Raw genomic sequence first — 72,089 nt, 5'->3', positions numbered from 1 at the left:
TCAAACAATTCTCTTTTAAATTCTAAAAGCAAGTCAAAAAATTCACCTTTTGCTGGTTTGCTAATTTGTTTCAGCATTAATATTTTTTCTTCTGTCATTTCGAATTTGAGATGGGGGTGGGTGGGTTGAGTTCTTTCCCCATTCCCCAGCTTCCTTTCTAAAATTAAATTCCCACCAGGGAAAAAGTTGTTTTAGCTTTATCAGTGCTTTGTCAAGGTCATTTGACCAGACTCAATAGAATAGCCCTATACTTTCAGCCTCCTCCCTATGGTGGTAAACTCTAGATTACCATAACACTTATTTTACCACACTGTTTCACCTGCTTTAGGTTTTAAAAAATCCTGCTATTTGTACTCCAGCTGTTTTAATGCTCACTGTTTTTAATAATAATTTTATTATTTGTTTCCCGCCCATCTGACTGGGTTGCCCCAGACACTCTAGGAAAGGGGTCAGCAACCTTTTTCAGCCGTGGGCCGGTCCACCATCCCTCAGACCTTGTGGGGGGCTGGACTATATTTTGGGGGGAAAATAATGCCCCACAAATAACCCAGAGATGCATTTTAAATAAAAGCACACATTCTACTCATGTAAAAACCAGGCAGGCCCCACAAATAACCCAGAGATGCATTTTAAATAAAAGGACACATTCTACTCATGTAAAAACCAGGCAGGCCCCACAAATAACCCAGAGATGCATTTTAAATAAAAGGACACATTCTACTCATGTAAAAACCAGGCAGGCCCCACAAATAACCCAGAGATGCATTTTAAATAAAAGGACACATTCTACTCATGTAAAAACACGCTGATTCCCGGACCATCCATGGGCCGGATTGAGAAGGTGATTGGGCCGCATCCGGCCCCCGGGGCTTAGGTTGTCTATCCTGCTGCTCTAGGCAGCTTCTAGCAAAACAGAAAAACACATTGAGACACCCAACATTAAAAACTTCCTTGTACAAGGCTGCCTTCATATATCTTCTAAAAGTTGTATAGTTGTTTGACAAAGTTGTTCAGCAGTTGTGAAAAACTCCCATGATTATTTCAGACTCCCATGGAGAACTATCGTCATCTTGGCAAGGTTCCACATGGCATCGCTGGAGAAATGAATGGCAACTTTACACAACAGAGGAAACTGCCCTGAAAGTGTCAGAGGATTAACTGTTGGGGTTAAAAAGCTGAATGGTTAAATGTGTGCGCAGAGCTTGCTAATTTTCTCATCTATATAAATCAATCATACATTTTCATTACCCATTCAGATAGTCCTTTTGGCAAGCTAATACACACATACCCCACTGAAATTTGTACACCGAAAGCACAGATATATTCTGGGTAGCTACTATATATTCGCTGAAGGCCAATTAAAGGAACCCATAGGGTGGGCTGAGAGGTGTGGTTATTTAAAAACAAATTAACTTTCATTTATGCATTAGAGTATTGCTCCTTTGAAGTCAACCCCATGTCCTTTTAACTGCTAGTTTTTAAAATGTCCCAGTTTTTAGCTTTGTTTTGTTCACCAAGTGAAAAATGTGAATTCCACAGTAGGGATCAATAGGAAAGGGATTGAAAACAAAAGTTGCCATGCCTTTATATAGTTTTATGGCGTGATGGCAATGGGAATGCTGTATAGTGTTTTGTCCATCAAATCTCTAATGTTACAGTGGCATAACCATCTGGGGATATACTTTTAAGATTCCTTTTTTAAAATGTTTATTATTATTATTATTATTATTATTATTATTATTATTATTATTATTATTATTGTAACCTGGGTGCTTTTACTTATTTGTTTAAGGCATCTATTACCCACCCTGCACTAAAGATCCCAGGGCAGGTTGCAGAATAATAAAACAATAAATTACAGTGCTTTTCATGATTGGGTGGTGCCATGCTGTTTTCATTGTGATTGTCTGTATATTATGAAGGGTGCATGTGCTCATATATGCACAGTGGAAGATGCTTGGCTTAGTGTTTTGCCTACATACCCTTGGATCAGGGCTCCCCCTGCATGTACACCCAGAGGTCCTGAACATAGCTGCCAAGTTTTCCCTTTTCTCGCGAGGAAGCCTATTCAGCATAAGGGGAAATCCCTGTAAAAAAGGGATAACTTGGCAGCTATGGTCTTGAATGCTGGGCAACCCTCATTCTGTAGCAAGAAGGGGGAACCTGTGGCATTGCTGAACTCCAATTCCTATCAGCCAACATAGCCAATGAGCAGGGATGATGGGAGTTGTAGTCTGGCAATCTGGGGAGCTCTACACCAACCCTTGAGGAGCAAATCTGTGCATGGAAACCATTTTTTTCTGTGTGGATCACCCTTACTGGACAGGGACCACTGCAAAGTTCAAGAAGTTTTCACCTCCATCTGGCTGGGTTTAGCAAAGGAAATTGTCTCTCTGATAAAAATGTGTACGAGGCACATGCTTTGGCTAACTATTCCGCATAATCCTTGCTCTCCAACAGCTGATAGAAGGGTTAATGCCCATTCGCAGTAGGCATGTTTGCTTTGTGATAAGTCCATGATGCCAGTTCCAGTAAATGTGAGCCACGTATTATGACGCTGCCTGCTATTAAACAATGTTATATAAGCTGAGGCTTTTAAATGTTTAACTTCTCTGCTCCTATAATATTTTATTAGCAGGCATATTCTCAAGTGTTCAGACTTCTATAAATGGAGTAAGAGCAAAACAACAACGAAAGCTCATTTTTGTGTGAGGAAGCATAGTCTCTTTAAGGGAAAACCAAACCCATTTTCTCCACAGGAGGGATGGAGACCCTGTGGCCCTCCAGATGTTGCTAGACTCCTACTACCCCTGACTATTGGCCACACTGGCTGCGATGAGGGGCATTGGCGTCCAACATCTGGTGGTTCAAAGTTTCTCCAGCCCTGCATTGCAACATAGCAACCTAAGAAGAAGAGAAGAGTTTGGATTTGATGTCCTGCTTTATCAATACCTGAAGGAGTCTCAAAGCGGCCAACATTCTCCTTTCCCGTCCTCCCCAACAAACACTCTGTGAGGTGAGTGGGGCTGAGAGACTTCAAAGAAGTGTGACTAGCCCAATGTCACCCAGCAGCTGCATGTGTAGGAGCAGAGACGCGAACCTCGTTCACCATATTACGAGTCTACCGCTCTTAACCACTACACCACACTGGCTCTCAAAGCTCAAAGAAGCCTTTGGCCAATAATAAAAAAGATCTGATTAATGCATAGCATTGAAATGATTTCGTTTTTTTAAAAAAACAACATTCAACAACCTTCCCTGCCATCAAAAATTATGTATCATTATCATGGCTGTGAAGGGGTCAATGAGCTTGCCCTCCAACCCATATCTGCCTGGTATATCCCAATGCTCCAGGCCTCAGAAGGAAGCATGGATATTGGCAGGTGCCCGAGCCGTTTGTCCTGGGCCCCAGGATTGCTTAGAGTCAGCTCAGGAGATCCTTGCTCCTTCTTGTCTCCATCTTTCCTCCATTCCCTACCTCCCTACTCATGGCTGAGATATCACTCATTAAGAACATAGTGCTTGCTCACAAGCAGGCCTGTAATATGTGCTGCTGGCTGCAATGCATCGTTGAACTCTGATGTTCCTTGCTCTCTGAGGGGAATAAGGGTCTCCTGACAACTCTCAACACCCTTAACAAACTACACTTCCCAGGATTCTTGGGGGGAGCCAAGACTGTTTAAAGTGATAAGATACAGCTTTAAATTTACAGCTCAGATGGGGCCCAAGACTCATATCTGAGGCAATGGGATTTTTGTAAACAGTTGCTGTTATGCTTGGCAAGTTGGACAAGTCTCTGTGCTCTTAATCCCCAGAAGGTGTTAAAATTCTGGCTGGATGACAGTCTTATCTTTTTGGCAGCAGCCCAGGCAGGGAAACAGCGCGTGATGTCTTTCTAACAAGGGTGTTTGCTTTTGATGTTATTTTGTTTCTCATATTTTTATCCCATTATTCTATTGCATGCTTCTCTGTGTGGTCATTGAGCAGGCCTGTGTACTAAGGCGACACACCATGCACATTGAGTAACTGCTGCAAAATTATATATATTAACAAAATATAATAAAGAAAGGAAATACAAAAATATTTGTCTGCAGCTTTCCTGTCAAAGACACCTTTATTTTATTTATGCTCATTGAACAAAAAATAGGAAATGCATATCTAAACTGTTTTCATAAACAGTATTAGAAGCAGTCTTGCTGGTTTTATTTAAAGCTGTTATGTGTAAAATGAAAAATAGTAAGGCATTCCATTTTAACTGTATTCAGAGCAAGAATCCCTTGATCAGGAAGTCTCTGATGCACTTCTTTCAGCATACCACTTTCACTGTAATTTATGTTAACTTGTGTTGATTTAAAAGAAATGCAAAACTGGCCTAAATGCTAGGATACCAGCTGTCAGTATCAGCATTTTACCACAGGAAAAGGGAAACTTAAATCTTCAATTTAGGATTTTCAAAGGGTACAACCAGACTTCAGTGGCTTCCAGGCCTTTGATACAATATTATCGTTAACTAATTCATTGTCCCCAAAATACAAAAGTACTGTACTCCAGTGTGGCCAACTGAGATGTGGAAGACTGAGCAAAGCTGTTCCGTGGGTAATCTCAATTAAACTGAGTGACCAGGGCAAAATACAGTTATTGAAGACAAAGGATTGAGGCATGGCAACTGGAGAGGTTTGGCCAACATGCAACTTCTCTGCCCAGCCCTCACCAATCTAAGAGAGAGTGGCTGGTTGGATGTTGCTTAGAGGGAAGGTGTTTTTTGATGTGGTTAAAAAAGCTGCTTGTAAGAGAGAAAGGAAAACACCTATTTTAATTCCAACCTGTATTTGCCACAATCAGTGCTACTTCTGATACACTGCATTTTGGTTTCGACTGAACACTACATTATTTGTCTTGCTGTCTGCTATTTAACATAAGTTAAAACAAAATAAAAAAATCCTTCCAGTAGCACCTTAGAGACCAACTAAGTCTGTCATAGGTATGAGCTTTCGTGTGCATGCACATTTCTTTCGTGTGCATGCACACTGCGTCAGACCAACACGGCTACCTACCTGTAACATAAGTTAAACGACTTACGTAAATATTTCTGTAACTTGAATTTATTTCAATGGAAAGGAAATGCCAGAGCAATGTAAACAAAAGTAATTAATTCCATATCATTTGCAGACTCAGAAAATACAGCAATGATGTGAACGAATACGGATTGTTATTTGCTCAAAATGATTTCTATTCCTCACACAGACAAACAGCAATTTCTACGACAGCAATTTCTACTTCCTTTCCCCTTTCTGTCTGAATTCGCTGACATCCCTAGTTCTGAGCTGCCTTTTAAAAAAAAGCCTTCCTTAGACCCCAACGATATAAGTACTGACCAGGACCAAATCTCCCCTTTTCAGGCAATTCCTTGGTTGGTCAGTCAGGTAATTCGAACTAGTGCTGAGCAGGAAGAGCAAACAGTCTCTCCTGTGTTGTGTTTTTTGAGGGGGTGTTTACTAAGACCTTTTGTGGGCACCATAGAAAATACTGAACCCACTGCCCACATTGGCACCTCCTGATTAAAAATATATTTTTACCATTTGCAGCTTCAATTTGGAAATTTATTAACTACTGTTAAATATGCTCTGTTCAGCACTTTGGATTCCACTTGGTCTACAACCCGGTCAAATAAAATTCCTTGCACTCTATATGGGCTTGAAACCGGATAACTTGAGCTTGATTTCTTTGTGGCTCAGGCTATTTAGACTGAGTGGTATTTGGTCCTCATGCTACGAAATGGAGAACAATATGCATGGAATGTAGATCCAAACAGAATGTGGGCTGGAGCTCTCAAGGGTGGCAAGAAGACCACAAAAGGCATTTTTAAAGAACGAAACTACAGTACAACTATCTCTTCCTAGGGTTTTCTTTTTAAATTGCCACTTAGGTAAATAAAGAGCCAAGAAAGGGTAGCCTCTTCATGACTGTATTTATTTTACAATATTTGTGCACCATGTTCAACCTTAATTGTTATCAGAGCAATTCACAGTAATGAAATCAGATTTATAGGCAGGTGGTCTCGCCAGATCTCATGTGATGTTGATTGTATCAATGATATAATGACTCCTGGCTCTACTTCACATAAAGACTTTGATATTTTGTATCGAAATTATTAAGAGTACTTCTGGATGACAAACAGACCTAGAATTTAAACACATAGTCCCAAACACCCAGGTTCCTAATTCAAAGAGCAACACCTTTCACTTGAATTTCCCTGGGAATAATGCTGCTACATAGTTTCCAGGAAAACTCTGGCTCAGAAGCACAGTACTGTACTGTATATTTGGGAGCAGTAAAGCTCCTTTATTTTGGTTTAAGAATAAGAGAGACAGAAAGAGAGAGTGAAAGAGAAAGAGAAACGGAGGGAGGGAAACCATTGTTAGAACAAAAAAATATTTAAATTCATCCACTTTCAAAAGGTGAACACATACTTCAGGGAATGTTTTATGAAATTCAGCTGGATTGAATGAATGCTTTTTGGCTCAGCACTAGTTGTGGTGGCAAATTTTTTTCAATAATTTACATTAGTGATAGGGAACAGCTCGTGTCTGTGCCAAATCTAGTCAGTGGCATGTTCCTGTGTTCTGAAGATTATTATTTTTTGTACTTCTGCATACCTTGGGTTTCCCTGAGCCAGCTGATACCGCGTGTCTCCGAAAATAAAACACCGTCTTATATTTATTTTTTCCTCAAAAAAACACACTATGGCTTATTTTCAGGGGATGTCTTATTTTTATTTTTATTAAGTATGGTACAGTTTAACCTACAAGGTTAAACTGCCTATCACTATGGCTTATTTTCGGGGTATGGCTTATATTCCTTGAATGCTTAAAAACCCTGCTATCGCTTATTTTATGGCTACGTCTCATTTTTTTGGAGAAACAGGTAGGCTACACAATGATTGGCACCCCCCCAAACTTCACAAAATAGTTTAAGTGACAATAATATTACATCTAACACCACAATCCTATAGGTTTGCTCTTTTCTATTCACATTTCAGAGGGGCTTACTCCCAAAATTATTAAGAGTACTTCTGCATGACAAACAGATCTAGAATTTAAGCACATAGTCCCAAACACCTAGATTCCTAATTCAAAGAGTGATACCTTTCGCTTGAATTTCCCCAGTTTGGCAACTGAAATGAAGCCAATCAAATAATAACAAACACAATGAACAAATCTTATGTAGCAAAACACTAATATACCTATAAAAAATATCAATAGTAATTAAAATAATTATGGCTACAATCGAACCAAGAGTAGGTAAAACTAAATGCCTAAACACAAACTTTCCTTTCCTTTGGCAAACAGCACAAGTGTCTTGTGTACGTTCTAACAAGTTTAAGTTCTAAGCACCGAAAGCAAGATTCACAATTCAAAAACTTTATAATATCTTAGAATAATTATGTTCAACCCTTCTGAAACAAAACCGGTATTTTCGCGGGGAGGGGGTGGGAAAATTACCCTGTGGTAATTTAAAACATATTCAGAAGGGCAGCGAGTTCAGAATTAATTAAATCAGCAAAACTCTGTGGTTAAAAGAGGAAGCTCTCTTCACGTGCAAAGACCAATCAAATGGCATATTTTTATAATGAATTGCATCAAAAGGAAGAGAAAGAAAAAGAACATTTACTGTAACTGGATTTCATAATTGAGGAACTTCTTTAACTGAATTTTAGAATAATTGGTTAAGCAATATGCAAACTATTGTTCCTCTGTCTGGTGTCACTGTCTGGTGCCTTCATTATATGATTTGATGCACTGGCTACATTCTACTGTATCTATTGGAGTGGATTTTATTTATTTATTGAATTTACACCCCCACATTTTTTCTCCAATACATGGGATATTTTCTCCATACATTGAGCCGGCCCCTCCTCATTTAATCCCCACAACAAACCTGTGAGGTAGGTTAAGCTGAGAAGCAGTGGTTGGCCCATGAGTTTCATGGCCAAGTGGACATTTGAACCTTGGTCTCTAGTTTAATTTACTTGGGAGATGTTTACTATTGTATTTTGATTTGTGTTTGGTATCTGTAACCGACCACATGGCCCACAGCCCTCTGAGAGACTAATGAATAAGAAACAATATAGAATTCAATATAGAATACTAGAACCACCACCAAAAATACCAAAGGGCACATAGTAGAACCAATAAACCTAGCTACATCCCTGCCCCATTTCCCCCTATGAATGCTTGCTAGAACACAAATGTTAGCTTGCTTGATTGCCTCACAGTTGCAAAAAGATGGTATTACTACAAGGAAACCCCTAACAGTTAGACAATTCGCACATTTATTTTTGTTAAGAGTTTAGGGCCTGTCCCCTATCCACAAGTGCTCAAAAAAGGCAACGGTTGAAGGCTTGGTGTCAGAGTTTGATTTTTTTTCTTCTTCTCTCCCTATCCATTCCCCCTTGTGTGTCATGTATTGGAAGAGGGAGAGGGAGGGAGAGAGGGGAGGGGGGAGAGAGAGAGAGAGAGAGAGAGAGAGAGAGAGAGAGAGAGAGAGAGAGAGAGAGAGAGAGAGAGAAAATGCCTGCCAGCAGCAACTGTCTTGTTTTCATTGATTCTACATAAGCCACTGAGCGAATCTTCTTGGCTGAATAGTAGGGTACAAATGCAATCAATCAATCAATAATAAAGTGCTGAACCTGAAGGAGCGTCTCCACCCCCATCGTTCTGCCCGGACACTGAGGTCCAGTACCGAGGGCCTTCTGGCGGTTCCCTCATTGCAAGAAGCCAAGTTGCAGGGAACCAAGCAGAGGGCCTTCTCGGTAGTGGCGCCCGCCCTGTGGAACGCCCTCCCATCAGATGTCAAAGAGAAAAACAGCTACCAGATTTTTAGAAGACATCTGAAGGCAGCCCTGTTTAGGGAGGCTTTTAATCTTTAATCGATTATTTTATTCTTCTGTTGGAAGCTGCCCAGAGTGGCTGGGGAAACCCAGCCAGATGGGCTGGGTATAAATAATAAATTGTTGTTGTTGTTGACACTCTTACAGTGAAGGCACAACATGATCCATGCACACATTTGCAGGAAAGTGCAATGTGTTTATGGACAGAGAACTACTTTCAGAGTGTCTTTGCAATAGAAAAGATTTCTCTCTCTCTCTATACATCCCACCCATCACAATGACAGGCATTTCAAAAGAAAAATATATAAAAGCTGTCTCTGTTTAATTACATGTTAGGATGACCAAGTAATCGAAACTTGGGCAGCGCTACTCCATGACTTTCATGACTGTAGATTTCGTAGGACAAAAAAAAAAACCTCACACTGCAACAGACAAGATTGTTGAATGAGGGGCAAAAAGTGTCCGGGGGGGGGGGGGAGCAGCACCATACCTTCATAATGAGGTACCCTAAGAAGGTAGCCTAAGAAGGCACTATAAAAACATTTTGTTTGCAAAAGCATTGCATTATGCATATTGCATTATGCATTGGGTATTCTGAAGACATTATACTGTTCATCAGCGTCAGCTAGAAAACAACTATTAAAAATCAACATGTTGTACATTTTGCACTGTATGCAACATACTGTATAAATTTGGAACTGCGTAACACATTTTTATAAATGTAAAAGATGCCCAACGGAATTTCGCTAGAAACAGATATTCAAAGATATTGAAAGCAAACATGTTCTAGATGTTGATTGCTGCAAGAGTCACTTCCAGCTATTGGAGTCACTATATGCAGCTATTGGGAGCCTCAGAAGGTCCTCCTGATGCATTGGAAAGGGAAGGTTGTTGTCACAACCATCAGTTGATCCTTGAAGGGCCTTGCAAAGAGACCTGCTTAACACCTAGAAGTTGCTGATGATCAGCTCACCACAACAAAGCACTGCACAGGGCTCTTTCTAAGTCCTGCATTGTGCTTTGACGTCCCATGCATCATGGAGACTTCAAAGCACCTCATTGCATGACATCTTTGTGACATCAGGAGACTGACACGAGTGCCCACCCCCACCTGTCATATTAGGCAAATGAAGGCTAGAGCTCTAGCCCGCCCCCGTCGGATTCAGTTCCCCATTCCTACATTAAAACAACACAGAAATTAAAACAGAAGAGAGATCAAGGGATTGCCTGTATAAACATGTTTTTGTCCTCCATTTCAACAGGTTCGTTGAACATGTATGTATGAAGGAAGCAAAGCTCTGCTTAGCAGTTATAAAATGTATTAAAATATTTAGCTATTTTTAGAATTCCACAAAACTTGAACATCTTCAGTTTACTGTAAGAAATGCTTATATATCAAAATATGTGCAATACTTCCTTTTCACTGGTGTCATTTGATGCCTTACTTCACCATGTATATGACAGTTGATTTAGCAACACAATGTATACCAACCTCAACTGTTTTTTGTTGGTTACTTTGACTACAGTTCCAATGAAGTCATACTTTAACTACAAATCCAATGAAATAATATTTAAGCACAAAACTGATTTGTAAAAATAATCTAGCAGGACCTTGCAGATTTTGAAAATTGGTCTTACCAAGATAGAAGTGTTACCTGTCCACTGCCCATTAATTAGTTAACATTATCCAGTCATTTATTAATGATTAAAGCTAGTTTTTTGTGCCCCTAATCCTGAATCTGGTCTAGTGTGTATGTGGCATGAAGCGGAAATTTTAGTATTATTCTTCAGTTTTTGTTTTTAAAAAGTCTCAATACACGCAAAATATTTCCCCTGCTATTTTACTCAAAAGCAAATACCCACCATTTCACACCTAGACATGACAGGATTTGTTTTGAATAAATAGCAGGAAAAAATATTTCAGAGTTATCAAATAAGATTTTTTTTAAAAATAGAAAACTTCTTTAAACTTTTCAGTGTGGAAGCACCTGCTCTCTGAAATTCCACCTGCATTTATGTTGGGAAAGCACCTTTTACTGTGTTGCATTTTGTGTCTGCTAAAAACTTGTTTGTTCAGGCAAGCCAATGATGATGATGATGATGATGATGATGATAATGATAATGATAATAATAATAATAATAATGTGCATGTGTTTTGGATGAACCATAGAATTGTAGAATTGGCAGGGACCAGGAATATGCAGCTCATAAGATTGTAAGAAGAGCCTGCACGTGTTTGGGATGAATCATAGAATGGTAGTCTAGTATCCTGTTTGTAAGTGGCCAACCAAAAGCCTGTGGGAAACTTGCAAACAGGATTTAAGTACAAGAACATTCACTGAGTGTCCATGAGCTCTAGTATTAGGAAGGAGAAAAACTGTTCTCTATCTCTATCTCTGCCTCTTTAGTGCCAGATGTACATATAAACTAAACAAGCTACAGCTTAGGGCCCCACTCTCTTGGGGCCCCAAAAAAATTGAAAGGAAAAAAACTGGATGTACATTTCCAAAATATAAGTTCAACAATTACTTTGATAAAATACATATTTTGTTATGTGCTAGTGGTTTAGATACCTATTAGGTCCATAAATTACTACATAGCATATATTCAACACAAAAAGCAGCGACAATTTGTTGTTGACAAAGGACAGCTGGACATATAAAGGGCCCTATTACGTTCAATAGCTTAGGGCCTCATCAAACCTAAATCCGGCCCTACTTTTTCTCTAAACTAAAAAGTCCCAAACAATGCAACCTTGATCATTTTGGCTGCCCGTTTCTGAACCTTGATACTACTTGAGGTCTTGTTTCACTGCTCTTTTTATGTTTGACTTTAACGTACAGTACCTTTTTTGTTATTTCCATTTTTTGTTTTGTTTTTACACACTTTGGTGTGAGATGACAAATAAATATAATGAACAGCAGTAATATTTTAATAAATATTTCATATTGTTTTATGTAAACTACTCAAGAGGCTTTTGATGATTATGTGGTTTATTATACTTTGTTAAATAAACCGCAAAATCTACACTAATTTCCCCTTAAACATTAACTGACTGTGGTATAGGCAGCATCAAGGCTGTTTCATCTTTCATGGGGGTAGCTGTAGGAAGCATAGCAAACATTAATAGAGAGTAACAGCAAAGTTGTTGCCCTTACCGTGTGTGTGTGAAGGGAGATCCATTCATAATTTTCAACCCCTCTGCCCCTGCTTTAAAGTGAGGAACCATGACTCTCAAAAATGAATGAATGAAATGAATGAAAGGAGGAACAACGTGAAATGAGACACAAAATGGTGTATGAGAATTCTCTAAAGAAAAAAAATAACTTCCATGAATATTTTTTAAAAAAGAGGGCCCATGAAGTTTTTAGGCTGCTATCCTATACAACCCAGAGGTACCAGTACTTACTTTTGAGTAGACATAAATTAGATTATCCTAATTAGATGCTTTTTGCAAAAAAAAAAAAAAGTAGGAAGGCAGAGTGCCTGTTTATGGATGGCCTGTGTTTAAATAGCTAGAGGTGAATGCTGAGGGAAAAAAGTGTATTTTCCTACAATCAGGCTTCTGAAGCTGTTTCGTTTTACTGTGATTTGTGAGGCACCACAGTTTTCTCTGACAGCCATTCGGTACTTTTACATAGACCCAGAAGACAAGACATGCCTGGTGAGAATAAGGGGCATTTTTAAATAAGGACATGCAATGTCCCCTGAATTCATGTTTGCAATTCATGTTTGCAGTCAGAATAGGTACTCCTTCCCTAAACTGTGATATATATTGCTTTCCAGGGCAGGGCAAGAGGGAATGACACGCAACATAATACGTCAATATGGAGAGAGCACCAGCTTTATACATGTATTTTATCTAAGAATCAAAGATTGTTCAAGACACCACAATCAACTCTATCAGCCTTATTTGGTCCTCTTTCCAGCTACACTAACTGCAAAAGAGATGACAATAGAAGCATTTACCAGTAAAGCACAGAGCATTGATTTTTATAGAAAACACCACCAAAAGATTGTGATTGGTCATGACTTCGTGTTTTGGGAAAGAACCCCCTTTTGCTGTTGTTGTGCATATCCTGGCCACTGATTTTGGAGTCCCTTCCCCCCCAAAATCAATCCTGCCCCACCCACAAGCCTGGTGCCTTATTTTTCCAGGGATTTTCCCACCTTGTTTCATATGTTCAATAAGAAAAATGAATGGATGCCGATAGTATTTTGGGAAGGTGTGCCAGTTGCAAAGTGGTAATTAATGCTTTTCAGGTGATTATCCCTGGCATGTAAATGAGAAAAAAACATGTATATATCTCAAGTCAAATGCTTGTACCATATAAATAGCACGAGGTACAATTTAGAAAAACCTTTGTTTACTAAATAGAAATAAAATACGCATGCTCAGTTAGATCACTCTCCAGAGCACCAGAAATATTTCCACCGTACCATCTGCATTGGTATATCCGATTAATTGAAGCTGCACTTATGTAAACTTGCCTTTCTCACACTCTCTGCTCACCTTTCTCCACTGCTGAAATGCTGTTTCATCTAGGGCCAACGGCCAAACTCAGGCATGCCATAATTTAATAAGACATGAAGTATTTCGGAACACTTTCCTCTCTTTACATAATTTTTGCCTTAAGTTCAACTAAAACGTTTTTTGTTAAGCAATTTATGTTAACAGAGAATAATCTTCCAGCAAGAGAGCGTATCAGTAGTGAAGAGAACAACTCACTTCAGGAAGTAAATGGCCAATAGTGCACCAGGAGGGGAAAGTATTGCAGTATACTTTATTTACTGAATACTGTTATGCTGGCCCTTAGAAAGAGAACACTGCAGGAAATATTTTGTTCTGGTATTTCTGGCAGTGTGTATCCTGATTTCTCAGGGTTCAGCTATAATTGCTAACCTCTGAAATTTTAACTCTTAATAAAAAGCTTGGCTATTAGCCTGTGTTGTTTGTGTTTTCAAGCCACAAACACAACTTTTCCTGTCTCCCTTCCCTCATATCAGTGGTGGTGGCTAACCATTTTTGGTTCACCTTTGCCCAGTCCTCCGGGGACCACATGCCACAAGTGGGTGTGACCAGAAGTGGGTATGGCCATTTTTAATTGCATTCATTCATGCACGTACACATATATGCAGGGCACAACTAGGGATGGGAGGACACATCAATTTCAGTTCCCTCCTGTTTCCATTCTTCCAAGTAAGTTCTCCACATTTTGCAGCTTAAAAAAACAAAAACAAAACAACTCATCATGCAAATTCATCAGCATTTTTGTGAATATCTGTCCTAAATAACACATTTTTAAAGAAAGTTTTGATGATACGCCCATTCATATTTACAGCTCACCGATAAGCTGCTGATATGTGCACATTTTCATTCAAGTATTGTACTCCTGAAGATAATGTTCTGGCAGAACCAAACGTCGTTAGGTCACCTGCCTGCACTTTGGCACAAACGTTTAAAGCAATCTATAGCTGTTATCTGCTAACCTTTAGCTGTTATCTGCGGGGTGGCACAGAATAGGAAGGAACCAAGGTGCACCATGCCCAGGTCTCTCATCACTGGGCTCCTGCCAGGTCCCACAGCCCTGCAGAGGGGGCACTCTCTAGTCCAGCACCCCTTGGGGCTCCTCATGGGCACTCACTGCCTGTTCACCTTCCACTCTCAGGTCATGCACACAGTGTGAAGCAAGCATGAGGGGCAAGAGCAAACTGGGCTCAGAGGGAGAGCGCAAGTGGGAATTGGTGAGAAACTCAGTTCAGTTTGCATGTGAAGGTGAATTTACCTAATCTGCACTGCCCCAAATAACAAGGCAAGGGAGGCACTGGGCATCCTTTGGAATTTGAACTTCCCATAATTTTTACAATGCAGTTCTCCAGCCAAGTATTTGGAAGAAAAATGCATATATAAGTAGGGTAAACTCTGCATAAAAATGTGAAAACATACAAAATGCATTATATTGGGGGGGGGGCTATAAAAGTCTATAGAAAAATGTGTGTAACAAAGGGATATGCAGTAAAATGCTGGCGAATTTTCATGACGACTGTTCTTCTATTAATTGCAAACTGAGGTGCACAGGTGCCAAGTCTCTGGGGCCCTGGGTGCCCGAGTACCCACCTTCCGCATGATGGGGCCAGGCACCCACAAATTTGGGTGCCAGGGCCACGGCACCTATGGCTCCAGAGCATCCAAGGTTGCGGGTCCGAGTTGGAAATGGGGAGAACTGAATTTAAGACTGGGAATAAATGGGAAAGCAGGGAAACCGATTGTCCAGATACCAGAAGGCAGTGGGAAAGAAGTGACTCCGGGGAACTTGCCCAAAGTCCTCCTCACCCCCCCCCTTTGACCACGCCAGAGTACAACTCCATTAAGCCGAGGAACCTTCCCTAGGCGGGAAGGCCAGCCCTTTCCCCTCCCACCAGCCTCTGCGCTGTTGGAAGCTTCTTGGTCTCAGGAAAAGAGCGAGGAGTTCGCCAAGCCTCCAACAAAAAGAGAGCAGCGCCACTCCGAATAAAGCTCTTTTTTGCGCTTTTCATCTCTGGCAAATGAGAACCCGAGTTCCAAGCTCAGGCCCTCCCAGCCCCCTCGGAGAAAACCCCACCCAACCTGACACTCGCTGGCATCTCCATGAATGGCTCCTTCCTTCCTTCCAGCCGCCAAGCCCCAAGTTTCTTGGCTGCCTCCGCCGCAAACGCTCCCATGGCGTTGCTGGGAGTGGAGACCCGCTTGATCCCACCTCCTCTGCCATTCAGCCGGCACCATGCAAAAACCCACCCGCAGCTCCGTCCACGCCTCTCGCCGAGGAACCTCGGAGGAGCGCTCAAGAGCTCCGTCACTGCGCGCCAGCGAGCGGGCCGAGGCTGAAGGAAAAGTGCTGCCCAGCCAGAGCGGCGGGAAGGAGCAGCGCGGCAAGCCCTGCACTCGCGTGCGACTTGCGCCAGCTCCACACCGCAGCGCCCTGGCCACAGGCGGGTGGGACGCCGACGCCGCGCGCCTGGGCTCCTCGCCGCACGCTCGCTGACCGACTGGCTGACTGGAGCCCTCCGCGGCTAGTGGCTACGCCGGAAAGCGAAACTTAATTGGAGCCAGTCAGAAGCCTCCCGGGTTCGGCTGCCTGCTGTCCCCAGAAAACGAAGGCTGAGAGGCAAAACAAACCAAGAGCCGCTGCCAGTTGTGTTTGTTGAACGTTTTATTTCAACCTTCGCTGAAAGCTTCGCGCAGCTAGCCGGCCATATTCAGCCTCGGCTCGCGTCCCCCGCCCCCTGGCACCCGAGGTCTCGCCTCAAGGCGGCAGCGCGATGGGCACGAGCCTGGCTCCACCACCATCATGAGCGACAAACTCCCTCCGCGCGGACCATGTTCCATGGTAAGGAGACGGCGGCGAGGCTCTGCGCGCGCATAGCCCGCTTCGGCCTTGTGTCACGGGCGCACGCGCCCTGCTCGCCGACCCTTTCGCTTCGGCGCCTCTTAGACCCTCCGCAGAAGACGGGAGAGGGAAGCGGAGACCCCGAGTCGCCCCCGTGGCCCCTTCTCCTCCGCAGCGTCTCTCTCCCGACAACCCACCTTTGCGCTTTCCCAGAGCACGCGCTCTCCTGCTCCTCCTGCTGCGCCTCCGACCTTAGCGTCTCTCGAGCTTTGCGCGCCGCGTGAGAGGCTTCCGCGCTTTTATCCCCTCGGCCCGCGGAGGGAATTTCCCAGCGTTTCCAGAGCGAAACTGGAAGCGCCTTATTCCCAGCAGCGCTGGGAAGAGACATCCGAAATATCTCGGAGACAAAGGCAAGGGAGTGGAGGAGGACATTTGTTTGCAAGGCGAGGCACGTTGGGGCGAGCGAGTCCTTGGAGCCAAGTGTCACCCCGCCCTCGAAGGGTGCCATTAACTCCGTTCCCAAGTCTTCGGAAGCCAGGCGTATCCACACGCCGCGCGGAGCCGATAAAATATCGAGAGCGTCGGGCTTAATTCCAGCTGGCAAGGCGCGGGGCTTCGCTTCTTCCTGCAGGTGCTCCCCGCCGCTGGCATGCCAGCATTCGCGCCTTCTTTTCCCGTAAAACTTCCCGACCCGGGGACGACCCAAAAAGTAAAGCACCAGCCAAAAGCGATTTTTAAAAAGATACCGTTGCAAAAGATGGTGACCCCTTAGTTGACTTTCTCGCAACAAAGAAATAATAATAATAAAAAGGTTAAGAATTGCAATGTCCATAAGGGTATCAAAATGAGACTCTTCTGTCTCTCCAGAAGGGTTTGTGGGATCCTTCCCAAAAATGATCTTGGCCGTCCATTTAGGATGACTCTTATACTGCAAACAGTATGGGATAGTTCCATGTACTTATTCCAGGTTGTCATTAGTTCCTTAATACGCACAGGCCATAGGTATTAAACTAAGGGTGGCATTAAAAATCCACCCCATTTTTAGACACCCCAATTCCAGTGGCTTTGGATCCTTCACAGACTACCAGCTGCAGTAGTTTTTAGCAGAATCCCAATCCCTAGCAAGAAAATCTGAGAGGGTTATACTTGAATCCAGGCTGGTGCTCTTTTAAAAATCCCACTTTTAGGCTTTTCACCAGTTCTGTATCCTCTTTGCTGCAGGATGTTTCACTTTAGATGGGTAAAGAGGAATGAGAGAGACAGATAGGGTTGCCAGGCAGCAGCACTGTTTGTTGCTAATTCCCAGAACTGTGCAGACTTTGCCCACTAGCGTGGGAAAGCTGCCAAGTGAAGACTGTAAAAAAGTATTGCGGAAGTTTATGTAGACCGTCCCAACTCACCTTGTTCAGCGAAGGAATCCCTGTACTGTATAGCTCTCCCCACTTTTTTGCTCGCAAGCTTGTTCATGTGCTCATTTCTTTCTGCTGCCATTTCCTCCTGTTGACTGGCAAAACCATGCTGGCTTGCCCTAAGCTCCACTCTTCCTACCTCCACCCTTGGCTGTGTAGCAGTGATAATGTTAAGAAATAACAGGAAAGTTCCCCTGCTTGTTGTTTCCATTGCTTATCTATAGTGCCTGGTTTTGTCCATAAATGCAGGTGGGTGATGCATGAGTCATTTGTTTTTAAAAATAATTTTTTGAAATATTTTAAACCACCCTTCATCTTCATGGATACCAGGGCAAGCTACAATAGGCATGAATAAAGCTGCTCGTGCCGAAAAAAACAATATGCAATAACCGTGGTGGCTGGTGCCTGTTGGGACTGGAAGGGCAGAATAAAGCAGAAAACCAACCATAGATGGAGCCAGAGCTGATGACAGAGCCAGCTAAATTATGGTTTTCCATTCTTTCTCTCCACCAGGGCCGGTGCTAGGGTTTTTTGCACCCTATGCGAGATCACCTTCTGGTGCCCCCCCCCATTAATAAAAAATAAAATAAATAAATAGAAAAAATAAAAAGTAGGGGGAAAAGTAGAAAAATAAAAAACAGCTGAGAGGCGCGGCGAGGTGGCCCCAGGCTCGCGCTCCCCACGCGCCTCCGGAGCTTTGCGTGGGGAGCACAAGCCTGGGGCCGCCTCCACTGCGGCTGTCAGCTGTTCAGCGGCTTCAGGCCACTCTCCAGAGCCTCAGGATAGCGCCCTGAAGCTGCTTAACAGGTGACAGGTGCAGTGGAGGTGGCCCCAGGCAGCACCGGGTGGCGGCGGGCCAGCGCCCCCTCCATTTTGGCGCCCTAGGCAGCTGCCTAGTTCGCCTAAATGGACGCGCCGGCCCTGCTCTCCACTGAGGGAGAAATTCAACATAGGGCATATTGCTCCATCGACATAAGCATTTCTTGCTTGCCTGAAGGAACAATCTGTCCTCTCGTCCTCCTGTAAGGTACACACAACGGGAGGACAGGAGGGGAGCCTCATTGTTCTAGCAGAAGTCTTTGTGTGGGCTTCCATTGGTGGGAATTCTACTACAGTAGTTGAATCTGCAACACTGAGTCTAAGGAGAAGGAAGCTGCCAGCCAGTGCCATCCCCTGGACTGGTTGTAAGTGTGAAGTTAAGCAAGTGGGGGCTGGCTGAGGATAGTCTGAGTTTGATGGGGGGCAGTGCACCATTTGCCCTAAGGGACCTTTGCTGCAGTAAGGGAATAAAATTTACCCAATACTTAATTACCAAACACTTAGAAGTGTCTTAAAACCAAGTAGAGCAGGCTAAACAATAAACCAACTTTAAAATGCCCAAAGGAAATATGGTTTGTGAATTTCCCCTTTAATGGAATTTGATAAAAGGAATTCCACCTTCATGATTTAGTGCCATTGGTCTAGTATTATGGAAGGCTCTGCTCACATAGATTCAGGTGGCACCTTCTGCTGAAAACTGTTCCACCAGGCCTATGTAGGCAGTTAAGTATAGATATTTCCAGTGATTAATTGATAATCTGTTTTCAGCTTTTTAATATGGTTTTTATTATATGGTTTTATGTCATTTTTGTTGTAAACCATTTGGGTATTTTTCATGAAATAGAATCATAGAATTGTAAGTTGGAAGGGAAAGAGGGTCATCTAGTCCCACCCCCTGCAATGCAGGAATCCTGCCCACAGCTGGCCCTGGGTGGGCTCGGACTACCAACCTTCTGGTTAATAACAGCCAGACACACTGACTCACTGCTCCACCCTTAAAAAAAATTAACATATAGATGCAGTGCTGTGTAGTCTTATGTATGTCTACACATATGTAAGTTCTACTCAGTTGACTGGGACTTTCTCCCAGGTAAATGAGCATAGCATTGCTCTCATTATGTCCTCAGTGCCTGCTTCTGTAATGTATAAATCTGAATAATGTTATCAAGCAGTAATCTGTTACATATCTCCAACCCATCACTATTTAATATTAAGTCATATTACCATAGTCAGCTGAGCATATAACTTCCTTGGTACAAGCTGTAATTCAATGTAATTTTGTAATCTAGCTTTTTTAAGGTATATCTTTGGGATTCTGCCACTGTTCCTAGCTTTGGTACCAGTTGATTCATCTACTTCCATGAATGATATCCTGGAAAATTATGAACGGTATCTATTTCGCAACATTCTCCACCTGGTAGGTAACATTTAATATACATATACATATACATATACATATACATATATATATATATAGAGAGAGAGAGAGAGAGAGAGAAATATATGTATTTATCTGAGCAATTTTAAGACCCTGAATGTTAAAACATTCCCAATAGAGACGTTAGTAGTCCCGTTGTCTTGAAATATAGAAATAAGGTGTACTATGTGGGAATCTATGAATATATGGTATCGTTTGTGTAATAAATTACACCTGCATACTGCCCTTCAGTCAGAGAGTTCGCAGGACAGCAATATAACAATAAAACCATTTAAACAGGCAAAAGATTTAGTAAGGCCAGTGGTTAAAGCAACAGATAACAACAAACTTGGATTGGTTTGAACAGACAAAGTTAATGATGCCATGGCTTTGAAAATGGCCAGTGCTGGGCAAACATTGAATTGTTGAGTATTCCCCCCCCTCCCCCCAGTCTACTCACATGAGCCACCATACTTCTCTCTCCTCCATAGGAATGTATGGCAATTATATTATGAAGTAGTTCCATGCAAAACTGAAATGTTCTCTTTGAAAGAACTATGACAGGTGAATTGGTGGCAGAAAATCAGACCGGATGCAATAGTGGCATTAGAAGAGAAAGCAGAACCAGTCCTTAGTACACACTTGGAGAAATGGGAGATGCTAGGGTTCAACATAGCTGCCAAGTTTTCCCCTTTCTCGCGAGGAAGCCTATTCAGCATAAGGGAAAATCCCTTAAAAAAAGGGATAACTTGGCAGCTATGGGGTTCAAGCCTGCCTCTTTCAACTGATAATAACATACTAACAAATGCATATAATGCTGCAATTGCTGGTTTGCATTAGCATCGCTTTGTTTGGAAACTTGCATCTTCATTCCTTGTGGTTGTTTCCCTCTACCATCCCAGCTGCTGATTTGAGTCAACAGTAATTTGTCATTGGGATGTTGCCAGTGTTTACCTCTAATACTGAAAAAACAAGCTATGCTTCTGATTACAGTGTTTGTTTGGCATCCAACATGCAGGTAGCTGAGTTCACATTGAATGTCTTGAAGTGATTTCAGAACTGCTGTAATTCATGGATTGGATCCAAACTTAGTGAGTTGAACTTCATTTCCGTTTAAGTCACTGTTGTTAAACCATGACTAATTTGCACCATTGAAATCAATAGGATCTTAGTTCAACTCACTTACAGTGCAGTCCTAACCATATCTACTAAGAAGTAAGTCCCACCGTTCAATGCAGCTTACTCTCAGGTAGGTAAGTAGGGTTAGGACTGCAGCTTATGTCTGGATCCAATCTATTACAATACCTAATTTGTTATCAAAATTCCATAATAGGTTGCTAGGAAGCAGCTACAGTTTTCCTCCCAGAAGCTAATCCTTTCTCTATTTTTGTTCTAGGGAAATGGGTTTTTCCTTGCTTATTTGCAAGTTACTTTCCCATCATTCTGGTGCATCTGTTGCCTGGCATCTCTGTGCCAAAATGTAGAAAATAGAGCAAACATTTTAACTGCCAAGGGATGAATAATTAGCAAACTTTCACAATGGAAAAGATTGCAGCACTGAGACACCAAAACTGGATCTTCTTAAATACTTGTGGGCCAAAGTTTGTTTTGTACTTGCTACAGGTTGCCTTGTGGTCATTTTCTGTTTAGATGGAGAGGTTGCCTTTTTAGAGCAGCATGACAGGAAGGTAATTGATTGAAACCCAGCCAGATGGGCGGGGTCTAAATAATAAAATTTATTTTTATTTTTACAGAAATTTAGGATATGGTTTGCTTAAGCAGGATAAACTGACTTAGTAAACTTCGAAAGCACGTCAAAGTGCAAGTAGATAAAAAGGTACCACTCTGGCGGGAAGGTAAATGGTGTTTCTGTGCGCTCCTCTGGCTCGCCAGAAGCGGCTTAGTCATGCTGGCCACATGACCCGGAAGCTGTCTGGACAAACGTCGGCTCCCTCTGCCTATAGAGCAAGATGCGCGCCGCAACCCCAGAGTCGTCAGCGACTGGACCTAACAGTCAGGGGTACCTTTACCTTTACCTTTAAACTACAGTGGTACCTCTACTTACGAATAACTCTACTTACGAATGTTTCTACTTACGAATGGAGCTCTGTCCGCCATCTTGGATGCGGTTTAGATAGGATTTTTTCTACTTACGAATTTTTAGATAGGGTTGCTTCTACTTACGAATTTTTTCTCCCAATGCATTCCTATGGGATTCGACTTACAATTTTTTTCGACTTACGAATGTGCGTTCGGAAAACATTAAATTCGTAAGTAGAGGTACCATTGTATCAGGCATCCCCAAACTGCAGCCCTCCAGATGTTTTGGCCTACACTTCCCATGATCCCTAACTAACAGGGCCATTGGTCGGGGAAGATTGGAATTGTAGTCCAAAACATCTGGAGGGCCGAAATTTGGGGGTCCCTGCATTGTATTCATTGAGTGTTTGCATGCACTCAATAAAAGGAATGTTTTGTTCATTCCTGGTCTCTGCTTTGGAGCATGCTGTGATTGGGATGATGGGATTAATCTTGAAAAGGATTGTGGTATACATATGATTAATGTAAATGACTGCAGCTGTAGGATAAGGGGTTCAAAAAGAGATTGAAAACAGCTTCGCAATAACCTCTGCATGCTGAGCAAATGGACAATAAGATGGCGAATGCAATTCGATGTAAACAAGTGTAAGGTAAAGGTAAAGGACTCCTGACCATTAAGGCCAGTCGCGGACGACTCTGGGGTTGCTGCGCTCATCTCGCTTTACTGGCCAAGGGAGCCGGCGTTTGTCCGCAGACAGCTCCCGGGTCAATTGGCCAGCATGACTAAGCTTGCTTCTGGTGAACCAGAGCAGCGCACAGAAACGTCGTTTACCTTCCCACCGGAGCGGAACTTATTTATCTACTTGCACTTTGACGTGCTTTCGAACTGCTAGGTTGGCAAGAGCAGGGATCGAACAACAGGAGCTCACGCTGTTGTGGGGATTCGAACCGCCGACCTTCTGATTGGCAAGCCCTAGGCTCTGTGGTTTAACCCACAGCACCACAAGTGTAAATGTAGGTGTAAAAAAAAACCCTCCATATCACATAATAACGCTCATGTGGCCTGAACTGACCAGGCAGTGACTGACCAGGAAAGAAACCTTGGAATCATAGTGAATAATTCAATGAAGATGTTGACCCAGGGTGTGGCAGCTATCAAAAAGTTTAATTCCATGCTAGGAATCATTAGGAAAGGGACTGAAAATCGTAATGCCGTTATCTAAATCTGTGGTACGACCACTGTGTAGTGCCGGTTTGCCTCACCTCAAAGGATGTTGTAGAGTTGGAAAACATTCAGAAAAGGGCAACCAAAATTATTGGGTTGGTTTGTGTGGGGCAACTCCATGGTGCAGAAAGGTTACAACATTTAGGACTTTTTAATTTACAGAAAAGGCAAGTAAGAGAAGTTCATAAAATCATGCATGGCAAGGGAAAAAGTGGACAGAGATCAGTTTTTCCTCCCTCAACACTAGAACTCGTGTACATAGAACTCATTTTCATAGGAGGACCACCAATTTGGATGGCTTTAAAAGAGGATTAGACAAATGAATTGAGCATAAGTCTCATGGCTACTAGCCATGGTGGCCATCCTCTGCCTCCACAGCTGGAGGCTGTCTGCTTCTGAATAGCAGCTATTGGAATCCACAGGAGGGGTGTGTGTGTGTGAATGTGCTGAGGTCCTGCTTGTATCTTCCTGGACCAGATAAGCTGTTGGCCTGATCCAGCAGGATCATGTTAAGTTCTCTTGTAGAGTTTGCCAAGAGTGGATGCCACCCCCCAAAAAAAACGCTAGCCAAAAAAGGCTAGCTACCCCTTACCTAACAAAGTATCCAGTTGAATTCCCCTGTGCCATACTTAAAATGCTTATTTGTGGATCTAGGAAATGGGAAAGTCTTACCCTCTGATTTCTGGGTAAACATGCTTACAGTCAATCTAAACAGTTCCCTACTAAAACAGTAAGGAAGTTCCATAGGAATAACAACATGCAAAACTGTGGAACAGTTGACAAAATACAGTGCTTCCAGGATGTCCTCTCATATGGTTGGCAAAGAATCATAATAAAGTCCTGCATTACAACATTTGTGGTGTTCATGTACAGACCTAGATACTTGGGTGGGTGGGGAATGCTGAAAGAACAAAAAGTTTTTTAAAATGTGAAATGAAGCTAAAGTATGCAGGCAAGCATGTATTTCCCCCTTCAACTACTTCTTTTATGTCTTCCTTTGAAAAAACAAACAAACATATTAATCTATTCTTGAGCTTTGGGCATAAAATGCTGTTGTATCCAACTGACTTCATATGGTCTACATGTAATGCACCCAGCAAGGCAGATCAGTTACTCCAGGCTGATGAACCAAATGGAGGGGAAACTGCATCACCGCATATGAACGCTTGCAGAAACGTTTCTCAGACTTTCACAGTGGATCTCAGGGACATGGTCAAATCATTGAGTGCATTGAACTTACTACACTGGAAAAAGAGAAGCAGAAGCATTAAATTTAAACGTCGTTACTTGCATTCTAATTTATAGGAAAAGGAGATTGAACAATATGCTGGATGTAAGCGGTCTAACACCAGTAGAGTTTTCTGCAATGCAATGGAGGTAATGTTGCTTTTAAAAAAACAAAAACAAAACACACACACCTGTAGTTTCTGTAGAGCAAGCACAATAGGAAAGGATGTCACAATTCTGAGACATCGTTGACCTTTTTTTGGAAACATCTACCCCTCCCCCCCAAAAAAAAGTCTTCAGGCTTTTTTTGGATTTTTACAACATTTTGCTTAAGAAATTGCCCTACATCCAGGTTTTTCTGGGCATTTTGCCGATTCGGTGAAAATCTGCCCAGACACCATTCTGATAGTCCGTTTCCTGGATGTGTTGGTGAAACTGCCAAGAGAGCACCTTATGCTGAGCTTCACACCCGAGAAGGTGTGTAGGGAAGTGGTGTGGGATGGTGCCAAAGGGAATCCTGACAGTGCCCAACAAAATGATAGTTGCGAATGAATACTTGTACAAACATTTCTCACGGAGTTTCAGAACTGACCACAGTAATGTGCACAAGCCATTGACTGGTTATACAACAGTGGGTTTATGTACACTGGAAAGAGAAATGCAGAAACATCTGAATTAACATGCTTGTTCCCTTTGTTCTAATTTTTTATAGGTGAATACAACTGGACTAGAAGTGTTCTGCAATTCAGATTTGGTAATGTTGATTTTTCTGGAGTTAGTATATACTGTATCCTTAGTTTCTGTGGATCAAACACAAGCAGGGAAAGATACCATAACTATGCAAGACACCATAACTTCCTTGCTTCCCTTTTCCCTGCCTGTGACCTGCTCAGGGTATCAGCAGGATGAGTGTGTGTTGTCCTTCCAGACTTGGTTATACTTGGCCTGAAACTGATGTGCTTTAAGTAGAGCATGGACAAGCATGACCAAGGCATGACCAGCCTGGTCAAATGGCTTGAGCTTTTATAAAGGCATGATAAAGCATTTTTACAACTCATGGGGGCATTTTGACGTTTATCTTTCTATTTGCATTTTATATTGTTTCACAGGCAGTAAATAGTACTAGGGTTTGGAAGGAAGGAAGCACCCCTAGAAATATTGTAATATTTGAATTTATTCATAAATATAGGGTAGCATTCAAGTGTAAGCCCTATTTAGACTAGACCCATTTAAAGTAACAAACATGGAAAGCTTAGTGTCATTCATTCCATTGAGTCTACTTTGCATAAAACTTAGTTGATTACAACCCTATATATACTCTCCGTCTGTCATAAAGTATCAGAGCTGCGTACGATATATATATACAGTATGTCTATACTAAAATAGAAAAACCATTATGAACAGAACCTTAAATTAGCCCAAGCCATTGTGAAAAGTGGTACCTGGATAGCGCCCGCTGGCCTTAGAGCTGCACAGGAATACCCAATATAAAAGAAACAGTCCCATGCAAAGTTTAACTTTTTTTTTATGTCAGAGCAGTTATTGGAGGCACCAGCATTAAATGGAGAAGACCTAGCAAAGTGTCAGTGTCACTTGAAAGTAGTGTAAAGGAGAGACTGGGAATTAAACTCCACACTGAAGTAAAAATGGGGCGTAGGGATCAACATATTGAATATTTTATTCAATTTTGAGAGCCAAGAGCCTGAAGGATCAGTATGTAAGAAAGTTGTATCAAGCCTAATAGCACTCCAACTCATTAACTTTTTTTGTTCTTGTTTACAGAAGATAGACATTCATACTCTGGCATGCCATCTTCAAACAATGCCCAAGAGATGTAACTTCAGTAAAAGTGTAAAGAATAACATGAAGGAGGTTTCAGAAATGACATTGGAAATGCTTGAGGTATGCCTGCAGGAGAACTTTGTTTTCGCAGCTTCTTTCCTTTCAGCTACTTTTACTTGCCCCTCACACCTGTGCACCCTTCTTTACTTCTGGAAGATTTGACACTGAATTTGCTGATTCAATAACATATCCATCATTTTCCTAGTGTTGTTACTTGCATAGCACTTAACTGCTTTTCCCCCTAGCTGATTTATCAAAACAGCTTGTACAGGGGTCAGCAAACTTTTTCAGCAGGGGCTGGTCCACTGTCTCTCAGACCTTTTGGGGGGCCAGACTATATATTTTTTTGGGGGGGGGGAATGAACAAATTCCTACGACCCACAAATAACCCAGAGATGCATTTTAAATAAAAGCACACATTCTACTCATGTAAAAACATGCTGATTCTTGGACTGTCCGTGGGCTGGATTTAGAAAGTGATTGGGCCGGATCCGGCCCCCAGGCCTTAGTTTGCCTACACATGACCTTTTACAACTTTTTTTGTTTTGTAGTGGCTTAAAATGTAGCTAGTATATTCTTAAGCCTACCAATTTCAAAATGTTTTGTGTACAGACTTGACATATTGTCAATCAAAAAAAATGATCTATATATACTTTAACAGCCAATTCTTTTTTAAAAAAATATAGGACTGTAACAACAACACTGGCAAAACACAACAAAGAAACAACCCATGTCCAAATGTAAGATATATCAGAAATTTCTGTCGTCAATGTTTGATAAAGGACATAACTTCTCAGTTTAAGTCATGTTGGGGTCAGCTGAAGTCACGTTGGACTTAAGTGGAATAGGATGAAGCATTTGAAAGCTTGTTACAATTAAGTGAAGCTTTATGAACTACACAATGCTCTGGTTTTTCAGAGCACACCTGGTTTTCTACAAAAATACCTGTACTTTTAAGCACTGCAACTATCTCCTCTTTGCTTATGCAAATCTTCTGCACCAAGTCCCTGAGAAGGACTGCTGTTCTTTTGTTCTTGGGAAGAGGGGGCACAGAGGCAAAAGTTGGAAGTTTGTAGTCAAGGCACTCTGTGTTTCAAGGAAACTTTCAACACCAGTGGAAGCAGAGAACTGACCGATGGACTGGAGAACTGCAATCTGTACTTCATCAGTCATTAAAACCTGTACGTGCCCTTTAAAATATATTATTTAAACCGACAACTGTTTTAAACTTACAACTGAAACAATGAAGCACTTTAAAAATTACAAAGGAACTTAGAAAATTATGCGTTTTTAATACATTGTGTTGTTGTTGTTGTTGTTGTTGTTGTTGTTGTTGTTTTTAAAAAGTCATTACGAGGGATTTCTTAAGTTACTAATACTGTACTTAATAAATTTCAAAACTACTTTAGGACCAAAGGCAAGCTTGGAAGGGAAAAAGGATGAATGAAAAGTATGATTTCTTGGTTTGGGGGTTTGTAGTAAGGAAGAATAGGTAGCTTCTAGGAGGTAAACTGTGAATATGAGGAAAGTACTGCTGCTTTGTTTTGTGGAGGTTGGAAAGGTACTTGCAGGAATACTCAGGAATTGCTGAAATTTGGGATTGACTTCTTGGGTACCAGCCATTTAATGCAACAAACAGCCATTTAACTTAAAATATTTGGATTTTCTTTTAAAAAAATTATTGGCATTTTACAGCTAGAATGTTTAAATTTGACAAATGCTTTTTATAAAAAAAAATTCCTTCAGTAGCACCTTAAAGACCAACTAAGTTTTTATTTTGGTATGAGCTTTCGTGTGCATGCACACCTCTTCAGAACTTTTTATATTTCTCTTTTTATATATTTTTTAGTGCTTCTTATATTTGTCGTGTATAAAATTGCAGAGTTATGAACTATTTTTAGTATTAAAAGTATCTATATTGCCGTCTCCTATATTGTATCTCTATTGCTGTCTAATGATATTTGTAGTGCATTCTAGCATTAACTGTGGGAGAAAATAGTCTTGAGGGAAAGATACCTGCCTGGAAGCAGACAGTTGTTAACTCTTCTTTAAAGAACAACAACCGTAAAGCCAAAAAAATGTAACCATGATCTCATTCTCAGGGATTAAGCTAAATAATTTTGGGATGCAAACAAAACACTACTATAACATGTATAGTTAATAGCTATAAATGCAGTGCTTTTTTTCAAGAAAAAGGAAGTGCCAGAACTCAACATAAATGCTTCCCTCATCCTCTTAGAGGGCAATAGTGCGCACCTGAGAGATGCTGGAACTGAATTTCAGTGAGCTCTCACTGAAAAAAAAGCCCCGTATAAATGTCTTAGTACATAACATCCTGTTTCTAGGAAGATGTTTGATATCTGTTAAAAGTTACGTATTCTTCTTGTAGTCAAGTTGAGCCCAAGGGTGGCCTCCCTATATTCCTCCCTCTGCGATGGCCAGCACTTGTTTACCTGCCTCTCTGCTGGCTCTTCTGTATATCATCATGGTAGAGGTAGTTCCTTGGTTGCCCAGCCAGCCTCCTTTTGTGCCCCGTGATGTACCTTTGTGCTGCTGCAATGAGAAACGGAAGATCCACCAGGAAGGCAGCCAGGTGTCCCAACCTATGTCACTAGATTGTCTTACTCCTGTAGTTGGGTTGTCTGACTTTCTGCAGCAATCCTACAGAACGGATGCACCTAGAAAGAGGGCCAACGGTACTCTAGCTATGCTGTGGTTGGGTAATGTCTCCCCACTGGCTCTTCCCCCCCCTCTTCACAGCACTGAGGAGGAACAACTGAGGGTTGCAGTCCATAGGTTGTCAGCTGTGTTTTAGCCTACCTGTGCATCAGACCTGAATTATCCTGTTTCATGCTTACCGTTATTCTTATTTCCCACCTGCTCAAGCCAGTAAGGCACACTAGTCCAGCTCTCCATTGTAACATTGTACAAGCACTGAAATAGGGGAGTAGACTTCTGTGGTGTCAGGGTTGTTGTGGCTACTCTTGAGTAACGACCCTCCACCTCTGGTTGTCTTTCAGATGTTTTTATTTGTGCATATTATTTAGTGTGGGGTGCTTAAGGTTCCATGTCTGCTCATTCCCAATCAGATTCCTGCACCGCTCTTAGATCAACACAAGAGCCTGGGAACTGTGAAGTGCCTCCCCCTTCTCCGACGCCTCAATTCCAGTGTTGGGGGGAATGGCCTGCTGACCGACTGACTGCCGTCCCCTCTTTCCCTCTCCCCCTCTTCCTGCCCATGGAGTAAGGGCTCTTTGATGCTGCTCGAGGGCCGGCACTCCCTTTCCGTTTCCTGGCTCTTGTCATATGACCCTTCGCTCAAGTTCGTCCTGATGAGGGGAGGCTGTTCTCTGTAAGCCTTCCCCCTTACATGTGGATTTTATTATTATTATTCAAGAAAGTGCATGGAGGTCTTTTGAGCACAAGGAAAGTGTTAGCAGCAGTTTCTTAAACACAGCAAATATACATAGTAGAGGAGTATTAACTCACCTGTGTTCTTTCCAGTGCGTTTCCAGGTGCAATGCAAATGGTTTTTTTTTTACCTGGGTAGAGGACTGCCATATAAGCCTTTCCAAAATCTAAGGTTGGGTTCAGAGTCATTCTCTGGATTCCCCCAATTTCTGATCCTGGGCTTGCACGGCCCACTTTTAGTGGGGGACACCCCCCCCAACCTACTGAAAATGTACATGCTGACTATACAAAAAAAAATCTTCAAGGTTTTTAATGGCAATCAGTGGTGGCTGTTTGGTTTGTTCTTAATTGTAACTGATCTTTGACTGCTTTCCTCATTGATGCTGCTGCTTTAAATTGTGTGTATAGCTTTTATATTGAGTTGGATGGATTTTTGATGTAAACAATTTTGTATATTTAATAAAACATAAATATTTTAAATAACAAAACATTGGGGGTTTGACTTGCATATAAGCTTAACCTGCAGGGACCCAGTTAATAGCACACTATATACTTTAATAATTTCTATTGCACACGAATACCCAGTAAACTTTCTCAGCTTGCTTGATCGGGAAAGGATGAACCCTTTCAATAGTGTGACAAGCCCAAAGACCACTATGTTGGCCCCATCAGGATTCAGTGTCAAGTAGCTTGCCCACATCTAGTTCACATCCCCCAGGTATTGAGAAAGATTTCGGGATTTGACAGCTTATGTAATAACTTAGCAGCAAGGGTGCTGCCAGAGAAACAAAACAAAGGAACCTACTATGCAAGATTAAGAATAATAATAATACAATATGTATGCAACAATTGCTTTATTGTTAACAAAGGACTGGATAACATACAGCAAGCATGTACAGATTGCTTTCGCAATGATTTGAATAAACCTTTAGGAAAATCCAAAACACAAGTCAGAGCAAAGAATAAAAGGTCACATAACTAGAAATTAGATGACAGTTACAAAAGAGAGAGGATACAATATATTAAAAGATCAGGCAGATGCAGTAAGAAATCCGTATTGTTAAGTAGGTGTAATAACGCATCTGTGGAAACACATGAAAGCATTTATGTTACATAAATATTTGAGATCTTTGGTGAATGAGGATGCATATGAAGTCTCACCCAAAACAAAGCAAAATCCACACAAGACTCTCAAAAGGGTCCATTGTAGATCATTCAGAAATTTCCCAACATACCCGTCATCTCTTTCACAAAATACAAAAAATGAAGTGGAATACCAAAGATCGATCACTAGATTTCCACCACTAAGTACAATACAAATTAGCTTTTCTGATGCTAATCTCTGATCTCTGTGCTGCTCTGCCATTAGGGCAATGCAAGGTATACATTTTCAAATGTGTAGTCAACTGTGGCTAAAAGTAACCTGAAGCAACCCTGAGTGAATTCTTAAATATATTGAGCTCATATCAGTATCATTATTTACATGAGATATAAATCTGTGGGATAACGTTCATGTATTTAAAAGTAAGATTTCAAGCATATAAACAAGATGTGTAATATAACTTCTATGAGATTTTCTAGTAAATGAAAAGGCAAAAGGAATGTTTTGAAAAACTATTGTTTTCCTTAGTATTCTGAGGATTGGGAGAGGGGGAGACCCTTTCAAATGGAAACAAAATGTTACTGCATGTTTAAAGTGATTCTTTTATAGATTCACCACCACCATTTAAAGACAGAGAACTCTTATGAAATGATGCAATGTCATCGATTGGTTCAGAAATGTGATTCTCTATTAACGTCAATAACATTTTCATTATAAGTGGTTAGGTTTGTTGATGCCTTTTTGATTTCTATCATACGGACGAGCTCATCACACAGAACAATCACTCTCTAAGATTTTATAAGGGTGCCTTCAAGTACTAAATCAACACACATAATTATTTCTGGTTTAGGTTGATCGTGCCCGTTATAGTGATTTCATCAGGAAGCAATATGATGTATTGGGCCCAGTTTTTTTATTTAATGAAAAACTTTAAACTTTAAAAGTGCAACTTCCTAAAATATTGAATTTACCCCCGCCATTAAAAATGTAAGTATTTATAATCAAAGATATATATATCTGGAAGGAACACCTAAGAAAAGAGGGAGAATAATGTGAGCTATGTATGCATAATAGTGACGCCTCAATGAAGTTTTCGACATCTTCTCCAGTACTGCTTCAGTTCCCCCACTTTCAGCCACTGTAGCACATCAACTAAGCATTATATAATGGCTGAATACTAGCCAATTGTATAGAACTGAAAATTGGGTCACAGAACAAGGTTTTGGATACTGCACTTAAAATTGTACTTTTCATTTCTGAGCAACTTAAGACCCACAAATAACAATCCTACATCAATGAATTTGTTAACTCTAATAATAAGGGACCTTCAATTTACCACCAGCAAGCATCCTAGAAAGTTGAAGCAGGAAGAGTAGCTTGATCAACCAGTTGCCATTAGTCACATCATTTGAAAAGATGAAAGAAAGGTTAGATTAATGTCAGGTCAAATCCTACAATGTGCCCAGCTGACAGGTTAAATTGTTTTTTTATAAGATGTGACCACGGCTTAGAAATAGCTGTAGGAACCAAAAAGGTCAAAATGCTTTTAAGAAAGGCAGAAATGAGGGCTCTTCTCCATAGGAAAAACAATTTCTGTGAAAATGTATGCTATTACTAAGACAAACAACAATACTGATATAGGTTAAGGGCTCCAGTGGATCAATGTACTCCCCGTGAAGCCGGTTTATTTTGATTTGGCTGCAGAAGGTACCAAAAACCCCTAAGCAAAAGATACTGCAAAGAAGAAGAAAAAGCATTATTTAGGTACCGTGTTCCGGAACTCATTTGTTCTACTAATTATTACTATAATTATTATAATTATTATTATATAACAAGTGGTTCTTTTTCTATTGTATATTGCCATCATTGCAATAGCCACAAAACTCTATAAAGTGGGCATAATAATTTAGACCATACTGGACAAACATTAAAACTATGTTTATGATTTTACTTGTTTTTACAAAATAAAGAGCAGGGCTTTACAAATAATGGGAAAGGAGAGAGGTGTAGGAGAAGCTTGAGAAAGGATGAGATTCAAAGTACCACTTATATATCTTCCATTCATTATAGGGAGGTTTGCAGGAAAAGCTGCCATTGGCAATTGATTCCATAGATATATGAAGGTGAACTATTTTGCAAAGCTAATAATTATATTTAAAGAAAGGAATGTGAAAATTGTCTGGGGAAAATCTGGTACCACACACAAGCATCTGTACAATGGACATTATAACATGTTTTGAAAGCAGATTAAGAAGGAAATGCCAATCAGGTAGAAGAATATCATAAACGAGATCAGTAAATCTGAACCTTTTTTTGTTTGTTAGTAAGGTTTATGAGACCCTACTCATCAATAGATTCCCTTATTGGACGAACTTATTCAGGGCTAACACTATTATGGGTGAATAACGAGAACCATGTAAGTATATACAGTAATACATAGCAAGATTACAAAAAACAAAACACCCCTCCTATTTCTTGAGTTAATTCACTCCATTAAAGGTATTTCCAACAGTGTCTCAAGAATACCTTCTTGAATGGCACAGTTTCAGGTACCTATCAATTATATACAGTATATTTATATCTATATAAATTATTCTGCAACCAAAAAGAATTGCTCTCAGAAAATTACTACGGTGTTTTAGCACAAGTTCAGATGAGAAAGTAAGTACAGCGCAGAATTCCATGCAGCCATAGCGAACAGAGGGGATCTCTTTTATCCTGCTTTACAGAAGGTGTTCACAAAGCCATTCTTCGAACTCCACATTCACAGCAGAATTTTGCAGATTCCACCGGGTATTTGGCGCCGCATTCGTAGCAGAATTTTGGTAACTGTGAATTTCCCTCATTGCTTTTTGAACTTGCTCCATTGACAGAAGATGAGCAGTCTCCACTGTCATATCCAGTTCTTCATCAACCATTGAACATTCAAAATGGAGAACATTACAGAGATTAGATAAATGTTAATGGTTTATGCGTGACTTGCAAAGCATTCATTCTGACCTTTCCCTTACAATAGTTTTCCAGTAACGTACTATCATTCCAAAAGCATGGCCTTCTTACTACAAAATAAAATAAAACCCCACAATACTTCCTTGCTGGATTATATAACTCAAGCTCCATGCTAGCACTTGAGAACCTTAGGCGAATGGAATAAACTGAAGGAATCAAATTAAGAGGCCCTCGGGTCAAATCTAAGGGCCCAATGGAACATGAAATAGAAGTTCCTTGATCAGGATATTCTACACTTCTTGCACTGCTAACTGGAAACCTCATCAGGCTCCCTTGGAAGATCAGGAGGTGATATTCAGTATGCCTTACATGATCTTTCAGCTGATATAAAGCCATTACTAGCTGCCCTAATCTGCCCTTCTATAGAAAGGAAAGGTTACACCATCTCTTCCCAGAATAACAGTCCTGATTTTTAAACCAATCCTATGGGGAAAGATATGGAAGGGTCTGGATTGTGTCATATTTAGAAGGACACAAGTAAGCTCAAATTCTGTGGACACTGGAGTAGGGCAGAGCATAAAAGTCCAAGGTGTTATACATAAAGCAGAGGCAGGTGCTAGCAGTTAACCTCTGAGTCTCTTACTTGGATAGAGATCTTAAAATATAATAATTATTGCATTTGTTAATACCCTGCCTTTCCCCCAGAACCAGGACTCAAGGTGGCTTACAGGAACATGAATAAAACACAGAAATGTAAAAACATAAAAGGTAGCTTAAAATTTAATTAAACTATAATAGAATAAAAACAATATAAAAAAGAAAACTATTAACATGCAGATAGTAAAAAATAAAAAAGCACAGAACTATTAAAATCCTTTCCCTTAAAAAACAGTCAGTTCCCAAAAGCCTGTTGGAATAAGGTCTTCATTTGCCGGCCGAAGAACAACAAGGAGGGAGCTAGTCTAGCCTCTCTAGGAAGGGAGTGCCAAAGTCTGGGAGCAGCCACTGAGAAGGCCCTCTCATGTCCACACCAAACGTGCCTGTGATTCTTTTAAGTATTCCATTCCAAGGAATGGAATTCCTTCAGTATTTATTCGTGATGTTATCCCCTTCTCCCAATCAAGTGCCTAGGCTGGGTTGTTGTTGTTTTTTAAGTGTGATTGTAACACCCCCGCAAAATGACATTAATCCTCAGATATATGAAAGCCATAAATACTTCCAGAAAGGCAAAAATCATTAATTACCTGTTTGAGTAGTTTTCAGTACTATAAGATTTTCTTTTGTTCGCCATCATACCTATGCCAGCATTCCGTGCCACATTAGTAGGTGCAACTGTCCTTGATTTCATGGACCCTCTGAAAGATAACAGTAATTCAGTCAATTAGGCAGAATTTAGAAGCAAACAAAAGCTTAGGGTTCGATTCAGTGTCAACACACAATAAGCTGCTGTGCACACACAGGTCTCTCTGTATGTAGCAGGGCTGCCAGTGGGGACTGGTGCTTGGGGTGTGAAGGGGGGCATTAGGGTTCACTGACCATGCTAAACAACAAATCAGCTCTGACAACAAGTTTCACTGGGATCAACTGCAGTAGGACATTCCCTCCTGAAGGTGTGCTGTCATTTAGAACTGTCACTGGTGTCATCACGATGTCAGGTGGTCGACAGGTGGCTGGCCCCACCCACCTGTCAAAATGGCACCCTGGGTGGAGAGGTTGGGATCTGGCCTGCCAGCTGGGAGTAGTTTTCCACCTTTGATATGCAAACGTTTGCCATGTTAAATTATTTGGCTCTGATCCCAAATTCTAGAGGTGCTTAGATGTGCCCATGAAATTCAATTTCTGCAGGCTTCCCCATTAACTTCAGTGGGGAAGAGGCAGTTCCAAGCATTCATCTCCATGTTCAAAGCAGTTTACTACCAACAGAGGTGAACAGAGAAGCTCTTGCACATTTGGGCTCCAGTGGGCAGGTGATTGCAGCTGCTTGTCTGGTTCCGTTTTCTGGTTAGATAATTAACCACAAACTAGACTCTCACATACGCTGAAGTCCCTCATAGGTATTTATTTAAACCAATTCCAGGTTCAGTAGCTTGACGTACTGTCCAAAGATAAACATCTCTACTTTAGATTTGGTTCTTCCCCTTTAAACATGAAGAGACTTAAAAACAACAAAGGAGAAACAGGGAAAACAAAGCTCAACTAAATGAGAGGGCAGAAGGTAAGCAGCCCCAAGCAAACATTATACAGTACTAAATTCAAAATACACCAGAGCCACATACATATTCTGCATAGCATTCTTTTAACTGTCACATTTATTTTCAAATATAAGCCCTAAACCCTCTTGCTGCTAATAGTTTATCTGCTTTTCATGCAGAGATCAAATACTGCCACCTAGAGTACAAGAGAAAAATATGCAGTTGTTTGGGGCCGTTAGCCCAAATTAGGAATGACTATCAAGAGCTTCCTGCTGATGTTCCTCCATTGCTTCTACCACACAAACTTTCAGTAATCGCAATATACAGAATATGTTGATTGATACAGCACCTGAGAATCTGTGTGAGACGAACTGATTTTCAACCTAGCGATTTTCAACAAAATATTATTGTGCTGCACTGGTTTTCACCGTATTTATAAAATTCACTGTTTTACATAGCAACCACCACAAAGGACAAAGTATTCAAATGTGTTTACTAAATACTATGCGTACAGCGTTAAATGTGTACTTACCCTGTTTGGGGGATTGTCCTTGTTGAGTTTTTATGAGCTGGAGACAAACTTTGGATTTTACTTCCCGCTGGCACACTTGAAGGCAGAATTTTATTTGCAGGTGTACCTTTTTAAATAAACACGGAAACATCAGTTCTGTGCCTAGCAGCTTTACATTATTCTTACTTCACAGCATGAAACTGAATTGAGGAGATGCCAGAGCTGACAAATGGGATTGCAGCTGCAGTACTGCTGGCTGGGTGGGTGTTATCCTCCTCCCCATGCCACCTCCTCCAAAGTACAGTCGTACCTTGGAAGTTGAATGGAATCCGCTCCGGTAGTCCATTCGACTTCCAAAACATTTGGAAACCAAAGTGCAGCTTCTGATTGGCTGCAGGAAGCTCCCGCAGCCAATCAGAATCTGCAGAAGCCCCGTCAGACGTTCGGCTTCCAAAAATAGTCCGCAAACCGGAACAGTCACTTCCGGGTTTGCGACGTTCAGGAGCCAAAATGTTCGAGAACCAAGCTGTTCGACTTCCAAGGTACGACTGTATGCATTAGTCCCAGTGAAGTACCTTAATTGTGAGTCTCCCCAACCTTCCCCTGCTGTGAGTAAACAGCAACTTCAGGATGGGCAGATTTTGACCGAGAAAGCAACAAAGCATTCGCGAATTGAGGCAGAGAGAATCGAAGTCCAGAGTCAATCACTATAAAGAGCACCGAAGTGACCCTGTAACTGCCTAGTATCATCTTAGCAGGGCAATCATGGAAGATAATGACTTGCCCAGGGTTACCCAGAAGACTTCAGGCTGTGTGGGGGCTATGAACATAAAAATACTTTTTCTGTATTAGAAAAAAATACAGTTCTAGTTCAGCATCCTATTTTTCATAATAGCCAACCAGATTTCAAGCCAGGTTTCCCCATCCAAACCCAAATTTCTATGCAATAGAACATGCTGACTCATTATTCAGGAAGCAAGTCAATACCACAAACAAGGCTAGCCGCCCTACAAGTCATAATTTAATGTATTTTACAGAGCCATGCAAATGTTTTGTTTTTAAATCTGCCTGTTTTCCAGCATTCCCCACTGTTTGATACATCATCTTCCTACCCAATCACTGAAATGTTCTTCTCAGGTCAGGGCGAACAAGCATCATAGTTTCTTTGTGTAGTTTTAAATGGCCACAAGAAGCAACCACAACAGGCAACACAAGAAGGCAGGAGAGGCAATGTACACTGAATCGAAAGCGTACCTTTTTCTCATCTCCTACTCTCCTAGAGGTAATGCTGCCTTAGTAACAGGCCTGAAAGCACTGCACAACTGTTTTCAAGATTCTACATCTCACCTTTAAAGCAATAAAATAAATCTTTTATCTTTTAAAATGTGGTGACTGAGAAGAACACAAAGAGTTTATCACAGTAGGCAGCCTCAAAGCATTCACTCAATCACCTTCTGGTTATACTGTACAGAGCCACTGGTCTATCTAGCTCAACACACTGACTGGCAGCAGCTCCCCAGGGATGTCTGCACATATCAGAGATGAATCCTGCTACTGAACTCTGTAGCAACATTTGCAAGTAACAAGCTCCATGGGAAGGTATATATCATTGGCCTTCTGTTTCAACTTGAAATTCTTCAGCTGCGAAGATAAACACCAATAAACCATGGGAGAGCTGGGGTGGGAAAACCAGATGTGGTTGGTTTGCAATTCCCATTAGCTTCTGTCTGTATGGCCAAATGCCAGGGATAATGGGAGGTGCAGACCAACAACCTCCTGAAGACTACAGAAGTTTGCATGCACATTGCAATGGCTTGGGTCCTTGATTCACATAAAGTAATAGCATACCAAGGATCCCTCAACCCCCAGGAATAGAGGAAAGGGGGTGGCAGGAAAGCTGTGTTCCATTCATGGAAAGAAAATCAGGATCCAAGCCATTATATCTATTAGCCTTGAGGCAATACAGTATTTATTCATGCATCCCTGATATGCAACTACAATAACAATTTTATTGACATTACTTGGTTGTGGTAAGCGTGATGAGGCTGGTGGCGTTATTCCTGATGGAGGCATCTTCTTTACTGGTGGCGACTTGTACTGAAACAGACACAAAAACCAGTCATTGAACAGCTCAGTCATACAGTTCCATGTCTTGAAATACTGTAATGATCAATAGCTCTGTATCTCATGGGGTGTTTGCAAATGTACCTTAAAAAGAGGATTTGAAATGCTGTGGTTTTTTCACTTCATCCAGGAAAATCTAGCGTCTACCCACCTATTACTATGAAAAAGACAATGTACATACCAGATATTCCAATGCTGATTTAAGTCAAGGCTGAGTGATCATCTTTTTATATGTTCATAAGAAAATAAAAGCTGTGCTGGATCAGGCCCAAGGCCCATATAATCCAGTACTCTGTTCTCACAGTGGCCAACCAAACATTCCTGGGAAGCAGAACCTGAGTGCATCAGAGCTCTCCCTACCTGCATTTCATAGCACCTGGTACACACAGGCATGAATCTTATAGTGGAGGTAGAACACAGCCATCATAGCTAGTAGCCAGTGATATCCTTGTCCCTCATTAATCTGTCTAATTCTCTTTTAAAGACATACAGGTTGGTGGTTACCACCATCTCTCCTAACAGCGAATTCCATAATTTAGCTATGTTTTGTGTGAAGCAATACAGACATTTCCAACATTCATTGGATTTTGATGAATTCTAGAACGGTTGTACCTTGGATCACAAACGCCTTGGTACTCAGACGTTTTGGCTCCCGAACGCCACAAACCCGGAAGTGAGTGTTCTGGTTTGCGAACGTTCTTTGGAACATCCGACGGGGCTTCCACGGCTTCTGAATGGCTACAGGAGCTTCCTGCAGCCAATCAGAAGCCGCGCTTGGGTTTCTGAACGTTTTGGAAGTCGAACAGACTTCCGGAACGGATTCCGTTCAACTTCCAAGGTACAACTGTATTCTAAAAGTGGGAGAAAATCTTTTCTTTACCCACTTTCTCTACACCATGCATAATTTTATACACCTCTATAAAGTCCTCCAATACTTGCCTTTCCTCTAAGTTATAAAGCTGCAAATGTTGTCACCTTCCTCATAGCAGAGCTGCTTCATCTTCTTGACCATTTCAGTTGCCTTTTTCTGAAGCTTTCCCTGTTCTACAATCCTTCATGGGGGGAAGTGACCAGAACTGTATGCAGTGTTCCAAGTGTGACTGCACCATAGGTTTGTATAACTGTGTGGTGCTAATGGCTTTTAAAATTTTAATCCCTTTCCTGATGATCCCCAGTATGGAATTAGGTAACTTCTGGCAGGGTTTATTTTTCATCTGAGTAAATAATAATCATTCACCTGCATTCGGGTGGGAAGCTTCCCTTTAGAATCAGTAACCACTTTTCCTTTATTAGTAATACGCGCTGCCTGTTCTTTGCAGAAATTGATGTGCCGATCAGCTGCACTTTCACTAAATCTTCTCTGGCAATATGGGCACTGGATATAATCTATATTCATCAGCAATTCATGAGACACAAAGAACAGTACAGATTATTTGTTACTTTAGTCACTCTGGTTTTATCCCAACTTTAACTCTAGACCAGACCCCCAAAGCGGATGACAATAAAAACAGAAAACATAAACTGCTATAATATCTGAAACAGCATTATAATTTAAACGTGTTAAAAATCAACAGCAAGTCAGTAAAAATCAATGAAGATTTGTGAGTACTGAAGCCATCAGCATTCAAAAGCCTTTCCCCCCAAAAAAATTTAATGCACATAAAAGCCAAAAGCAAATGGGTCTTTGTTTTTAAGGAGGCAGGTCCAAGTGATAGAGAAGTCTATCACCATTAAAAGAAGTCTGCAGCACAATACAAGTCTAGCTTTTGAGTGTTAATGCAGAAGGCGTACCTGGAGCCTGCTTGACCATCTAATCCCAAAATAGCAAATTGGAGATTGACAAATAACTCCTAACCCTAAGGGACCGAGAATATGCTTTTTCTATAAAGGTTTCGCCACCACTTCAACTACTGGGACAGGCAATGAAGGGAGATTATCACCTCTCAACTTGTCTTCAGTCAAGATTTAACAAATCAAGTTGGGCAGGAGTCAAGCAAGCAGGTAATAGGTAAAGGTAAAGGGACCCCTGACCATTAGGTCCAGTCGTGACCGACTCTGGGGTTGCGCACTCATCTCGCATTATTGGCCGAGGGAGCCGGCGTATAGCTTCCAGGTCATGTGGCCAGCATGACAAAGCCGCTTCTGGCAAACCAGAGCAGCACATGGAAACGCTGTTTACCTTCCCGCTGTAAAGGTAAAGGTAAAGGGGCCCCTGACCATCAGGTCCAGTCGTGTCCGACTCTGGGGTTGCGGCGCTCATCTCGCTCTATAGACAGAGGGAGCCGGCGTTTGTCCGCAGACAGCTTCCGGGTCATGTGGCCAGCATGACAAAGCTGCTTCTGGTGAACCAGAGCAGCGCACGGAAACGCCGTTTACCTTCCCCCGGAGCGGTCCCTATTTATCTACTTGCACTTTGACGTGCTTTCGAACTGCTAGGTGGGCAGGAGCTGGGACCGAGCAACGGGCGCTCACCCCGTTGCAGGGATTCGAACCGCCGACCTTCTGATCAGCAAGCCCTAGACTCTGTGGTTTAACCCACAGCACCACCTGGGTCCCTTCCCGCTCTAGCGGTTCCTATTTATCTACTTGCATTTTGACGTGCTTTTGAACTGCTAGGAGCTGGGACCAAGCAACGGGAGCTCACCCCGTCACAGGGATTCGATTATGTTAGCCCTTCCCAATAATCCTACAGCTTCAGATGATGAAAGTTAGAATTTATGCAAACACACACAACTGATTAATGCATTGGATGTTTCCGATACAAAGTCTGTGGCCAATGTGAAATCCAGCCGGAATAGATCTGAGTGATTGCAAAATCTCAACATATATAGCAAATATACACCTTTAAGTGTCAGGCAAAAACGTTCCTTTTTAAACAGGCCTTTGGTTGATTTGACTGACATCCTATGCCCTTGTAAAATGTGGTGGGGTTTTTTTTGGGGGGGGGTTGTTCTTTTTATTTTGATTATGTATTTTGTGGTACTGTATTATACTTTTATTTTATTCTGTGAACTGCCCCTGAGACCTCCGGGTACAGAGTGGTATATAAATTCAATAATAATCATCATCATAATAATAATAATACCAGCAAGTAAGTCACAGGGAGGTATTCTGACCATGTTTAGGGCCTTTAACCAACTGGAAACTTTCTGTTAGACAACACAGCACACTTCACAGTAAAGGAGAAACACAGGAGGTTTTGCCATCACTGGCAAGGAATACACTTTCAAATTAGCTCAAGCTTGTGTTTTGTTAGACTTCTTGGAATTTTCTGTCACTGGCACTCCAAGCACTATTCCTGCTGACTCATCCTTCGCCTGTACAAGATGCAGCAAAACTTACTGGGAACCAAATATATAGCAAGCAGACTCAGCTGTTGGTTAACTATAAGCTTTCCAGATTATATCGGAGTGCCATTAAAATACTCCTACAAACAGGGTTGCCAGACTCAATAGTGGACAAACAGGACTGTGCCTTTAATTGCCCTGCTCTCTTTTGAGTCTGGAAACCTTTAAGAGAAACCAGCAGACCCTTTGTTTAATTTCCAAGCAAATGGTCTCCTGGTTTCTCTTTAAGGTTTCCAGACTCAAAAGAGAAGCAGGGCAATTAAAGGCACAGAAGTCCTGTCCTCTATTGAGTCTGGCAACCCTACCTACAAAGCAAAGTCAAAAATGCAAAGAGGAGAGCCTAACAATAATTTTATTATTTATACCCCACCAAACCACTCAAGGATCTGAAGGTAGCTTGGAGAACTTTCTCTTACAGACAAGTAACTTTTTCCAGCATTGCAATTTTTGACACAAGAATGATTCAGTCACAGCACTTTGGGAAGGAGAATACAGTGGAACCTCGGTTTATGAACACCTCGGTTTATGAATTTTCGGTTTATGAACGCCGTGGACCCATCTGGAACGGATTAATTCACTTTCCATTACTTTTAATGGGAAAGGTCGCTTCAGTTTATGAACGCTTCAGTTTATGAACAGACTTCCGGAACCAATTACACCCATGTTTCAGTTTATGAACGCTTCAGTTTAAGTACTTCGTGGACCCATCTGGAACGGATTAATCCACTTTCCATTACTTTCAATGGAAAAGTTCGCTTCAGTTTATGAACGGTTACTCCGCGGACCGTCTGGAACGGATTAATCCACTTTCCATTACTTTCAATGGGAAAGTTCGCTTCAGTTTATGAACGCTTCAGTTTATGAACAGACTTCTGGAACCAATTGTGTTCATAAACCGAGGTACCACTGTAGATAGAAAAAAACAAGATTACGGCTGTGTGAAGCCCAAGCTAAAAGAAAAAAAAATTAAAATTCTGCATAACTTATTTTTCATTGCTTATACTGTGATTTTATTCTTGGTATAATTTATTTTGATTTTGCTAGATGCAAATGTGATACAGTGGTACCTCGGTTTATGAACACAATTGGTTCCGGAAGTCTGTTCATAAACTGAAGCGTTCATAAACTGAAGCAAACTTTCCCATTGAAAGTAATGGAAAGTGGATTAATCCGTTCCAGACGGTCCGCGGGGTACTTAAACTGAAGCGTTCATAAACTGAAGCAAACTTTCCCATTGAAAATAATGGAAAGTGGATTAATCCGTTCCAGATGGGTCCGCGGAGTACTTAAACTGAAGCGTTCATAAACTGAAGCATGGGTGTAATTGGTTCCGGAAGTCTGTTCATAAACTGAAGTGTTCATAAACTGAAGCGAACTTTCCCCTTGAAAGTAATGGAAAATGAATTAATCCGTTCCAGATGGGTCCGCGGTGTTCATAAACCGAAAATTCATAAACCGAGGTGTTCATAAACCGAGGTTCCACTGTATTCAGCTTTGCTGGGCACTAAAGTAATCCCAAATACATAAAACACTTATTCAAGAACTTCCCTAGTTTCAGATACTTAAGCAGTATCTTTGAAGTCTATCTTTGCAGCCATAACGGCTTAAAAAAAACCCTCATCTGGAGGAAAGTGGAAAATGTTGATGCCACGTTACCGCCATTTCGTCCCACACCTCCATTTTATTTTCAGTCTCTACCTTCTCTGCAAGTGCAAAACTGACAAGGTCAAGTGACTAAAGAAAACGGTGCTAGTCACCACCCTCTACTGAACTGAAAAGAAAGAGTTCCTAACACTAGATGCTCTGCTAGGACATGCAAAAGCCAATAATCCCTTCCACCCTAATGCAATCAGCACTATGGACAGATGAAGCCATTAGAGTCTGGTCCGTCCCAGTTCTCAGAAGGGACAAGACTACGTCTGTCACTCGTAGATATTTAACTGATATTTTTTTTAAAAAAAAATCTACCTGAAAACAAATGGTAAAATAATAATAACAAGAACTTAAAAGGTAGTCTGAAACTTATTTTATGCTTGTTTCTCCCCACCCCCTTTTCTTTTAAACTTCTAAAAGTATAACACCCAGCCCTCTTGGCCTCAACACTGTAAACAGTGGGGGCAGCGATGCTTTTTGCCATATAAGCAAACAGGATGCCATCAAGCTCCATGCCTCACAAGGGGACTTGCTGTAAGTGCATTCAAAGTACACAGCAGCAAAATCTCTCACGTGCTAACCACTACAGGCTACGGCAAACGATGTGCCCTATTTGTAGAAGGGGGGGGGAATCTTCTTTTTTAAATGAACAGAGGCAGAACAGAACTCTCCAACCGCCTCTCAAAGGATTCCACCAGGCTGCAATTTTTCAAGTGAACCACTGATCCAGGATCAGATCAGGCGAGTCCATTTTGCAATCTGAGCAGGAAAAGATTCACACCCCACATCCCTAATCAGTACAACACGAAACTCCTAATCGACCAACAATGTTTCATTTTATTTTGTTTATTTAATAAACTTTATACACCTTTTGATTGTAAAAAGGCTCTCTTTTCAAGTAGCTTCACCATCTCTGCCCTTTTCGTTCCCCTGGAGAGCCCCTTTCTACAGATAACTAAATATTAGATTTCTAAGACTATAATGGGTGTGACTTCAAGAGCAGACTTACTGGTCCACACTCAGCCACTTGGGAAGACTGTTTCTATGTTCCGTCACCCCCTGAACCTGCCAGCTGAAAGCTCTGTCATGGCCTAGGAGAATCCCTGCTCTTTTTAGGATGCCACTGGGGAATGTGTTCCCCTTCCCTTCATCTGTGCATTTAAGAGGTAAATCTCACCTTCTTAGTCTACCTTGCCTGCAGGCTTTTTCGGATTACAGTAATTCCTTGCCCTCCCATTTTGAGGCAATGAAATGCCTTGAACTGTATGTTAAGTCTGTTTATGACCAGACCAAACACCTGACCCTTTGAGAGAGACAGGATGTGTCTGTCTAGCCATTCATTAGCCATATTGCACAAAACAGATGTTGCAGTTAAAGTCCACAATGTCACATTACATACCAGGATCATAAGTAGGTGGTGGTGGCGGCGGCAGTTTTCCACCTTCTTTAAGGACCTGATCAACCCCTTTGGCTGCTCGTATAGCTGCTATGAGTTCCTCATGCTTTCTCCTCCAGTTTGATTGTTTCTTTGGGGGCTCTGGCTAAGAAGACAACAGAAGCAGCACACACACACACATATTAACCATTTGATAAAAGAGCTTTCTTCAGCTGTGCATACAATATTATATATAACACCACTAAATACGTATCTTCCCTTAACCATGAAGGAATGTTGCTTTTCAGGAGATAAGCAGAGTTTATACAAAAGCTGTATTTAGATCCTTTGACAGGGAAGCTGCGAGACCAGTTATGAAACAAATATAGGAGCAATACATTTAATATTTCATTAGACACTGCTGACAGTGATTTCCAAATAAGAGCTCTGTATACCTAAGTGGAAGCAATGTGCACCTTTTCCATGGTCCTATACACTGGGTTAATCGCTTCATACTCTTTTGGCTGTATTTTCCTACTGACATTATTTACTTATCTGTCTGGTGTTGTTGTTGTTGTTTAAAGAATGCCATGTGTATAAGTCACCTTTCTGGTCCATGGAAAATCACTGCTAATGCCACAACAGCATGTCCAAAAAACAAACAAAATCCTGTACCAGTAAAACCAATGGAAACAAACTTTTTGTTATGAACTTACAAAGTGGCTCTACTAATGCTCCTTAAAACAGAAGAGCCTAATAACCACACTGGCTGTGATCCTAAGGAGGAAGCAAATGTCGTTGAACAAGTACTTCTAAGTACAGTCATACCTCATGTTGCATCCGCTTCAGGTTACGTCTTTTCAAGTTGCGTCCTGCGGCAACCCGGAAGTACCAGTATGGTTACTTCCGGGTTTTGCCGCTCGCGCATGCGCAGAAGCACTAAATCACGCCGCGCGCATGCGCAGCACTTCTGATAGCGGCTGCTTAGAGTTGCGGACATGCCTCCAGGATGGATTACGCCTGCAACTCGAGGTTCCATTGTAATAATGCTCAAGCTTGATTTATTCCCGCTTCCATCATGCCACATACTTCAAATCCAATATTAATTTTACAGTCAGTACTTTTTAAATATTTAAATCTAATCCCAGCTGGGATATTGTGCAATGTATGTGGTTAAGGCAATTACCACTCCTCTTCTGGATTTATTATATCCCATAGATTGTTATGAATAAACTTCCAAAGTCATCACGCACATGCAGCGAATAACTGAACTACATGCCCATGCACATACAGTTGTCTAAAAAAGGGAATATTCTAATGCTCCTTTACCTACCCGTGGCTTCAGAGGTTTGACAGTGGAAATATCAGTTCCCTCCGCTCTCTGTCTGCTGGAGTCAAATGCTTTTCTTTTTTTATTAGCAGCTCTTTGGCAAATAGGAACATGCTTCTTCTACAGGTAAAAGAGGAAAGAAATGCAACATTTATATTTCAAACGCAGGTTTCCTCCCCTCCTCCTGCTAGCCATCCCATCAAATAAGCAGGGAGCCCTTGGGAGGCTAAAACTTGTATGTATTCTTCATCATCCCACCTTACTCAATAGTATAAAACAAAGTTGAAGTTTCAAAAGCAAATCCATCCCATAATGTACTCAGCACTTTTATGAATAGATTAATTAATACTGACCAAGGCTGCATTCATATGACACTTTACTCTGTACCCAACATTTCCTTACCTTTATGTGATCATTCACATGATACAAAAGTCATTCCTGGGAATCTAGATGAAGTTCGGTGCTCGTTTCCATATTAATTGTTTCCATTAAAAAATCCATTTGCAACCCTGTTAACTTTGAAAATCATGAGTTTTGTGTTGTGATTTTCTTGCAATTTCATGGTCAGGGATTTTTATTTTTATTTTAAAAAGTTTTTATAACTTGTCTTGTTTCTCAATTTGATCTTTTTACATGGTTATGTATGTTTTGTGGTATTTTATACATTGTGGTTTGCTGTTTTGTTTTGTTTTTATTATAGATTGGTAATTCTTTATTGTGGCTGATATTGTGGTCGGTTGTTCAAATCCCCGTGATGGGATGAGCTCCTGTTGCTCGGTCCCAGCTCTTGCCAACCTAGCAGTTCGAAAGCACATTAAAGTGCAAGTAGATAAATAGGTACCACTACAGCGGGAAGGTATACGGCGTTTCCGTGCGCTGCTCTGGTTCACCAGAAGCGGCTTTGTCATGCTGGCCACATGACCTGGAAGCTGTACGCCGGCTCTCTCGGCCAATAGAGCGAGATGAGCGCCGCAACCCCAGAGTCGGTCACGACTGGACCTAATGGTCAGGCGTCCCTTTACCTTTACCTTTTTAAGTGTAACTGCTTACCGTAATTATTATTTGCTGATGTTTAATTTTACTGTTTACTATTAGATTCTGATGGATTGTTGCTTTATCTTAAAGCTATTGTGACTTTTATATTGGATCAGATAGTTACTATTAATGTTTGATTTTTATTATGTTTTTATGTGTTGGATGCTGCCCAGAGTGGCTGGGACAACCCAGCCAGATGGGCGGACTATGAATAACAAAATTATTATTATTACTATTACTATTACTATTGTTGTTGTTGTTATTATTATTATATTAATATTATAACACAGCCACCCCACATCTGAATAATATGGGCAATAAACCCCACGTCTGAATGCAGCCTATATTATTGGAAACAAAACCATCTATGTCTGTAACCAGTGATAACTGCTTATATGTAGTCACAATTACCGTAAGTAGTATATAAGTTCCATCACTTAATTAAATAAAACAAATTGAAATTGGCACAATAGCTTCACTTTTAAATGAAGGGTTAGACATGAACATGTTTTTAAGTCAGCTGATGTTTATACTCACTAATGCATTTGGGAAAAAAGTCCTCCCACAAATCTTGCACGGTAAAAGATCTTCAGCTTGTCCCACACTTCCGTTATCTTAAAAGCAACACACACATACATTATGGCATGACAATTCCTACTTAACTCTTAATCTGCAATTATATTTCTGTTTTCTGTAAATTGCTAAAAAGGAAACTACAATAAAGTCAGGCCTTAATGATAATAGAGCTCACAGGAGCCATTCATAAAATTGCCTGCAGAGATTGAAATGATCTGCATTTCTCACATGGGAACATTAAAAGGTTTTTCCTCCCATGAGCAGGAATAGAAAAAACTGTGAAAATCTATGGTCTTTAGTGATCTAATTATTGATTGGGACAGTGCCCCTAGTTTCTAACACTGAAATCCTACCGTTATAAAATGGAATCGATCAGTATCTGAAGAACTGCACTGCTGTGTAATATTTGGGAGGAGCTGAATAAAAGAGGCTAGATATGCAAGAAATTGTCTACATCATTAAATAATTTTTAGCACACAACTCCACCAGACAACACACTCATTTAAAAAAATTAAACTATGAACAGAAACTAGGCCTATAAATGAGGTGTTGCATAGTTTTGTACATTGAATAAGACCGTGTTTTTCTGTTCAGCAGAAAACAATGACTAGATAAGCATTCAAATCTTTTTGTTCCTTTTAAATGAAGCAGCATCAAAATCAACTATACTGACAGCAAAAAAGGCCACAGTCCTTCATTGGTATTTCAAGCAAATGTCTAAATATTACTATTCATTACTTCAACCCAGACAATATAAAAAGCAAAAAATAGAAAAAGAAAAAGCTTATCATCCTTCTTTTACATTTCATTTATGGATTCTGTACTGAGATTGCCAGCAAAACTCTAGATACAGGACGATCCTTTTGTTGAGAGGACTCCCCCCCCCAATAAAATCACTCATTAGATCATCATCAACTATTACCCAAATTCCCAATAAAAATTGCCTGTGACAATGTGCTAAAATAATGTACCAATACACAATAACTGTATCAGAACCACATATTATAAAAGTTCCTCTGCTGAGAAACCTCTTAAAGGGCAGGAAACTACAAGGAGGAAGTAGCTGGACTGGAATGACTTATGGTATGGTATCAGTTGTCTCTATACCAGTGCACAGAGAATGGAAAACAAACAAGATGAATTTGAGCCCTCAATACAGGATAGCAAATTTGATCTACAGTAATAGGCATTCCTGAAACCTGGTGGGATGATATTAATGACTGGAATGTAAGAATTGAGGGGTATATGGCCTATTCAAAAGAACTAGCCCAAACAGGAAAGAAGGAGAAGTAGCATTATATGTAATGGATGTGTACAGTTGTGAAGAAATCAATAACTTAGAGCAAGGAATGCAGTTTGAGAGTGCATGGGATAAAAATTGTAGGAGAGGAAAACAACAGTGACCTTACTGTGAGTGTCTGCTATAGACCTCCAATCCAGACTAAAGACTTGGATGATACCTTCCTACAGCACATTACCAAACATTCAAAAAGTCTGTTATGGCAGACTTCAACGACCCCAATACTGGCTGGAAGTCAAACTCTGCCAAAAATGTAAGGTCCTACAAATTCCTCAATTGCCTCACTGACAAGAGTAGCAACTCCTCACCAATGTCAGTAGTGGCACGGGCTCTCTTCTCTTGATAAAGAACATCTCCCACCCCCACTGCTTCCCCCATAGATTAAATCCAAGAGCAGAGTAAACGACAACGTCCAGGCCAGGAGGACCGGTCGACACTGGCATATAGTCCTTCCCTCTAGTCCAGGCATCTCCAAACTTGGGCCCTCCAGATGTTTTGGACTACAATTCCTATCTTCCCCGACCACTGGTCCTGTTAGCTAGGGATCATGGGAGTTGTAGGCCAAAACATCTGGAGGGCCGCAGTTTGGGGATGCCTGCTCAAGACACATGATTTGATGTCAGTTAGAATCATTACAAATGGGGCTCAAGGGAGCTACTGCCCTCCCTTGCCCAGGTGAGCGCTGGTTCTGTTTTGTGCTAATAGCATAATGACAATGTACAGCACTACAGAACACTCAACAAATAGTGTTGTATTGTTGCAGCCGTACTACTCTTTTTTTAGTCTCCCTATATGAGTGAATTACTGTTCTTGGCAGATGTCCAATCAACTACAGCTGTATTTACAACAGAAAAAAGGTAATCTATTAGGAAACTGAATTATTTCCTTTGTACTCCAACTGAGCAACAGAACATTCCTTTAAAATGTACTGTACAAGAAACAATTACTTTTTATTTTTTTCCATAAAGGCCATATATGCATGGACTTTTTAAAAAGTAGGTTTTTAAAATACAAATAAAAAGACCACCAGAAAGAAAAGTTGCACAGTCTCATAATCTAGAACCCTCTCGACATACAGCCACAGGGGTTCCTCCCTATGGAGACTGTTTCCACCCATCAATCAATCAATCGTTTTATCTGTATGCTGCCTTTCCAAAGCCCAAACCATGCTCAATGTGGCTCACAACATACATAAAACTACAGGCATAACAAAGTAGCCATAAACAATAAACAAAAGACCAAAAAGTACACAACCAAATAAATAATAATAATAATAATACCCCGCCCATCTGGCTGGGTTTCCCTAGCCACTCTGGGCGGCTCCCAACAGAATATTAAAAACACAATAAAACATCAAACATTAAAAACTTCCCTAAACAGGGCTGCCTTCAGGTGTCTTCTAAAAGTCAGATAGTTGTTATTTCCTTGACATCTGATGGGAGGGTATTCCACAGGGTGGGCACCACTACCGAGAAGGCCCTCTGCCTGGTTCCCTGTAACCTCACTTCTCGCAGTGAGGGAACTGCCAGAAGGCCCTCGGAGCTGAAATTGAACGATTTCCACACAAGATACCGTAGAATTGTAAGATACAACAAATTAACAGCAACATCATCAAGAACCCCTACCCAACAAAACATGCTAAATAATGCCGCAGCCCAATAATCTGTTTACCAGACTCAGCTTTTGTAGCTGGAATCAGTCAAGGCCCTGCCCTCCCAGACCACATGGAAAAAGGCCTGCAAGGCAGGGAGCAGGTCTTCTAGACGCACAGCCAAGATAGTCTAAAAATCTGGAGAGTTGCTGCCAGTCAGTGTAGCAGATAATACGGAGCTAGAGGGACTAGTTTTATGACTCAGTGTGTATAAGGCCACTTCCTAAATTGCTAAGACGAGCTGACTTCATGCCATAACTTTTGCAAGCTTGAATACGCTTCTTTATTTAAAAAGTATCCTCCGCTAAAGTAAGCTTGTCAACTTTATATTTAAGCACTTTCCTGGGAAGCACAGGTAACCTGGAATTGCATGTATCCTTCCTCTGCACCCTGCACAGAAGTAAAAGCTGGCTTCCAGAGGAGGGAAACCCTCCACTCTGCACCCAGCATAGAATTACAGCACGGTGCTGCAGGAGTCTCTAGTAATTATTATTTTGGGGGCAGGCTAGTAACTTTTGTGATCTTATTTACAAGGCTGGATTACACAACCAATAAGATCCAACATCCTGTAAGCCTTCATTGAGAGACTTAACGAAGAAAAAGGGGGCATGGAGGTTAGGTTTGACTCAGGTCAGCCATACCAGGAAGTCTCACATTATATTATAAAATATAATAGCAAAGAAATGCCACTTCACATTCAAACTGCATACAGCAGCAGACGACAAGTGCTGTTAATGCACCTTTGCTTCCAATGAGCAAAGCACTACTTATCATCATCATCATATAACATCCTACGGTATGTTATAATACTGATACACTTATTCAAGTGCCGTCACTTACACAACCAAAATGATATTAACTACCGTGTTTCTCATATTATAAGACACGTCTTATATTTATTTTTTCCTCAAAAAAACACACTATGGCTTATTTTCAAGGGATGTCTTATTTTTTTCCTCCTCCTCCTGCCGCGGCCGGCATTGCTGCTGCGCCTATCACTATGTCTTATTTTCGGGGTATGGCTTATATTCCTTGAATGCTTAAAAATCCTGCTATGGCTTATTTTATGGGTATGTCTTAAAATATGAGAAACAGGGTACGCACAAGACGGATGTATCAGGTATGGAAGAACATCCAGCCTTGCAGAAGCAGTGGAACAGTAACGGAGTGTGTCTACAAACAGCTCAACCGATTATCATGGGTAGCAGATCAATGGCAGCAATCTTGCTACTGTGTGCTCTTGTGAGTCTATACAAGATCAATGAAAGAAAAGATACCACTGGCCCTATTCTCTAGCTTTCAGTGGTATTCAATTATGCATGTAAGCTTCAAGGCATTTTCCGATATTTGCCTTTACAACATCAAGCAATTCACCTCTCAAAGAAGTGCTGTAAAAGAATATGCAAAGAATGACACAAAGATCATTAATTGGAAGCTGGCTTCCTCGTACTGACTTCAGAAGAATAAATATGCTGCTGACACTTCCTGACTCAGCTATCAGTAATCCAAAATATAATTAAATCGGAACGCATCTTTCCTTCGTGTATATAACAAAAGAAAATGTTTTGAATGGAAAAAGATAAATATTCTATTGTCATTCAATCCTGCATCTTCATTTATCATCTTTACATACCTTTCAGATATATTCATGCAGTGATTCTTTTTCTGGGAGGAAACAGGGATATGCATAACCCTAAACATTTTGTGACTCTAACGGGAGAAGAAACTAAATTAAAATTTCAGGTTTCTTCTCTAGCACGGTGAATCGCCAGTTCTGTAGCTACCCCCAATAGCAGCCTCATTTCCAGTCATGGTGTTTCCTGAGTCTCAGACGGAATGAGAGTACCCCTGGACATTTTTTAAGGGAAAAAAAGCACTGTATTCATGTATATGTCAAGCATGCCTACCAATTACAATATTTGGATTGGACTCCAATTCAGCCCTTCAGAAAAATGCTGGTTAGTGGTTCTGTGTTCCCTGCTGTCTTGCTCTGACTGTAGTTGTTGTATGCTAAATAAGTTCAAAAGACAAGGTAAAAATATCTTAAATAAAGACTGGAGTTGCAATGTACTAGAAGGCAAAGTTGAAGGTCAGAAACTGAGAAAGCTTTAAATAGAGTATCACTTAAAAAAAAAAGGCCAATTCTATAGCATCCTTAAACGACTGTGACATTTAACAAGTACAGTAGTGACCTAGATAGGAAGGAAAACCAGACAGAAAAAAGAAGTACGGTGGTATTGCAACTTTCATAATCATGGAGAATGTATCTTTATTTAACTTTCACAACTGAGCAAAGCAGTGTTAGAAACTGAGATATGAAAGCTAGGAGCTCAATGGCACCTTAAACCTAGATTATGGGCGCAACAACAGAATGTCTAGGCGTGCTTTTAAAATAATAATAATACAAAGCTGAAAATGAATGAACTACGTCTAAAATATTATGTTCATTTTTCACATGCTCTAGTCCTTCCCCTGCCCAAGCCCCTAATATTATTAAGAGGGTCTCTTCTCCAGTCTTCAGAGAGTAGCTGGGAGGCAGAAAAAAGGTCCTCCTTTCCTTCCATTCTAGTTTTAATCTGAAATCTTAGGTGCAGTACTGCGCCCAGAGCTCAGAAACTGCTCATGCTAATGAAATTCCCAGTCGAAAAATGCGCCTAGAACAATGGGAGTTTTGAACACTGGAGCAAAGAGATACATTTTCTATCGCCCCTGAATTAGAATTTGTACCTACTGCAATTTCTTCTTTTACAGAATTATTAAAAAATAAAGAGCTTTGAGGTTTTATTTATAACAAAAATACAGGCAAATAGATTAAAACAAATAACGGAAGAAGCCCTGTTATTTGCACCTGGTTGCATTATGTAGAGGCATCTAGTCCGGACCTCCATGATGCCCTCCATCTGCTCTTGGATTACCACTCCCAGCATGGCCAATGGTTAGGGCTCATGGGAACTGTAGTCCAAGGACTCAGCTATACAGACGCAAATAAAACGTTTTAAGTGCGTTGTAAAGTGCAATATACAAATGTGACACTAGATGGCGATGATGAGCCATGGTAAATTCAATATGTTTTTCAAAACTTTTTTTAAAAAAAGAATTTTCACAGCGTTTTTTAAGTGTGTGTAGATTCCACCCAACAATGCCTAGAGGATGTTAGGTACCTTGTTCTTGATGGAAAGTCGCTTTGTTAATTTTAAAAACATAAAATTGTGTATAACCTGGTTTGCTCACCATTTTGTGCCATAAATTCCTCATATTACAGTCATACCTAGGGTTAAGTACGCTTCAGGTTGAGTACTTTCAATTTAAGTACTCTGCGGACCCGTCTGGAACAGATTAATCCACTTTCCATTACTTTCAATGGGAAAGTTTGCTTCAGGTTAAGTATGCTTCAGGGTAAGTATGGACTTCCAGAACCAATTAAGTACTTAACCTGAGGTACCACTGTATTTTTGCTTTCTCACACACAGCAATGACTTATCAGCTACCTTGATAAATCATTTTAGTCATCTTACTCCAATGAACACTTTTGTAAATAAGGGGGGGGGCGACATTGGGGAAACCTATAGAAGACCTTACCACCCAGTGTTTAATTCCCCATGGTTAATTAGTCTATTCTACATAGACATATCTCCTGCCAACCTAGCAGTTTGAAAGCATGTCAAAGTGCAAGTAGATAAATAGGTACCGCTCCAGCGGGAAGGTTAACGGCGTTTCCGTGCACTGCTCTGGTTCGCCAGAAGCGGCTTAGTCATGCTGGCCACATGACCTGGAAGCTGTACGCTGGCTCCCTCGGCCAGTAAAGCGAGATGAGCGCCGCAACCCGAGTCGTTCGCGACTGGACCTAATGGTCAGGGGTCCCTTTACCTTTTTACATAGACATATATTAAAGAACTGGCATTTTTTTAAAAAAAAAGGTTTGAAGCAATATTGAAGCAATATGCCTAATAAGCTCTTCATACAATCAACAACAAGAATCTGCACTAATCTCATATTAAGATAAGCTTTATCTTTCAACACACATGAATACCCTACAGAGTAGCAAGTCCCTAAAGAGAATAATAAAATGAGATAAATCATTAAAACAGTAATGATCTGTGGCAAAACTGCTTAGCAGATTACTGCTGAAAGCACTAGTCCAATTACCTGCATTTCTTCAACAGGATTAAATTTTCTTCTGTTGTGCTACCTTCTTTTTAAGATTCGTTGTATTTCTAGTTATCAAGAGGCCCTGCTTGAGTTTGCAACCTAAGCGTTATTCAGCTGGCAGGTCCCACAAGTTTTTTTTGTTTTGTTTTTAAATAAGAAATATGACACATTCCATAAATAGCCTATTATAATTTCCTTCCCAGAAAACTTCAGCAGCAATTTTGAAAGTACTTAAGACTGTTCTCTAATCCTAGGTTCGCGGACAATGGTCAATAAAGGCTGAAAGAACGAGGAATAGCAGAATCCCTTCTCTAACATTAGCTACTGGTGAATAATGTTCTAGAACACAATATGAAGCAGAAGATCCTAGCTCCATCAGTCAGAGCAGTCAGTGCTAGACTAGCCAGAACAGTTACATCCATTTCTCATGTCCCACTCTTTCCGATCACATATTGGCTGAATAGCCAGCACATGTGTGGTTTGAGTGTTTTAGTTGTCTGATTATTTTTAAGCAGCGTAACTCTGGCAAAGAAGCTCAACCCCTAAGAGCGCATCACAGATCATCATGCGTATGAGCAACCAAGTCAAGAAAGAGAAGAGAAAGTGCGCATCTGTTTACTGAAGCCTGTGGGAAACTCATTGTAGAATACTGAACTATACTCCTAGAAGATTGCCAAGATACAACTCCTGTATGATGCCCCTTGTAGCTTGTTATTGCCAGCTATTACGTGTTGGATTTGCTGCTAGATCTCTTATTATCGAATGCCAGGGTAGTGTTATTACTACTACTACTTCAGGGTAGTAGGCAATGCTCTGGTGTGACAGAACCATGTGGCTTTACTTTCCAAATGTTGCACTTGTCCTTTTCCCTTTGGGATCTCATGCCCTTCTCTTAACCTGTGTTTAAGTGCAAAAGTACTGCATTGAGTGGCTGTATGGCATGATGGTGGTTAGACATGCTGCTGACACCTTTCTGTATAATAATGACGTGTGGTCTGTATTTAAAACTGACTAGTATAGGTAGCCAGGATAACAATGTAGTGTGCACACACCACTTTACATCAGTGCAACGAAACGTTCCGGGAGCCTGTAATGAAGCCACAATGCTAACATCACTACAGCCACCTCTCCAACACAGCTCCTTGAAAATCTTGCAATAACTTCCTTAATTGCAACAGCTACTAGGAACATAAACATAGCTGCCTTATCTTCAATCAGGTCATTGGACCATACAGCTCAGAACTTTGAGGTTTCAAAGAGGAAACATTCCCACCCCTACCTGGATAATGAACCTTGAACTTTCTAAATTCAAAGCAGACACTCTGCCACCCTTTATTGTCACTGCACACTTCAATCTTCAGTTTTCTGCAAACACCCATTATAGAAACACTAGAAGTATATTGCTACAAAAATGTGCTTATCGACAAGTGAAGCAAAGGACTATTTGTGGCCTCCTTGACAGGGGACACCCTTAGGTAAATTTGAGCAATGTGGTGGCAGTGGCAATAAACTGAAGTTTTACATTAAATCATTGAGTATTTTGACTCAATAAGAAGCCTTCTCTGATTTATATATATATATATACACATATACACAATATATACATCTTAACCACGGGGGCAGGAATCATATAAGATAATCAGTCTTTTCTCTCTCTTATCCTGGAGGAAACGTCTCTCTTAAAGTGGTGTTGCTGCAAAAGATACATACATCACCTAAAAGCCAAGACCAGGTAACAGAGCAGATCCAGGCACTCTTGGAGAAAACTGATTTTCTAGATCAGGGGTCCCCAAGCTTACCTGGCTTCGGGCTGGAGAGAGTGCGGGAGGGTGGGGGAGCGCACGTCCCTGCACATGCGCAAACACTATTTCTGGCGCACTTCCGGGGTGGAAAAGCGCCGGAAATAGCTTGTGTGCATGTCCATGGGCCTCCTCCAACCTGTAAGTGCGCCGGAAATGACGCTTATACATGCGCACAAGCTATTTCCAGTGCTTTTTCCGACCCGGAAGTGGGCAGCTGTGCCGCGGTGTTAAGAGCAGGTGGCGGGAGCGGATGGCTAGGGTGTCGCAGACTTAGTCTGGGGACCTCTGTTCTAGATCCATTTCCATTGGGGTTTAGGCTTGGTTCTAACACAGAAGCTGCTTTGGTCACCCTGTATGACCTCTGTTGGAAGACAGGGGAATTGTGCCCATTAATGCACCTTTACCATCACCTTTAGACACCAGGCAAAAACTTCCCTCTATAACCAGGCCTTTGGCTTTTAACTATTTGGGGAATTTTTAAAGTGGATAAGATGTTTTTAATGTATTTCTTTTTCCTCTTGGTTTTAATGTATCTATGTGACGTTTATTGCCTCTCTGCTTAGTTGTAAGTCCCTTTGGGTTTCCTGAGCAATATAAAATGACTGACAAACTTAATAAACAAAAAGAAGAATAAAGGAAGCCTTTTTATTTGGAATCATTGCTTTATTCAGTTTTATATTTCAGTAGAATTGAATGGATGAAAACTCACAATTAACCTACAATTTTTTTTTAGCTGAGCGGCAGCCCTGAAAACGTGTAGGGGGGTGTTTGAAAATGCCAAAACATTTCCCTTTCTTTTTCCTTTTCTGAAGGGTATTTATGCATATGCCTAGAATACATGAAACAACTAAAACTTCGAAATAATAGCAGTACTTCATTTGTTAATTTTTCCACATGAAAGAGAAAACTATCCCCCACTAGAGAGGCCACGGTTTCAATGCCCCTGAAGAGGCTGTGCCACTCTTTTGCCCCCTTTCACCACCTCTAAATCTCAATAGAGGCTACTAGAGTGAAAGTAGGTAATATAGAAGACTATTAGTTATGCTACTACAAAATGTGCTGTGACTTGCATGGCTTAAGTTATTTGATTTTATCATGTTGGGTCTGAAACTATTGCCTTAGATGTATATCTCAACTGGTAATCTGGTTAGCTTTTAGTACTGTTGTATTGGGTTTAGGTAGCAATCCTCTATACCAGGCACCCCAAACTGCGGCCCTCCAGATGTTTTGGCCTACAACTCCCATGATCCCTAGCTAACAGGACCAGTGGTCAGGGATGATGGGAATTGTAGTCCAAAACATCTGGAGGGCCGCAGTTTGGGGATGCCTGCTCTATACAAGAAGCTGGTGTAAAGCAAGCTGGTGTAAACTCTGTTCAGTCACAAGGCTGCTGCTAGCAGAGGAAAAACAAGTCTTTAAAATAGTGTTTGAGTTACACCATACTTTTTTGCCAGCTTAACTTATGTCAGGTTGCAAGGTCACATGACCAAGCTGAATGAGTTTAGGATCCAGACCCCGCCCCTCTGGTCCTGTCTCTGCCATGCCCCCCCCTCCAATCTCTTTTTCAGGACTTACTTTGGATGAGCCAAGGATGAGGGAGATAAGGCACTTGATCCTAACCTGCTCACCCTGGTGGATCTGGCAGTAGGATTGCTCCCTTAATGATTTATTGCTAGGACTGGTTTGTTGGTTCTCAACTAGGAACCACAGATTACCTCAATTACTTCCCTTGTTTTTGTTCCCATGCAGCTATTCTTACTACAAATATTGGCTTTTTAATTGAACAAAAGAATTACCTGCTGGTTCAGGCCAAAGACCCATATAGCCCAGCACTCTATCTTCCCATTGGCTAACCAGATGTCTATGGGACGTTTGCAAGCAGAACCAACGTGCAGCAGTGTACACACCCCAAATATCAAATGAAGACCTGCATAAACCAAGAATCCTGGAACATCTTGCCTTTAACAAGGAGTAGGCATATACAAAAATCCTCCTCTCCTCTCATGTTTTCAGGCATTAAGATGCAGAAGTGCTTCTGCAAGTAGCTTCAAGACAATAACTAGAATCCTTCAGTGAGCATCAGTTTTAATGGGATTTAAGCAGAGGAGTGCAGTCCAAGTGGAAATTTGGCCTAAAGGGCTACCATTTTCAATTCTTTATTGAGGTCAGACTGTTTAGTTCTAGTTATCTGAATGTTTTTCTTAGTAAAACCTATCACCTCCTCCTTCCACAGTGCATGCAAGTGTGAAAGATTATCAATGTCAGGAAAATGTTTCTTCGCTGGAATTGTTAGAACTGTGAAATAAAATAAAAAAACAGATGACAAACCGCCCAAAATAATGCTGTCATCACCCTCAGAATGTCAGCTGTCCACAGCTAAAATAAATGAGTATATTGTTGGCTAAACGTGACAAGAATGCTGAGTAGCTAAGTAGAGGGAACTACTATACATGTAACATTTTAAAACAAACAATATATTAAAGGCTTAGTAAAGCAATGAATGCTCAGCTTGCACAGCCAAAACTAGCCATACAAGGTCATTGCTCAGGAATGAGAAAACATGGGCATGCCAAGAGAACTCAGCCAAACACTACTTCACCACGGGGGAGATATGCTAAGCCAGCAAAGGACTCATTCCCAGTCTAAAAGGTTTTAGGCCTTTCCACACAAATGGCACTGAAATTATCTTTCCACCCACCCAGCTTCCCCCTCTTGCATTTCCCACTGCTGCAACAGAAATATAAAACTTGCACCGGGTGCTAGAGTATATACCTGCTTTAAAAATGATTCTCTCAAGTTTCCTGTGCCAATATCCTCCATGTGATGCGTTCCATGTCACAAGCAATCCCTTCCGATGCTCCTGAAAACTCCCTTCCCTCCCCCTCTTGTCTTGCATTGATTTTATTAAAAAGCATGTAAAGGCCTCATCATCCCCACCCACCCTCCTTCAAAGAAACAAGATTCACCAAAACACAGTTATGCAGTAAGGAAGATAACACTGAGAAGCTCGGACCTTAAAACCTGTCAGGTTTAGATAGGAGAGTCATTGTTGCTGTGTTGTTCAGTGCTTTTTTTCTGGGGGGACACACACCCCTAAACATTTTGTGAATCTAAGTTTGGCCTCATTGAGGGGCAGTGTTTCAAGATGAGTAGGAAAATAAGAGTACCCCTAAACATTTTTTTTGGGGGGGAGCACTACTGCTGTTATTTTTATTATTGGCTTTAGCAGCCTGCCATGCAAATCCATAAGAACCTAAGGGCAGCCTGCCTGGGACTAACCATCTACTGGACCCTTCAAGTCAGCCTCGCCTTCAAGCCCATCCCAGCCTTCCTCCCCATCTGAGCAGTAGCCCTTGCCCAGGACCGGATTTAGGTTTGATGAGGCCCTAAGCTACTGAAGGGAATGGGGCCCTTTACATGTCCAGCTGTCCTTTGTCAACAAATTGTCGCCGTTTTTTGTGTTGAATATATGCTATATGGTAATTTATGCACCTAATACAGTACGTCCATACAACACAAAACACTGTTGCTGTATGTAGGTTTTATTTCTTTTTTACCTTCTATTTTGGAAATGTACATCCAGGTTTTCTTTTCCTTTAATTTTTTTGGGGCCCCCCAAGAGAGCGGGGCCCTGAGCTATACTGTAGCTTGCCTAGCTTATACGTAAACCTGGCACTGGCCTTGCCCCTTGGCGACGAGTTCTGCACACAGGGAGCAGAAAGGGCTGGGCAAGGGAGGAGGAGGAGCAGCAGCAGCGCACCAAACGGCGAAGGGGAAAAGGCGAGGCGGAGGCACTTTACGCAGGCGGCTTGCGCCCACCTTCCCGGCCCATTCTCGGGGGACCTTCTCCCGCCGCCTTCCCGGAGCATCACGGGGAGGCCACCATTTCTTGCCTCCCTCCGGCACCTCCCTTCTTCCCAGCTCCGAAGAAACACACAAAGGCTCGGCCCTCCTCTCGCGCGCGGCGAGGCAGCGGCTGCAGCAGCCGCCTCCTCCTCCCCGGGCCTTCTTCCTCCTTTCCTCCTCGCGTCCCTCCCTTACCGTCCAGCTCTTCCATGGCGCCGCCGCCCCTTCAGGCTCCAGCTCCCCGCCGCCGCCGCGAGTGTGGCCGCTGCTGTAGCAACCCGGCCGCTTCCCCGGAGCCAGCTTCCCCCGCGCCCATTGGCTTCCCCGCGCAAGGAGGGGTGGGGAGGTGGGCGGCGCGGCGCGCGCAGTGCGCATGGGATGGGATGGGATGGGCCGCCTCCGGAGTCGCCCGGGACGCGTTCGGATTTTCCTCCAAGGTCGCCCGGCTGTGATTTTCACAGCAGGGTCGAGCCCGTGGGCGCTTGGGCGGCCTCCCCGCGACCTCCCGCCGCGATTATTTCTCAACGTTTTTTCGGTAGCCTGAAGGGCCTCTCTCACACGCAGACATGACAGGCAAAGAAGAAGCAGCAGCCTTTCCCCGGTCTTTTGCAGCAGCGTGACGAGCAGAAATGCAAGGAATGTTCCGCAGGAATATCTTTCTCTCTGCAAGGGGTGATTCGCGTAGGGCGTGTGTGGAGGGCATGAGAAAAAGTGTGAGGTTTTCTCCACCCACCCCGGCAGGGTAAAGGGGCAGCAGCAGCAGCATCGTGGCAAAAAGAAATTAAAACCACAGCTTTTTGCTGGCGTGGACCTGTTGAGTTAACTAGTGCGGTGCATGGCTGTTAAAAGGAGGTTTGCCACGGGGGAAACCAGATTCAAGAAAAAAGCGGGGGTTCTTGTGCATATTTAATAGTTCTATAGAAGAGGGAATTTCAGGAGGTGTTGCTTACAGGCTATGATAATGCCTCTTTCTTTCCCTGATGGAGAGAGGTGTGCGGGCTTTGTGTGGTTCAAAAGTAGTCTAATGTGCAAGGTAACAAGGCACACCCAATGCACCACCCACTTTTGTATCTGTCTCTGCCTGCTGCTGGTATGTGGCCCCACAATATTTCCTGCAATCGAATGTGGTTGCCTTGAAAATGGTTTTCCACCCCTCTGCTCCAATAGCGAAATAATAATTGCAAGTCTTCAGGGTTTTAGGCGGTGCTTTTCTCTGGGGGGATGCAGGGGTACTCATACCTCTAAACATTTTGTGAATCTCTCTACTTTTGTCCATTTACTGTTTTTATTTTCCCCGATTTGAACTATAAAATGGTGATTTTTCTTGAGTCAAAATAAGAGTACCCCTAAACATTATTTTAAAGGAAAAAAAGCACTGATTTTAGGATTTTCTGTGTGTAGTGTTGTAGGATAAACTTCATCATCATGGCCTCGTGTATCCTTCAGAGATGAGGCCAAGAACACTTGGTTTTACTTTAAATAAACAAAAAGGTTGATAGAAATGTAGTAGGCAAACCAGAATGTCAAATGCTACTTCTAGTAGGATACAGCTGTACTGTACATTCAAAGCTCATCTGAAGCACACCGTTCCCCTCAAAGCATTCTGGGCACTGTAGTTTGCTAAGGGTTGCTGGAAATAGTAACTCCTTGAGAGGTAGATTACAGTGCCCAGAATTCATTGAGAGAGAACCCCCCCCCCAATGTAGTGTGTACACTGCTGGCATGCTCCATCTAAGATGGTTTGTTGTGAAGAGGAATAATGTAAGTGTTTTCATACATACTGCATTTGGCATTTTCATACTGCATTCGGCAGCAGTGTCCTAGCAGAAATCTGAAATGTCAGGGAAAATGTGGATGTATGGCGACCCGCGTTGGCAGTGCCATTTTCCATAATAGCTCAAAACTTGCCTCTTTTTTTTTGCAATTTTGCCAAAAAAAAGCTCAAAACTTTAAGCAACTCAACATCTTTTTTGTCTGGATTTTCACTGTTTGAAATATGACAACCCTAGTTTTCTTCTTTTGAAAAAAATCCTACACATTTCAACCAAGGGCATGCCCTGCTTACAACTCTTCCTAGGAAGATCAAATGATATTTCCTTGCAACACATATCTGTCTCAACATGTGCATGGTATACAAACACACACCATTCCACACCCCTGCCATAGAATCTCCACACTGCTTTTAAAACCCAGGACAGATCTGGTTCCACTTTCAATATTCATCTTCCAAGAAGCAGTGTGGGAATTTTTGAAGAACTTGCAGTAAACATACCTTAGATTGCCTCGCAGCCTCAGATTACAGAACTCCAGAGTATGCCTTCATTATACACCTTTAGGCACCAGGCAAAAACGTTCCTCTTTAAACAGGCCTTTGGTTGATTTGATTGACAGCCTATGCCCTTTTAAAATGTGTTGGGGCATTATTGGGTATAGGGTGGTATATAAATTCAAATAATAATAATAATAATACCTGTTCCCCATAAAGCTGACAAGCAGAAGACAGGAGACAGAACGGTAGGCAGCCAGAAAAAGCAACAAGGTCATTGACTTGCTAAGTGGAGAAGTTGGTGGGCAAGGGCAAGAAGATGTGAAGAAACTGAGGCATTGTGGGATTTCAGAAATGGAGAATGGTTTGAATGGATTGAAGAAGGAACAAGAGCTCATGGAACAAGTGTGAGAAGGTCAGCAGACCCCATTTATCAGCAACCTAAGCATCCTTCAGAAACAGTATATCACACCCACAGGGCAATAAGAGAACTGTCATAGACACCCTAGCGATAAAAAGGACACCCTAACAATATAAGGGAGATGTATCAATCATAAACTGCTTCTCGTACCCCAGGATAAAGTGAGAAATAAGACAACAGTTAAAGCTAAGATCCCAAAATAATGTTTTAAGTTTAAAATAATTTTTATTCAAATTTTTAAAAAGCAAAGAAGATTGCACAACTTACATACCATGAAAAAAAGAAAACCGGAAAAAAGGAAAAAAAGAAGAAAAAAAATGAGAAGAAAGAAAACAACCATAATAAAAAAGATTCATTTAAAAATTCACTTCCCATCATTTAGATATCGCTTCCATTTATATAGCCTCTTTAACTTGCTATTCCTCTTTTAACATTACTATATACTCACACAATAATCTATATACATTTATATCACCTCTTATATTGTTCAATCTAAACATTTCACTAAATCTGTTTTTATATTCTCTTTTTCCAAGAATTCTTCTACATATCTCCACTCAGCCTTTACTTTTTGCTTTGATATATTTCTGATTGTCGCCGTCAATTTCACCAAATTCATGAATTCTACCAATTTAACTTGCCAATCCTAGATTGACGGGAGATGCGCCCCTTTCCACTTCTGTGCTAATAGAATCCTAGCTGCCGCACACGCATAAAGAAAAATATTCTTTCTATCTTTCGGAATATTTTTGGGGATCATACTTAGAAGGAAAACCTCTGGGTTTTTTTCAAAAGTAAACTTCAACTTTTTTTTCATTTTTTTCATAAATATTATTCCAGAACGCAGCCACCTTAGTGCATTTGCACCAACAATGGTAAAAATTTCCAACCTTTTCTTGACATTTCCAGCACTTATCCGTGTTGGTCTTATAGATTTTGTGTGGCGTCAGATGCCATCTATAGATCATTTTTAATATGTTTTCTCTGATTCCCATGCATGCTGTGAACCTCATATTTACTCTCCGTAGTGTCTCCCACTGCGCAATTAATATTGGCCTACCGAAGCCAAAATAATATAGACACTGGATTGACACAAAGTTCCAATTGTGGTTCTGCTGTTCAGGTCTCAGGTCTCAAGACAGACTGATCTTCAGAGGTTTTCTTTTTGCAAACATCATCTGCTGATGGAGAAACAGTCTGCCTCAAGAGAGGCTATATGCTGTTCGCTTCCTTCTGACCCTTCTCTCATTCTTTCTTACATTTTATGCACCACCAGGTTAGGTTTTATGCTAATGCATGGTAGATCTCTGGGTGATTTGCAGTAGATCAGCAAAGGTTTCTTATGGCTCATCCACACCTCCCTTGACTGTGCATTGTAAGCTGCTTTTCTCCCCTTAAAATGCCTGATGTTCCCATGGTGTTTCCCGGAAATCACTTTTGTCCCACACTAATCCTTCATTTAATTCAGATTTTTCTCCCACCTCCACAAATCTAGAAATAAGGATGGAAATGAGGACTGGTGGGCATTTGCCTCACCTGTGTGCGGTGTTTGGACAACACCTGTCCACAAAAATTCAAGAGCTTGGTCAGGTGGAGAGTATATGGGACCATCTTCAAAATATGCAAATACCTCTGGGGGAAATCAGGAAACACATAGTTCTAAGTTTTTAAGCTTTATTTGCCAAATCTGTCATTTTCTCAGAGCACCAAGCATCAATTAAAAATAATAATAATAACATGATGGAAAGAGGGAAGGTGCCCAGGGGGAAAAACTTCAGCAATCCTACCTACCATTGTACCCAGTGTGTTTTGACTATGCACAATTTTGGCTTTAGGCGTGATCACTGGAATGTAGCCCCTGTGTAAGTTGCAGGCTTACTGTACTCTGATAGGTTTAAGAAATTGTTCCACAAGTTCCATTCATTTCAATGGAAGTAGAGCAGAACTTCTAGGTAAATTGTGCTCAAGAGCTAGGGAAGGAGGGACTTCTTCAGATGTTGAAATTTAAATGTGGTTCCCACATTTACAGAGCCAAAGATCCTATCTATGTAGTGGAGAATCGATGTGCATGCCTGGACAACTCACATGCTGTAATCTTCACACATATTTGTGCAATCACTCTCCAACACTCCCACTTTGTCTTAAGTGGAATAGTCCCATGAACTGGGCATCCATGCATATAGGCCAATGCATGGAGCACATAGCTCCCAGATGTTTTTTTTCACATGAGTGATGAAGAGACACCTATTTCTCTACAATGCAGACATTCCCCATTGTGGTAATTTTATAAAGCAGTCCTTTTTCTGGACCTCTCTGCATTTTAACAACCAAGATAGTTTTTAGGACTCACATTTCTAGCTCTTTGCTTAATGATTGGAATGCATTTTGCTTACTTCCTCTTCTGCTTTCAGCTTACAAGAGAGTTCCATTTAATCAAGTGGTTTTTCCCCCAGAAGTAATTTTATTTTCCTCTTAAAGTACTGTAGATACAAAAGTTAAAATCCAGTGTAAGAGCTCCCCCTACTGGTTCTGAAAAAAAAAGAATTTTGTTTGCAAACTTTCACCTTGTACAAATTTTTGCTGCAAAGCATATACACGGATCCAGCCAAATTGCATAACTTTTTGAACTCCCTTTTGAGTTCAGTGGGAGAGAATGCTTATCTCCTTTTGAAATCAATGGGACCTGAATATGCCTTCTGCAACATAGTGCTATGGTTGTTATCTTGGGGTGTTAGGGGTGCTAAGGGAGGGAGAGTACCTATAGTGGGAGACATGTCATGCTCCTTTAGGGGTAGTTTGTCCACATTTGGTCCCCACCCTGCACTCAGCTCTCACCTGTGGCTCCTGGAAGCTGTCAGCATGCAATAGCTTCAACTGGTCATCTAAACCAGGTAAGGGTAGCCGATGGGTCTCCAAACCTGAGGTCAGTTAGGGATTTCCCTGAATGCAAAGGCAGGCTCTGGCAAATTGAGCAAATGAGACCAATAGTGGGTCTAAGAAGGCAGTTTCTGCACATGTTGTAGAGGGAAATGAGGGGCAGATGGGCTCCATCAACCTGGGAAGGTAGCCCCTCTTCTTGTTTAGTCGTTTAGTCGTGTCCGACTCTTTGTGACCCCATGGACCAGAGCACGCCAGGCACTCCTGTCTTGCACTGCCTCCCGCAGTTTGGCCAGACTCATGTTGGTAGCTTCGAGAACACTGTCCAACCATCTCATCCTCTGTCATCCCCTTCTCCTTGTGCCCTCCATCTTTCCCAACATCAGGGTCTTTTCCAGGGAGTCTTCTCATGAGGTGGCCAAAGTATTGGAGCCTCAGCATCAGGATCTGTCCTTCCAGTGAGCACTCAGGGCTGATTTCCTTAAGAATGGATAGGTTTGATCTTGCCCCTCTAGGAGAAGGAAAACACTGATACTAAATCTCTGCTGCCTTGTGCCTACACTCATTCATGAGAAAGGCTTCAGGACTAAACCCCCTGCCTTGCGGGAAATCTTTGGAAGAAGAAAAGGCTAAGGACACAAATCTGGAGTGGAGTCCTTAAGACAGATGGCATCTTGTATGCCTGATTCGAGCAACTCCTGCAGATAAGCTGGTGCCAAATGTATTGCTCTGTTTTCCTTTGGACTACATCAGTGAGGCCAAGAGGGGGTGGGTCTTGTCTGAGCAGCCCAGGACCTCCATACACACTGCCCAAGAGAGGTCACTTCGGTGCTGTAACAGCAGAAACAATGCAGGAGGCAGCAGTTACGAGTTCCTGGTATCTAACTACAGCAGGTACTGTGATTCTCTAGTGGTTTGACTTCACTCTGGGGGCACATTCTCTCTTGAGACAGATGGATGCCAGCAGCAAAAACTATTTCTGTATTCCTTTGTTGGTTAATAACTGAAAAAAAAAATCTATATACAGGTATGTTTCCTGAAAGGCGCTACCTGTTAGGAGATCATTGGTGTTCTCTCCCAAGTGTTAGCCATCAAGTTTGAGAGAAATGAGCCAACTCTAGGCTGATGTGTATGTGAAGAAACCATATATTTGGGAACCAAAGAAATGTATATAGGACTCCAGCTACTCTCATTTCTGAAAAATTAGCCCTGCTAACAATGAGAGTTAAGGGTTCAACAATATGTGGAGGGCATAGGTTCCTAATCTCTTATATAAGTATTTAGTTGGCACCTAGGTAAAGGTAAAGGGGCCCCTGACCATCAGGTCCAGTTGTGTCCGACTCTGGGGTTGCGGCGCTCATCTCGCTCTATAGGCCGAGGGAGCCAGTGTTTGTCCGCAGACAGCTTCTGGGTCATGTGGCCAGCATGACAAAGCTGCTTCTGGCGAACCAGAGCAGCGCACGGAAACACCATTTACCTTCCCGCTGGAGCGGTCCCTATTTATCTACTTGCACTTTGATGTGCTTTCAAACTGCTAGGTGGGCAGGAGCTGGGACCGAGCAACGGGAGCTCACTCCATCTCAGGGATTCGAACCGCCGACCTTCTGATCAGCAAGCCCTAGACTCTGTGGTTTAACCCACAGCACCACCTGGGTCTTTAAAAGGTTGGGAAAAGCCATTTCTTCTCCAGGACCTATCTGAATGGGCACCAGCAACCACTGATTTCCTGAACTCCATAGTTCCACCTGCTTACGCTGAATAGGTCACATCCTATAAGTAAAGAGACAGTAACTTTGCCTGTTAATGTCAGAGGACACTTTGGTAATCTAGGCCAGGGGTAGCCAGATGGTAGCCTGCAGACATTATCTGGTTTATGGTCCAAATTTTACTGCCCATAGAATGTTGCAAAAATCTAGAAAAATGTCCCATTTATCCAGTGGAATTTCTTTTCCTCTGAGTCATAGAATCATAGAGTTGGAAGAGACCACAAGGGCCATCCAGTCCAACCCCCTGCCAAGCAGGAAACACCATCAAAGCATTCTTGACATATGCCTGTCAAGCCTCTGCTTAAAGATCTCCAAAGAAGGAGACTCCACCACATTCCTTGGCAGCAAATTCCACTGCCGAACAGCTCTTACTGTCAGGAAGTTCTTCCTAATGTTTGGGTGGAATCTTCTTTCTTGTAGTTTGAATCCATTGTTCCGTGTCCGCTTCTCTGGAGCAGCAGAAAACAACCTTTCTCCCTCCTCTATGTGACATCCTTTTATATATTTGAACATGGCTATCATATCACCCCTTAACCTTCTCTTCTCCAGGCTAAACATGCCCAACTCCCTAAGCCGTTCCTCATAAGGGATTGTTTCCAGGCCTTTGACCATTTTGGTTGCCCTCTTCTGGACACGTTCCAGCTTGTCAGTATCCTTCTTGAACTGTGGTGCCCAGAACTGGACACAGTACTCCAGGTGAGGTCTGACCAGAGCAGAATACAGTGGTACTATTACTTCCCTTGATCTAGATGCTATACTCCTATTGATGCAGCCCAGAATTGCATTGGCTTTTTTAGGTGCTGCATCACACTGCTGACTCATGTCAAGTTTGTGGTCTATCAAGACTCCTAGATCCTTTTCACATGTACTGCTCTCAAGTCAGGTGTCTCCCAACCTGTATTTGTGCCTTTCATTTTTTTTTGCCCAAGTGTAGTACTTTTACATTTCTCCTTGTTAAAATTCATCTTGTTTGCTTATGCCCAGTTGTCTAATCTGTTAAGGTCATTTGCTGATACAGGAGCATGGACTAAGTTGGGGGTTGAGAACTTCATGTTACATGCCAAAATTTCATGTAAAAAGCCAAAATTATTTTGACTGTGGAGGAAAAAAACAACTAGTCCCTGGAAAGTAGACTCATGGGGAAATTGCTTCTTTTCCACCCAAAGCTAACAGAGGCTAACATTTCCATGGCAAAGAAGATTACACAGACAGAAACAGATTAAGCTTGGATTTCCCTTTGTGCGGCATCAAGGTCACGCGCCTGCGTCATCTCATGGAGTAGAGCACATTTGTATTCTTGAAATGTGCAGTTTCACTCTGCTGGTTTCCAGATTGTATGGCAGGGGAAATAAACCCACTGCTGTCCACAGGCAGTTTTAAAATGTTTCCACGCTGAATTGCTTAGCTTGCTATCACAATACTTAGGGAGACTAGCCTGACAGCACATTACAACACCTGCAGTGTATGAGCTTTATCCCTGCTGTCCTTCTCATGTGCTGACTTAAACTGGAAATGTAAAACGGGAAGAGAAAGACTCATTAAATGAAATAATACATTAGCTCCGTATCTGTGCCCTATAGGTTTTTTTTATAAAAAAACAAAAACAAATTGCCAGCTTTGGGGGCCTGATCCAGACTGGAACCCTAGCAAAGCTGGCTTTAACTCTTTGCCTCTGCTGTCTTCCTAATTCATATTGGTTGCCCAGCACTGGCAATTTGTATAGGGCAAAATGCCCATTCACTTCCTCTTTCTTCTTCTCTCTTTTCCTCTTCCTATTAAATAAAGCCTAGTTATTGTTCTCTATTCTGTTATAAGAAGTTGCTTCTGTGGGATAACCAGCCTCATATAGCCAACATGCATTAATCAAGCCTTTGTTTCCACTCATGGATCTAACAAGCCTCTCTTGAGTTCCTATACAGTACCAATATTTTAGGAACTTTCAGCACTGTAACTAAGCCAAAGTTTTGCTGCTTGTGCTACTTTTTCTGAATGCTGTGTAGAAAAGAACATGAATCTGACCTTTGGAGAGTTTGTAAGTAATACATTTTTAACTTGCCAAATCTGTTGTCTTGTTCTATGCTAGGCTAAGTGGGGAAGGAACTTAGAAGGGTGTGTTTTAAAGCTCTAACAGCCTATATTTGCACACTTAACTTTGCTGCATACTTTGTGATTTTAAATCTCTGCTCAGGTTCTTTAATCAAAGAGTACTTGCCCCAGACTTGGATCTTGGCATCCAGGAATTCTACTTTTATACCTATTTTTTTATCCTGTACTAACAGCTTCCTAGTGTACACTATTTTAGGGGCCTGGCATTCTTTCCCCCTCACCTACCATGGTATTGTTTGAATCCAACCCCCCAACCCCAAGTTCTTTACACAACAGTGGGTTTCTGGGAAGCATAGTCATGTTACATAAATTACTGGCATTACTGCAGATGCACTTTCAGTCAAAGAGATAGGAAGCTATTGCAGTATTTCTAATCGTACTAGTCCCCAAAGGGAAAACAAAGCAATCAGTCAGCATTACTACAAAACCAATGGTTAGAGAATGTGCCTAGCTTTGTGGCCTGCAATCTCCACCAAAGTATTTTTGGAGATGAGAAGGATGCCCTACAGAAAGTTAGCTAAATATTTTATAGCGACTCAGCATGCAGAACAAATACGGTAGGCTGTGAGTGCTTTCTATGGTTCCCCAGAGAACCTTACAGGAATGCAAAACTCACACAGAAATAACGTTACAGGAGACAGAAGCTTAGTTCTCAGAGATGAGGATGGCAAACCTGTTTCTCAGATTTACTCGTTCAGAATGTAGAGAATATGTGAGAAACACACCATCAGGACAGAAAGCTTTTCTGCACTCAAAACAACTCTTCTCATGGAAAACTGGATTTCAGTGCTCTCACCTAGCCTTTCTCTGCAGCCTGGTTTAGATACAGATTTAGCATATGGGTGAAAAGTAGATCAAGATGTCAATTCGCCCTCAAACTCATGTCTCTTGGCAGAGGTATCTTTCAACTGTGCAAAAAGTGACCTCCACTTCACTGAGTGTTTTCTTCCTTTAGAAAAGAAGCTTTCATTTGTCTGCCCCTTTCTCAAGGCACTCTAGAATCTCCATTGATGTGGAGTTTCAAGCTTAACTTTTTATTCCAAGGTATCCAAGGTTTGTTAGGGTGGTGCGTGTGGTTTTCTTTCCAGTAAACGTTTCTGCAGCACTCTGCAGCTTGCAAGAAAATATCATATGCAGCCAGATGAATCCATGCCGGTGAAAATCAAGTTTCCATCGCTTGTTAGCACATTTCAAACAATAAAAAATATTTTTAAAGAAATTGTAACCACCAGGGGGCATGTGTGTGCTGCTTTGTTAGGTTTACCTAAATGAGGACTACAGATGAGAAATAAGCTTCTAATTTTCTGCATCTTCCTTATTGACATAATGTGAGTAAAAATGGCTTCCCAAAATTCTACACCCTATTCGCAGACAGCAAAATTTGAGGTGGGGAGAGGATTTTGTTGAATGGCCTCCAGCAGAATTTTCCAACAGTGCTCTTCTGAGAAAGTTCTGCCTAATTTAATAGTGAATCAATAAAACAATGTTGTTAGAATATGGGTCAATATCATTTCCTTTAACATTATTGCAATACTATCAAAGAAAATGAAAAGTGGGCATGCAATTGCAGCTGAAATTCTCCACTTCATGGGAGAGAGGACATTTCACTGACTATTCTTCATTTGTGGTGTGTACACTGAATTTCTCCAACAGTTTGGTGAAGGAAGGGAGAAAAATCATGGAATATTCTTTTATGGGGATTTTTGGCCCAACCCTAGTTTCTATATTCAGGTGTCACAGAGCCTGATTATCTAGGGATGGAGAAATCTGTCAATTTTATTTTATTTTCTCATTTTTTTCCCTATCTTATGTTTAGTTTGCCACATTTGCACATCACTCTGCAAACCTTTTAAAGAAAGGAAATATGCATATTTGTACCCCAAAGGCTTTTGTCTTATTTTTTGTTTGCCTACTCTGGTTCTGGGGCTGATTTTTTTACTGCCCTCTGTAGCAGCAGAATCATAGAAAACAGACGATTTGCACTATCATCCATGTGGCATCTTATATTTTGAAGGTGGCTGTTACATCATGTGTTGATTTTATTTTCTCTAGGATAAACATATC

General features: G+C 41.5%; 2 protein-coding genes across 4 annotated transcripts; one reads left to right on the top strand and one right to left on the bottom strand.

The window, feature by feature from the left end:
* Nucleotides 1-15,738: 15,738 nt before the first annotated feature.
* On the top strand, nt 15,739-30,135 carry IL7 (interleukin 7). 3 transcript variants are annotated; one of them, XM_088675634.1, is made up of 6 exons: nt 15,739-16,257; nt 19,775-19,902; nt 24,473-24,544; nt 25,107-25,148; nt 26,177-26,296; nt 29,326-30,135. In XM_088675634.1, the coding sequence occupies exons 1-6, from the start codon at nt 16,248-16,250 to the stop codon at nt 29,434-29,436; spliced, it is 483 nt and encodes a 160-aa protein (XP_088531760.1). In that variant the 5' UTR covers nt 15,739-16,247; the 3' UTR covers nt 29,437-30,135. The 3 variants fall into 3 exon arrangements, with proteins under 3 accessions (XP_088531760.1, XP_088531758.1, XP_088531759.1); XM_088675632.1 differs by lacking the exon at nt 29,326-30,135 and adding an exon at nt 26,923-28,162; XM_088675633.1 differs by lacking the exon at nt 29,326-30,135 and adding an exon at nt 26,923-28,162 and having other exon boundaries at nt 16,142-16,257; nt 19,817-19,902.
* Nucleotides 30,136-30,484: 349 nt separating this feature from the next.
* On the bottom strand, nt 30,485-61,222 carry ZC2HC1A (zinc finger C2HC-type containing 1A). Its single transcript, XM_035124926.3, has 9 exons — nt 60,785-61,222; nt 47,803-47,879; nt 46,234-46,350; nt 44,925-45,066; nt 39,763-39,911; nt 38,423-38,498; nt 36,423-36,528; nt 34,943-35,053; nt 30,485-33,654 (listed from the first exon to the last, which is right to left on the bottom strand). The coding sequence occupies exons 1-9, from the start codon at nt 60,798-60,800 to the stop codon at nt 33,486-33,488; spliced, it is 963 nt and encodes a 320-aa protein (XP_034980817.2). The 5' UTR covers nt 60,801-61,222; the 3' UTR covers nt 30,485-33,485.
* Nucleotides 61,223-72,089: the final 10,867 nt, after the last annotated feature.

The sequence above is a fragment of the Zootoca vivipara genome, chromosome 8 (assembly GCF_965207765.1).
Source record: "Zootoca vivipara chromosome 8, rZooViv2.hap1.1, whole genome shotgun sequence".
In the NCBI taxonomy this organism is placed as follows: Eukaryota; Metazoa; Chordata; class Lepidosauria; order Squamata; family Lacertidae; genus Zootoca; species Zootoca vivipara.
Note: the sequence above shows the minus strand (reverse complement) of the source record. Positions and strands in the feature narration are given on the sequence as shown.

Bases quoted from the DNA above. Each gene is read 5' to 3' on its own strand.
- IL7 (XM_088675632.1), top strand. The intron at 19,903-24,472 runs GTAGGTAACATT...TCTAATTTATAG, and splicing joins TTCGCAACATTCTCCACCTG to GAAAAGGAGATTGAACAATA. The intron at 24,545-25,106 runs GTAATGTTGCTT...AATTTTTTATAG, and splicing joins TTTTCTGCAATGCAATGGAG to GTGAATACAACTGGACTAGA.
- ZC2HC1A (XM_035124926.3), bottom strand. The intron at 38,499-39,762 runs GTGAATGATTAT...TGTCTGTTTCAG, and splicing joins AGCTTCCCACCCGAATGCAG to TACAAGTCGCCACCAGTAAA. The intron at 35,054-36,422 runs GTAAGTACACAT...GTTATCTTTCAG, and splicing joins AGGACAATCCCCCAAACAGG to AGGGTCCATGAAATCAAGGA.